Consider the following 72089-nt stretch of genomic DNA (forward strand, 5'->3'; position numbering starts at 1 on the left):
ATGCATCCCAGAACTTAAAATATAATTTTTAAAAAAAGCAACACATAAATGGAGACAAAAATCCAAGGCTTAAGGTGATTGAGAGAGTTGCTGCCCTTCATAAGATGCTGGTGAATTGGAACTGGTCCTTGTGAAGCTACTCTGCCTTTTCTTTCCTTGAATTTCATGAGATACCATTATATTTTCCAATAAGTACCCTTGCTCCAGTCTTTGCTCGTGGGAAGTAGAAATAAGAGTGTTATTCATAACTTAATGAATCTTGACCATGGTGTAGGGTCATTTCCCCAAGTGAAAGACCAAGGAAGTGAGTGACATTTCCTATTCTTGCAGGTATAAATGCTAGAATGAAGGTTATCTACCCCAGTACAGTGCACTTTCTACTCTAGTGAGCTACCTCTTTAGACTTGGCAATTCAAGCTACTATTTTATACGTTGCTTACTTGGATCTCAAACTACCAAATTATGAAAAACTCATAAGATATTCTGACATATAGCCACACATTGCATTCTCGTAACGGGGCACTGCCTGTCCTGTCTAAGTCAGGAAACTACATTTGCCAGGATTCCCTTCCCCACATGAGAGGACTTGTCTGAAATTGGAAGCAGAATTGAAGCAGGACCATACTCCCATTGGTTGAAGCAATCAGACACAAGGATGAAGCAGTACAGAAGTGCCCGGTGAGCCTCAACCAGCTCTTGCTCTCTTCCTGTTGTTCGTGAAGTTCATCTGGCTCTGCTGGCCCCACAGCAGCTTGAGGCCCACTCCCAGGTCCATGGCCACAGGCTGCACAGTAGCAAGGTTCAAAGAGGCATCTGATTCCACAGGGGCAGGAGTTCGCCAGACCACACCAACAACTCCCCCTTTGTGGTCCCATGATGCAGTCAGTTGCACAATACTCATATTTTCCTGCGAGCTCTGACTTGGACACCCTCATCGATGCAGCAGTCAGTTGAGGCTAGAGACTCGCCAATTCTCTGACACCCATGTCAAGATGTTCACTTTCCCACATCCATCATTTGCATAAATAGCAATTTACCAATTAAATTCTTTATTCTCATAAAGGATTCTCATACTTATAGTGGCTCTGTTTTCATCAGTGACCTACATGTGAAGTGGAAATGGTAATAAAAAATAGATGACAATAGTAACATCATCACTCACTTCAATGTATTGAGTGCTTATTACATTCCAGGCTCATGCTAAGGGCTCTACGGGCATTACCTGGTGGTCATCCAGATTCAGTCTTATCTGGGGGCATGTCTGAGTTATGGTGGCCATTCTTTTAGCAAAGAAGATGATTAGTTTTGTAAAAAAGTAATTTATGACTGAAAACACCAGCGAGATGGCTTTACCAAACACAGAGAACTTTAATGCCGAAGGACCTGCCTGTTTCACTGCACTCCTTAGTGCTCTAGTCTCTGTCAAGGATTATTTTCATGAGCCAATAGAGCCTCAACTCACATGGCTGTGTATATTCTTATTTGCCACAATTGAAAGGCATTAATCAACACTCTTACAAGATAAGTCACCAGGAATATTCTTTCCAAACAAGGATTTGGTGTTTCACACAGCACCCGTGTTAAAATGAACGTAAGCTTTCAGTCTCACTTCACATCTTTAAAAATCTCTTTTCCCCTTTAACAATCACTCTCCAGTTCCATGAGCTGTGTGATAAGTATTTTTATGCAAAACATTAGGCTTGCAAAGGGCAAGCATTGTCATCATTTCATGAGAACATCCATAAATGTTTCATTCAAGGATAATGAAGTTATTGATGTCATCATTATCAATTATTTATGATTTACTTAATGGCCATACCAGGCTGTGTCCTTGACATACCACACCCTGCTCCCATGCCTTAAGAAGCTGGCAGTCTCCATGGGTGGGTTCATGAATCCCCACATTGCCAGGATCCAGGAACCTATATGCAACTTTTTTTTGTTCAGCCACTAAAATTTGTTACACTGTGTGAGCCAACAGGCCTTCAAAAACTTGCATAGAAAAAAAAAGAAACCCTGCCATTTTCCAATTGCTGTATGCATCTATACATTCCACTTGAGAACCTAAAGAGCCTACTGGTAAGAACACCTAACCCTCATCTCACCTCATAGAACAGAGGGATGTGGGGGTCCAGGCCTGGGCCATCCATAAGAGGCTCCCAGGGGTAGGCATACAAGAGACCAATGATTCTGAAAGTGGGAACCCTGCAACCAGAACCCTTCTTGGGGAACAGTGTAATCAAGTGTCCCCTGCTGCCTCAAATGAATCTTTGACCCAATTCACCATAAGCCCATAGGCTTAACAACTAGTCTTCTACCTCCCACAAAGAAAATACTCAATAAATAGTAGATGAAGAATGGCAAATGAAAATGTTTATGAGAATCCACATTCAAGAGGATCAAGTGGAGTCTTGAAGCGATTCTTCCAATAGCAGTTACTATGCCAGCTGAGAGACAGGCATGTTTTCAGGTAGAGAGATGTGAATCTGATAGGTAGCACCATGACTTTACCCAGATCCTGGTATTGCCAGAGGTGCATATTTACAAAACACCTCCTTGAGATTTTATGTGCAATGTATGGTCACAAGATCCACCAATCCACCTGCATAATAGGGGTTTTGCTTCATCATCCCAACTTTCTAACAGAGCAAGTTCCTGTAACACCCTGTTTCCATCTTCATTGACTTTAGTGTTTTCTACAAGTAACATATGGTGAAGAGGAAAACTGGCAATAATAGCAATGGTGATAGTGAGCATTTAGGAAGGGCTTACTACGTGCCAGGACTCCCTTTAAAATTTAATCTCCATGTAGTAATAGCTGTTATTCTCATTTTATAGATGAAAAGGTGGGATCTTAGAGAGATTAAATACCTTGTTAAGGTTAATTAGGGCTTAATCTACCAACTTGGTTGATCCGTTGAATTCTGAAGAACCTTTATTTCCTCCTGTTGCTCTAACTACTAATTGAATATCAATTCCTTCTACTAAAGTCTTACAAAATGCCTATTTTATATTTCCCTCATGATTCATAAGAAAAATGAATTGCAGTTTGTTAAATTCCACTTTGATTTTCCTCCGTAAAATTCAAATTACTTCCTTGGGCATGCTGACCAATAGTAGAGTGGAGTAAAAATGTTTTTAAAACCACAAACATTAGCACAACATCATTTATGACAGCAGCCACAGCAGCATACATATAAAGCTATCTTAGAATGTTTTAAGCACACATCATATTTCTAGAATCTAAATTATCTAAACAGCATCAAGAAGGAAAACAAAACATACAATTACAGTGATTTTTGGAATGACACATGGATTTTGTGACAAGCTGTAGGCTATGTCAGGAAAGAGTTATTTTCTGGTTCTTTTCTAAACGATGCGTTTGGGAATTCTTCCCAGCATTGTTAGAGATGGATGCAGACCATCTAGTCTGCGTCTCTTTGCCAACTCTGTGATCATTCAGTAGACAACAGATTTGAGCAGGAGCTGGAAAATTCTGTCAGCCCATCTTACATGGCCTTTCTTCCTTGGCTGATAATAGGATGGGGACAATGATGCCAGCCCTGAGTGGTAGGATGTGCTGTTAAAAGGCAAAACACAGAAAAGGGGTGCATGGTGTGGTGATGCAATGTTAATGTGGAATTTTCAGTGGAGGGTCCCCACAGAATTTGACCAACATCTGACCCCCAGTATAACTCCCACCTCCACCCCCTTATCTTCACTTTTCTGAATACCCAGACCTCTGAGCTATTCAGAAAAGTAAAAGGACTCTGGCCTTTTCAGCTTTGGACTGGTTGTTCTAGTACAAACACAACAAAATTAAACTTCAGGAAACTGAGCAATTGTGAATATGCTGGAGGCACATTCTGGGAAACAGGAAGGCTGCTCTTCTTGTATCATTTCAACCAGGTTCTGGGGGCAGGATTGAGTTTTATGAATGCCAAAAGTCCTAATCCTGAGAATGATCGCCATTCAAGTCTTTCCTCCTGGGTTTGCCAAGATATGTTAGGTCTGGTGTACTTCCCTTCCTCCTCTTGTGACATGCCCTGGCATTTTGGGAAGCCCACCAGATTACTGCTTGTCTCTGCCTGGATTTACAACATCTCACTGCAGGGCGAACCAGCAGGGTGAGGAGCACAGTGTCGGGCCTTGAGAACTACCTGTCAGATTACTGAACAATTCATCCAAATCTGCAAGGTTTCCTCTATTTCACTAAGTCATCTCAGAGACATTTACTGTCAGATTTATTTAACTGTGCCACCTGTAGCTTAGGCAGATTTTGTGACTTAGGTTTTGTATTTAGGAAGCAAATGGTTTTTGTGCTATTTTTTCCCCAAGGCTCCTTAGACAATATATAAGCCAATATTTTATTAACTCCAAGGCACAGGAATAATGGTATTTATGCAATGTATTAACTTCATTGAGCCTCGTTCCTGTTTCCAAGATGCATGTTCCTATGAATAAATACCTAAATAATAATAATTATTATTATTTTACTTTACGTTTTGGGATACATGTTCAGAATGTACAGGTTTGTTACATAGGTATACCTGTGCCATGGTGGTTTGCTGCACCTATCAACCCATCTAGGTTTTTGACCCTACATGCATTGAGTATTTGGCAAACATATGTCTTTTCTTCTTTGCTTACCAGATATTTGTCAGATTATATAATAATAAAGTATTCAATTGGCTTTCAATTGCGCAGAAACAGGCATGCTTTGGAAGAGTAATGGAGTTGAAAGACCAATAAGATTTCCTGAAATATTTCTTGTGCTCTGACAGCAGAACTGTGAGTGGGAGGACATGTTAATGGAAGTTATATCCAAAGGTGTAGAGCCTCACTGAGCTGTATTTCAACCCTGCTTGGGCACTGACTGCCTCTGTTACCTAGGCAGGCCTCCTGATCATTCTCAAGCTTGGAGTTTTCAATAAGAGGATTGATTGTGCCTAGGTCATAGAGTTAGTGAAAAGATTATATGAATTTGTACCAAAAAGTACTTAGCACCGGGCTCAAGACATATTAAGTAATTGTTTACAAGGTAGCTTTTATAAATACAAAGGACTTCGGAGATGGGGCTGGACAGGCTCATAGACTATTATTGACTGGGACCCTGACATCAGGACTTGTGTGAATCTGTATGTGGATTTACAATGCAGGAAATTAAATATCAGCTTTCCACAAGGCATTGACTGGCTCACGGAAGTCACAGCACAATTGGTTATTTTCACACAGAAAAATAATGTCACAAAATAACATTTTTGGCTTTATATCTTTCATCAGCCAATTTTCAAATCGCTTCTAATACCAGTACATGCAGCATGCCGTACGTAATATTCTGATATCTGTTCCAGTGTGTTTTTCCCTCACCTCACCCTCTATTCACATGCACACGCACACGTACATGCACACAAAGTATTATATAAAATCAAATGAGATAATAATGTCCATAATATTTTGTGGCTCATTTTTTAGCACTGAGTGAAATATTGTGAACATTTTCATATCAGTAAAATTATTCTCCCCAATCAAATTTGACATCACAAATTGTTTGAAATTTATTTCCACTTTTAAAATATTCTAAATGACATTTTGGTAAAGATCTTGAAACATACATCTGTGTATATGTTACTATTACAATCTTATTAAAAACTTCTAGATTCAGAAGTCTGGGGTCAAAGGATGTGCACAGTTTTAGAACTTCTATTACATCTTGTCAGATTTTTCCATGGGAAATGCTAGACCAATTTTCACTTCTGCCAGAAGGGTGCCGGTTTCCCCTCACTATTGCCAACTGGGTATTTTAATTTAAAAACACTTACCAATTTAAAAAATTAAGATGGTTTATCAGGCTTCTCAGTCTGATTTACATATCTTTGAACATTTTCACACATACACATTAATTGTTTTTTTTTCTCGTTAGTAAATTGCCTTTCCTAAACATTTTCTTTATTAAAACACTGATGAGCCATGGAATGAAGATGGGAATATAATTTCTTCCAAAATATTTTGTTGGCTTTTGAGACTGAAGGTAAACTAAATTCGATAGCAATGTCACACCTTTGCTCCTTCAGAGCAGAAACTCATCCAAGAGAACACTGAACCTGAGAGACGCCAGACATGTTGTGGACATCTCATGATTAGAACAAGGTTTCCCAATAGTATATGTGATAATAATGAAGGATCTTAGGCCCTACATAGCTATCATGGGAAAATAAAGAGAAAACCCTCCCATCTTACAACAGGAAGTTTATTATAGCCCTCCCATGAATGCTACTTGGACCAATTTCCAGAGTTTTTCAGGGAATCTGGAAAGTCATTTCTATACGTCATAGAATATCAAGGTAACAAACTTGGAAGAACAGGGACTACAGAATGCCAGTCTTATATCATTTCTGCTTCTGTTTTATAGTAAGATATTCAACAAAATCTGTTGCATGAATGGCAGCCATGGTAATTCCCATGCTTAAATTGTTCATAGACTTAACATTCAAAATAAAAATCCCAGAAGGAAACTTCTCCTATAAAGTTATGTGCCTTGGAGGTCAAATAGTGCCCACCCAAGTTCAGGCCTCATTAAGGCTGATGCGTTCATTCTTTCTAGTCCAAAACACTTTAAAATGTTAAGTCTTGGTGTGTAAATGGGTGTGTGTGAGTGGGTGTGGGCTTATAGGAGCACACATGAAAATCCATGATTATAGGGTGACAGTCGCACAACTTCATGAATCAGGGGTCAAAGATTATAAGCCCGGATGCTTAAAATAGAAAGATTGTCACACAGAATTTGAGAGATGTAGCTGCAATTTAATTTGTCTCCCTTTCTGTGATCCACTTTGCTTGAGTGAAACAGACTCACCGCTCTTACTAACCCTCTCATGGTAGGTATAAATATGCACACACTGCTGCCTAACTTCCATGGCACCACCTTCACAGTCAGCTCTCATCTTATGCACGTTTTCCAAGGAGGTATATAAAACACAGATACCATACCTTCTCTGACCCTGTTGCTCAGGCATATATCACAATCCCAAACCCTTTCTCCTCCTAAAGAGTAACACAGAGAAGAAGTGAACAGCGTTTGCTTCAGAGACTGATGAGGTTTCACTTGGCCTCTGCTGCTTCTCCAGCCCTGTGACTTTGAAAAGACTACTTTTAAAAAACAAAAAGTTACCAGTTTCCTTCTCAGTGAAAAGAGCATAAAAGTAGTATCACCTTACCAAGGTAGTTGTGTGTATTAAACGAAATGTGTGCAAAAGATTTAGCGAAGTGGCACATTGTAAGTGTGCCATAGCTGTAAGCATTTATTATTATAGTCATTACTGAAACTCTTCCAAATAGATCCTGCAGTTATGAGCAATACTGGTTTCACATTTCCCTTGGAAATTGAGGCAAAAGAACAGCGGACATTTGTACTATTTAATGAGAAAACAAAGTTGCTAGACATCTCTGTAGATTTTTTTTTTCTCAGCTCCTTTCTGTTGTTACTGGCTAGTTCTCAGAAAAAGCATGTGTACCTATTTAAAATTCCAATTACAAATCACACAAAGCCATTTCAATTTCATTTTAAGAACTGAATGAAGGAAAGACAATCTGTTGAGGAAACTAGGATGCTCCTCCAGCTCCTAGGAGGGAGAAGCTGAGGCTTCCCCACACACAGAGTGTACTCAGTTGGAACTCTACGCCCACCATGGGTGTCTGCTGCCAATTACCAGGCAGCTCAGAGCTGAGCCAACTTCTTCACTGAGGCAAATGTCCCAGGCTGGCATAGTAGTCAGTCCCTTCACCTCAGCTGTAAAAGGAAAGAGAATATCTAACAAAATTTGGTATTTTTCCTTTTAAATGTTATCCCCATTTTAATTATAAAAGTAACACATTTATGGCCAGGCATGGTGGCTCACGCCTGTAATCCCAGCACTTTGGGAAGCCGAGGCGGGTGGATCACGAGGTCAGGAGATCAGGACCATCCTGGCTAACATGGTGAAACTCCGTCTCTACTAAAAATACAAAAAATTAGCTGGACGTGGTGGCAGGTGACTGTAGTCCCAGCTACTTGGGAGGCTGAGGCAGGAGAATGGCATGAAACTGGGAGGCGGAGCTTGCAGTGAGCCGAGATCGTGCCGCTGCACTCCAGCCTAGGCGACAGACTGAGACTCTATCATAAAAAAAAAAGTAACACATTTATTATATAAAATGTTGGAAAATACCCCCAAAATCAAATAAAAAAGTTCAAGTCATTGTAATCATACTACCAGTGTCAAAGGTCACTGTTAGCATGTAAATGTATATCCTTGCTGACATATATATGTATATATATATATATATGTCTTTAAAAAAACAAATATATATATATGGGATACTATTTTAGCAACACTTCCCCGACTTAATAGAATATGAACATATGTCCATGCAAATATTTGTATCTAAAACATGTAAAATGTTGATGGTTTCACAGTACTCCACCTTGAAATGATACTCTTAGTTATTTAACCAGCCTCCCATTTTTGTACAAATGTCTTGTTTCTCATAAACAACTAACTGACATAGCCTTCTAGCGACATCTATGAGTCTGTCCAATAATAGTTCCTTAGGAAGAAGTAGAACTGCGGGCTAAAAGGACTACATAGTTCTAAGGGTTTTGATATGTTCAAGGGATAAGACTTGGCTAATCTAAATCAACTGTGATAATTCCATCTTCCTTCCTGGTGACCAGGTTTAGTCATGGGCACATGGCCAATTCTGTTCATAGAACCTGAAAGGAAGAATATTTGCAGGTGTCCAGGAAATGAGTTCCTCTTTGATTAAAAGAGACAGAAGGGAAATACATTTTCCCTCAATGGACCATTTTTCCAGTTCTTAAAGTGGAAGGGAATGTGTGGAAAGAGCTCCTGCACCCAGAGGGTGACCATGAGAAGACATGTGTGGAGGGGAAGAGACAGTGCACAGAGGACAAGGGAGGGAAAGATGGAAAACTTTCCATCTTAAAACCTACATGATGGGTTAATAGGCGCAGCAAACCACCATGGCACATATATACCTACATAACAAACCTGCATGTTCTGTACATGTATCCCAGAACTTAAAGTAAAATAAAAATGCTGTTCCTGGACAGCATGACAACTCACTAAATTAACTAACAGGGAACAACTCCACACGTGCTCTTTGTGCAAGGTAATAAAAGTTTGTATTTTCTGAGCTATGTTTTGTCAGGTTTTCTGTAAATCACAATGAAAAACGTTCAATCAGGGTAAGAAGCAAAAATAATATATAATGATCTTAATCTCCATCTTTGATTACAACAAACTTAAGCTTTGTCTTTTTAACTCGGCCACTTATGTTGCTCCTTTTGTGAACCACCTTTTATGTCTGTTGCCATTTTTCTGCGAGGGTATTGGCTTCATGTTGAAATAGGGAAGTATGTTTAGAGGAGGAGTTTCAAGATACCTAACTAGAGGCAAATAGATCATCCAATAGAGAACACTAAAATTCAACAGAAAAGTGACAGGAAATACTTAAGCGAGGAAATCAAGGCAGCTTGCTTTGCTAGGATCAGCTGGGAGCCAAGGGACTTCCCACAGTGGCCCCTCAGTGACCCACATCCCCACCTTGGACTCCTGCAATTCTAACCACGGGAGAGCCCCTTAAGCCTTGTAAGTCCTGAAACTAACATGGGAAGTTACCAAGAGACTGTGTGATAGCACTCCTCCAGGAAGGAAGCTCCTGCTGGGCCCCACACCCTCCCTGAGACCTAAGCAGCTAGAGGGAGCACTATCTGAGAGTCCTGCCCCCAAGAGACTGCACATTGTCCTGGGACCCAGTGGCATCAGGGCTGAGGTTAAAGAGAAGTGCAGGCCACTGTCCCTGGGGCTGAGGCATGAGCCAGGTATGGGCTGGGACAACCAGGGCTGAGGCGCAACCATCACATGGGCTATCACCACAACCATCACATGGGCTATCATCACTGTTAGGACTGAGGAGAGCGAGGCATGGGTTACCACCACTAGAGCTGAGGTGTGAGTGCTTTGGGGCTGGGGCACAAGCAGCACTTGCGTTTCCCACTCACCCACCTAGGCTGCCACCAATGAAGGTAGCTCTGCATTCCCCGGTGGCAGGGGAACAGTGCAGCCACTGCTGCTACCCACTTGAGCATTCCATGGGTGGCCTGGGGGCCACTCATCTCTGCCTGCCATGACTGGTGCCTACACACACCATCAGGGGGCCTGAGGACAAGCCTACCTAGCCCAACTTCATCCCTCACCCCATGGCAGAGCACACAGTACAGGAGCCAGAGGGTTGTCCAGCCCAGTCCACCACCATCGGCACCTGAACACTGTTTCCTGGGGGCTTGAGGTGGGGTCTGCTCCCTCTGTCACTACAACCACAGCTGCCACCTGCACATGCCACCTGGAGTACTGGGGACTGGTCTGCCCCGCTCTTTGCAGCCACTGCCAACACCAGCACACACTACTCAGGCCCAGAGGGTCATCCTGCCACTGCCACTGCTGTAACCCAAGTCATGCTGGCAGCCAAAGGGCCTGAAAATCTGCCCACCCATCCAGTCCATCTGCCCATCCACTGCTGGCACTACCAGAATGGAAGTAAGCCACATGGAGACCCAAGAATCAGTCTGCATGGACCTGCTAACACCAGTGCCAGCGTATGCCACCCTGGGAGCCAGAGACAATGATGCTTAGCCCACCACTGCCACCACTGGAATCTGAAAATCAGCCTACTGGGAGTCCCGGTCTCCAACAAAACTTTACCAAAACCCGTGGGATACAGCAAAAGCAGTGCTAAGAGGGAGGTTTATAGCAATAAGTGCCTACGTCAAAAAGGTGGAAAGATTTCAGATAAACAATCTAATGATTCACCTCAAGAAACTGGAAAAGCAAGAACAAACCAAACTCCAAATTAGCAGAAGAAAAGAAATAACAAAGACCATAGCAGAACTAAACTAAATAGAAACTGAAAAACAACAAAGGATCAATGAAATGAAAAGTCATTAGAAAAGATAAACAAAATTAATAAACCACTAGCTAGACTAACCAGGAAAAGAAAAGAGATGCAAAATCAAAAATGAAAAAGCGGACTTTACAACTGATATCACAGAAAAGGAAGAGATCATCAGTGACCATTATGAAAAACTATACACCAAACAAGCTGGAAAACCTAGAGGAAAGAGATAAAGTCCTGGATGCATACAACCTACTAAGATTGAATCAGGAAAAAATTAAAAATCTGAACAGATCAATAACTAGTAGTGAGATTGAATCAGCAATAAAAAATCCCCCAACCAACCAAAGCCCAGGACGGATGGAGTCATTGCTGAATTCTACCAAATATATGAAGAAGAACTAACACCAATCTTCCTCAAACTGTTTCAAAAAATTGAAGAAAGAATTCTCACTAACTCATTTTACAAGGCCAGAATTAACCTAATACCAAAGCAGACAAACAAAACAAAACAAAACAAAAACCATAAGCCAATACCCCGATAAACATAGATTCAAATATATGCAACAAAATACTAGTAAATCAAATCCAAGAGTACGTAAAAAAAAATACACCATGATCAAGTGGATCATGCAAAGATGGTTCAACATAGGAAAATCAATAAACATGACACATCATATCAACAGAATGAAAATAAAAACCATATGATCATCTCAATAGATGTAGAAAAAGTATTTGATAAAATTCAACATTCTTTCATGATACAAACTCTCAACAAACTAAGTATAGAAGGTATATACCTCAAGATAATAGAGGCCATATATGACAAACCCACAGCTAACAACATACTGAATGGCAAAAAGTAATAGCTTTTCCTCTAATAACTGGAACAAGAAAAGGGTGCGCATTTTTACCACTCCTATTCAGCATAGTAATGGAAGTCCTAGCCAGAGCAATCAGGCAAGAGAAATAAATTAAAGGCATACATATTGAAAAAGAATAAACCAAGTTATCCCTCTTTACAAATGAAATAATCTTATAATTAGAAAAACCAAAATACTTAATCAAAGTTCTTAAAAGTGATAAACAAATTCAGTGAAGTTGGAGAATACAAAGCAAACATACAGGATGGGCACAGTGGCTCATGCCTATAATCCCAGCACTTTGGGAGGCCGAGGTGGGTGGATCACCTAAGGTTAGGAGTTCCAGACCAGCCTGGCCAACATGGTGAAACCCTATCTCTACTAAAATTACAAAAATTGGCTGGGCGAGGTGGCAGGCACCTATAATCCCAGCTACTTGGGAGGCTAAGACAGGGAGGATTGCTTGAACCTGAAAGGTGAAGGTTGTAGTGAGCCAAGGTGGTGACATTGCACTCTATCCTGGGTGACGGAGCGAGACTGTCTCAAAACAAAACAAAACAAAACAACAAAACAAAATAAAAGAAACACACAAAATAGTAGCATTTCTATACCCTTATAATAAAATAACTGAAAAAGAAATCAAGAAGGGAATCCCATTTATAATAGTTATAAAAAAGAAAATACTTAGAAATTAATCAAGGAGGTGAAATATCTCTACAAAGAAAACTATAAAATACTGATAAAAGAAATTGAAGAGGACACACACAAAAAAGGAAAGACATCTTATGCTTATGGATTAGAAAAATTACTATTGTTAAAATGATCGTACTGTCCAAAGAAATCTACAGATTCAGTTCAATCCCTATCAAAATACCAATGTGATTTTTTCATAGAATTAAAATAAATAGTCCTAAAATTTGCATAGAACAAAAAAAGAGCCCAAATTGCCAAAGCAATCCTGAGCAAAAAAAAAAAAAAAAAAAAAAAAAAAAAAAAAAAAAAAAAAAAAAAAAAAAAAAAAAAAAAAAAAAAGCTGGAGGTATCACCTGACTTCAAAATATATTACAAGGCTGTAGTAATAAAAACAGCAAGGTATTGGTATAAAAATAGACACATAGAACAATGGAGCAGAATAGAAAACCCAGAAATTAACCTACATATTTCCAGCCAATTGATATTTGACAAAGACATCAGCAACATATACTGGGGAAAGGACACTCTCTTCAATAAATTGTGCTGGAAAATTAAATATGCATATGCAGAAGAATAAAACTGGACCCCTGTCTCTCACCACATACAAAAACCAACTCAACATGGATTAAAGACTTAAATGTAAGACTCAAAACTTTAAGAATGCTAGAAGAAAACACAGGAGAAACATTTCAGAACATTGGTCTAGACAATCATTTTATTGCTAAGACCTCAAAAGCACAGACAACAAAAACAAAAATAGACAAATTGGACTATATTAAACTAAAAAGCTTCCACACAGGAAAGGGCGCAATCAACTGAGTAAACAGACAACTTGTTGAATGTGAGGAGGTATCTGCAAACTATTCATCTGACAAGGGACAAATATCCAGAATACACAAGGAACTCCAACAACTTAATAATAGAAAAACAATAATCCCATTAAAAAGTTTTTTTAAACAGTGGGCAAAGGACATGAGTCAACATTTCTCAAAAGAAGACATACAAACGGCCAACAGATATATATATAAAAATGCTCAATATCACTAATCATCAGGGAAATGCAAATTAGAACACATATAAATGACAAATATTTAAGGTGATTGATCTATATTAATATGATACCTGGCCCCACTTTAGACTTTTCTATTCTTTTTCATGACTGTCTGTTTTCCTTTTATATCAGTGTCATACTACATTGTCATTGTAACTCATTAATACATTTATTATCTGGCAATACAAGCCCAACCTCACTATTCTTTTGCAAACTTCTTTGTTTACTTTCACTGATTTCTTTTGTATACAGGATTTCAAAATTATTTTTACATATCACCCAGGTTTTACTAGAATTTTTGAAATTGCATTAAAATTACAAAATAATGTAAAGAGATTTAGAATCTTCATGTCACCATTCTTCTTATTTAGGACCACATTTCATCTGCCACATTTTTTAAGTCTTATATTATTTTTCCCAGCATTTTGTTTTGATTTTCTGCATATGGTTTCTATACATTAACTTTTTTCCTAAATGATTAGATTTTTAAGATAGTGATACATTTTACTCTATTGTTTTGGGAGGAATAATTATTGCTTTTTACAGATTGTGTGATACTGGTGTTTAGCAACTCTTCAGTACTAAATATAGTCAGTTAATTATGCAGTTTTCAATCTTTCTAAAATATTAATGAATATTAGACAGGAGCAGTATCAAAGTAGACACTTCACTTTCATTAGTGTCCTCAGTGTTGTGAACTTTCTGCCAGAGCCAAGGTATTGGACAATCTTATTTTAGAAAGAAGAAAAGCTATTATCATCTAATAAACCTAAAATCTCTCAAAAGTCAGACAGGTGAACATGATCACATCAATTACTAAGATAAATGCAACATCTCCCTTTTACACACTTAACCTCAAATAAATACAACATAAATACAATTATGTTTACTACACACTTAAAATATTTTTAAATCAGTCTCCCAATTGACATTATTTACATAAAAAAAGACTATTTTACAGTACAACATAAAATGTGCGGTGGCTTATGCCTGTAATCCCAGCACTTTGGGAGGCCAAGGCAGATCACGAGGTCAGGGGTTTGAGACTAGCCTGGCCAACATGGTGAATCCCCATCTCTACTAAAAACACAAAAATTAGCTGGGTGTAGTGGTGTGCACCTATATTCCCAGCTACTTAGGAGGCTGAGGCAAGAGAATTGCTTGAACCTGGGAGGCAGAGGTTGCAGTGAGCCGAGATCGTGCTATTGCACTTCAGCCTGGGCAACAGAGCAAGACTCCATTTTGGAAAAAAATAAATAAATAAACAAATAAATAAACAAACAAATAATAAATGGCACTATTCAGAAGGACTTGAAAATACAATAGACTTTAGAAATTTGTGTTTTGGGAGAAACTCAACTATGTAAAGAGTTCTTTACCTTCTCTTCTTGTGTAAAGCCAACTCCCTAAAACTTAAAATCAATGTTACTCTTTACCTGTTTTGAAGTTTTAAGGTCTCAACACTTCCATATTATAAATTAAAAATAACTTTAATTTCTTTAATGTTCTTTTCATTATACTGTTTGGTTTAGATGTGTAGTAGCTACTCCAGGGTTTAACATGTATCTCTTTTAAAATTTTTTAATTTTAATTTTGTGAGTATATAGTAGGTGTATATAATTATGGGTTACATGAGATATTTTAATAGAGGCACACAATGCATAATAATCACATCAGGGTAAATGGGGCATCCATTACCCCAAGCATTTATTCTTTGTGTTACAAACAATCCAATTATACTCTTAGTTATTATAAAATGTACAATCATATTATTTTTTAATATAGTCACCCTGTTGTACTAGCAAATAACAGATCTTATTCATTCTAACTATAGTCACTCTGTTTTACTAGCAAATACTAGATCTTATTAATTCTGACTTTTTTTTTGTACTCATGAACCATCCACACTCCCACTCCCTACCCACATTACCTTTCCCAGCCCATTCTTCCACTCTTCATCTTGATAACTTAAATTGTTTTACTTTTTAGTTCCCCCAAATAAGTGAGGACATGCAAAGTTCGTTTTTCTGTGCCTGGCTTATTTCACTTAACATAATGACCTCCAGTTTTATCCACATTTTAAATGCCTGGATCTCATTCTTTTTTATGGTGGGATAGGACTCCATGGCCATAAATGGAGATTTACAATGACCTGAACCACTTACGATGACCTCACCATTATTTATAATATAAAGAACAATTCAGAGAGATATGGAGGTAAAGGATAAAACCTTCTATGTACCAAGCTCATATGTATAGATCATATAGTTACAAATCGGATACATTTCAAAACAAAATCCATTTTATAATTTCACATACTTTCCTTGACTCTGGGCCCCCATGTGATTCAGGCTTTCAGTGCAGGCAATGAATTCTAATCCAATCACAGCGTGAAGGGTACAGGACTCCATGTCTCTGATTTTCCATGAGAATACTTGAACTTTTCATCCACGTGCACTGATTATTGTTCTCTACATATTGGGTCCATTACATTTCTGGGCCTCTTACCAGTTCCTGGCCTTCCTCTGTTGATCATGTTGGAGAAGACATAGTAATTCACTTCTGCTTTGCAGTAAGGCAGAATTACAGCACAGACGGCTTAAGCAAGTTGCCAAAGATCACATATCTGGGGAGGGGTAAAACCAGGATTTGATTCTCAGAGGTCTGATGTCAGAGTCAATGCTCTTAGCTGCTTCTCTTTTACGGCCTTTTATAACAAATGTTCAACCAGTATCACTTTCCCTTTCTCTCCTTTTATGCAATGAACTCTGCCTGTACTGGTGATGATGCCCTGATTCATGTTTGGAGTCATAAATACCTGACTAATTCAAGACACTCCTCCGAATCTCAAAAATCCCTAAACAGGAATTCTCACACTTAGCTGCTCATTGTAATTACCTGGGGAAATTTTAAAAGTAGTAATATCCGGGTCTCAACCCGAAGATTCTGAAGGAATTGATCTAGGCTATGTTCTGTGCATTGGGAATTTTGAACGCTCCTCAGGTGAATCAAATGTGCAGCCAGGCTAAGAACCACTGCACTAACAAACCTGGGCATCAGCTGGTTCACCTGACAAGGAAGGACTCACTCCAGCTCAACTGATTTTATTTCTAGGTATTGGTGACACAAGCAAACACAAAATGTATCAGTTTAGACCCATCCAAAGTGGAAATTCAGGTACATCACAGTTCTACAACATAGCATCACTGTGTTACGATCACACACACACATACACACACACACACACACACGCCATTCATTTAGCTGCTAGATTCCTATTTCTGCATGTCCTTTACTGCTGGGCCCTTGAAAGGCATGTGTTTAGGTATAATAGCATGGTGCCATCTCTCAGACTATTTATACTAATCCCTACAGCTGTTGAAACCGTCACTTTGTAAATGCTATTGTAATATGAAGGGGTCTTCTAAAAATAGAGCGTTTTTTATCTTCCAAAGTCTTTGCTAACTAGGACCATGGAATACACACAGATCCTGTGCAACTACAGAAAGATAAAAACAGTCTTATTTATCTCCATTTTATACCTGCCAGTGCTTTTGGGAGGCCTGTCCCACCTATCAGGGCCAGGAAAATATTTAGCAGTTTGAGTTTTTACATTCACAGGTAAAACCACAGTGGAGAAGCACAAACTAGGGCTTGTGAGAAAACTTAGCACTTTACTCCCAGTAAAGTGATCAGCTGGTTCCTATCTTCAGGAGTGCCAGTCTCCTTTTCAGAAAAGAGTCTAAAGTGTGGATTGCTTCCAATGAGCAGTATTAGATACACTGATGAGGGAGGCAAGGCGGCAGCCACACAAAGCCAGAGCTCAGCATAACTCACTCATACCTCTCACTAACACAGTCACACCACTGAATACCTGCCACAGCCTTGCGGGCCCTGGCACCAGCAGCCAACAAGGCAGATGTGGCCCCTGCCCTTATGGAGCTCATGGTCTAATGAGGAGGATGGATGTTAAATGATTAAAGTCAAATAAATAACTACAAACAGTAATACAAACTAGAAAAGAAAAAAAGGGCTATGAGAGAACATAATAGGAAGAATCTTCTTGAGATTGAGTGGTGGGAGGAGGGGCAGACATCCCAAGTTTAAGGAATGAGTGAGATGTGGCTTGGAGGAAGGAGAAGAGTATTCCAGGAAGAAGGAGTCATGGATAATGCTAGCCCATTCCGCAAGGAATTCGTATGATGAGAGGGGAGGCAGTGAGCCAGGGCAAGGACCCTAGAAGAGGTGGGAAAGGGAGATTGAGGTCAGATCACTCAAGGCCATGGAGGTCAGAAGGGGGATTTGGGATGTTTTCCTGAGTGCCATGAGAAGCCTTAGAGGCATAGGGGTTGAGGTTACATGACCACATTTGCATTCAGAGAGGAGAAAGAGTTAAAGAAGAGTGGATGTGAGCACACCAGAGAGAAGGGGCCAGTCAATGGCTCACAGCATTCTCACCCAGCTGACCACCTTCCCCTTCTTTAGCCCGTGTCCTCAGGTCAGGAAGCAGACAGTGTGTTTGCTACCTGTCAGCACTTGTGTTTTTTGTGCCTGGAAGAACAAGGTGGATGGGATGGAGGCTGACATGGTCATTGCATGGTCCACTCATCCACACTGGCCTCCAGAACACAGCAGAGTTGCAGACCTCTGTTTTTGAGAATGACTGCATAAGATTCTTGCCCGTGGGAAGATGCTGCCTGCCTCTGCATTTTGGTGATGAATGAACCCTGCGTATTTTTGCTCTCGGTATCTCTCCTGTCAATCTCCTTTTTTTTTCCCCAGCCTCTCTCCTGATATCTCAGTTTGGACTCTGACCTCCTTTCACCTGGCTTGCTGCAATAGATTTCTAACTGGCCTCCCAACTGGTTTTAGAACCTCCAATATTTTCTGCTAATCAGGCCTGCCTTGAAATCTGACTCATCTTCTCAAATCACAGTTTTCAGGACACCACACCCCTGATTTTCTCTTGGCTCACCATTGCAGAATGAATTAAACTGAAGTTCTTTCATTTGCATTCAAGTCCCCAAAGTAACTCTGCCTTTTATTGCCTACTGTTCTTTGGATTATTGGCCCAACAGGACCACACACTATTCTAGGACCATGTCCTTTGGTCTCCCGTCTCCTGTCTTTGGAATTGGCCCTGCCTATCAGAAATAAGTGAAATTCCCTTCTGTGAAAGACAAGAGCATATTTCTCATGCCATTTATTCCCTAGCTTCAATGGCTATCTTTGCCATCCATCTATCCTACATGTTCCGGGAGGGCACAAACTAGCTAATTCCTTACTGTTGTTGCCCATCTTAGTCCCAGGATCAGGAAACACCGACACATTTGGTCATACACACCCGGAATTCTCTTCCCTCTTTTCCTCATCTTCAGATTACACTGGAAGTTTAGCAGTAGGTCAGAGCTGAGAAACACCTCCATTTTCTTTAAGTCTAGGTGCCTACTTTCTTACTCATCCTTATTTGTTTCTTTTAGCACTGATTGTGCCAGCCACAGTTTTCCTTTAATAGAAGAGAGGGGTTGCACAGACTTTTCTTCTCAGCCAGTATAACAGTGTTTGCAATACCCCTCCACATGGCCAGCAGTTAGTTTCAAAAGTCCCCATGGCAGTGATGGATAGGTAGAAGGGGACAAGTTCTATTTTCACCAGCTCTACTTGCAAATGGCCACAAAGTGATAGTGCAAGCTGGCATTTGATTGACTCAGTCCCACTGAAGGGAGTCAAGAGGCTGTGTTTGTGTACCACCATCTCCAGATCCCTGAAGGGTTTGCAGGCTCCCAAGTCTGTAGACTGCAGACCAGCTTTAAGTGATTATGTCACAAGGCATTAGCAGGTCCTTAGCTGATGCAGAAAATACCCTTTATGAAGTGTCATAAAGCATAACTGTGGCCTCTGAATGTCAGGACTTCTAGCACTACAGCTTCTAATTGCTAAGTTCTCAAGTTCCTTACCAGGGACCAGGAATATCACAGTTCTTAAATGTCAAAGAAAAGGGAATCAGTGCCACCTTAGTCTTGACCTGGAGAATAACAACAACTCGGCAGTCTTGGGGCAGTGTTCTACAAAACTTGCTTGTAGTCCTTACAGTCCTGCCTTCCTCCACACTCACACTTTTCACTTTCAAACTAAATTCAAAAGCAAATTATGCAGAGGCTGACAACCCCAAGGTGGTGAGGATTTGGAGCAATAGGAATTTGTATACGTTGTTGATGTAAGTGTAAAATAATAAACCATCACTTTGAAAAAAGGTTGGCAGCTTCTTTTGAGACCAAATATACATCTAGCCTGGATCACCCTTAGGCCTTTACCCAAAAGAAATGAAAACATGTCCACAGAAGGGCTTGTGCTAAATGTACATAGCTGCCCAAGTGTCCATCAGTACAAGAATGCATTAACAAACTGTGGCATATTCATGCCTTGAAATACTATGTAGCAATAAAAAGCAATACACTGCTGACATATGCAACAAAACCTGGAAAATACGCTGAGTGAAAAAAGCCAATACAAAAGGGGACATACTATATGATATGAAATTCCAGAAGAGGCAAAACTAATATATCCTCGAAGAAATCAGATCAGCCTCTGCAGAAGGTGAGGTCAGGGATGGACTGAAAGGGCTCATGAGGGAGCTTTTTGAAATGATGGTAATGTTCTACATCTTGGTGGAAGTTTGGGTTAGTTGTATGCACCTGTCAAAATTCAGAATATACACTTCTGAAGACTTGTGCATTTCATTGTATGTGGATTTTCATCAAAAATAAAAACTGCACACGAATATTAAATTTCACTTAATGATTGTATTACGTCTTTAGGGGGAAGTGTCCTGTAGTCTCCAATTTACTTTGAAACCCAAAATATGAGATGAATCAATGCATGGATAGAGGGATAGAGGAATGAATATGTGTTATAGCAAGTATAGTAGCATGTCAGTGCTAGAATTTAGGAGGCAGATGTACAGGTATTCACTGAAAAATTATTTCAACTTTCTGAGTAGTGTAAAGTCTGAAAGTAAAACCCCATATTGTGAGCTGCCTTGACATCTGGTGTAACCAGGAGGGCCTTGAATGGCCTTACTGTGAGTTCCCCTCCCTACCCCGCTATCATAGATAAGACCCCAACCCAAACAGCCCTCTTTATCCAGGGGGTCATACACAGGTTCCTATTTATCCCTGAGTAGTGGGTTTCAGTTCCTTGCCAGCCCACAGAATTATTCAGTCAAGTCAATCATATCCTCCTATGGGAACCAGGGGCACCTCACTCCCTTAGTACTACAAAGCCTGCCACCCTCAGCCCCTGGTAGTTCACTTTGTTCCCAAGTGGAACCCCCATGTAGCCCTGTGTGGCACTGGTGCCCTCCTCCCTCAATTGTGAGTATATGTGATTGATAAATCTCATCTGTCTAGTGTAGGGTGTCATGTGTTTAGCCATCCCCATAAGCCAAGGGTGAATAGGAGACAATTAAAACATACTTCATGTTTGAAAATTTTATAGTAAAATATTGGGGGAAAAACCTGCCATGTGCCTGGCAGTGAGTAATGTTACAAAAGAGAAAGCATTGCTTCTGTCTTTATTGAGCGTATAACTCACTTGGGCAAATACTAAATAATATTAAACCACACACTGGTCATGTAAATGTAGCGTATACTCTACCCGCTGTCTATCATTTAATTCTGACTTGCTCAGGGCCTTGCATTGATTGGAACAGTATGAGAATCCACACATCAGAATGCAGCGGTGCGATACAGTTCAGAGAAGAAAGCCCTCCACCACTTTTTCATTCTGTGTCCTATAAGAAAATTACTTTCCCTCTCTGGGTCTCTATTCTTCACCCATAAAAATGAGGGGTTGCCACAATTCACCTTTCCAGCTCTAACAGTCTAAATATATTTAATTTTAAATTAGCATAAATTACTGCACTTATAATTACCATATGACAGGAAAAGGAAAGGGGCATTTATTTTTGGACCCCTAATTCCTGAGTAGTCATTTGCTTGGTAAACAGTTTATTCCATTGCAAACAACCCCCTTGTTTCCACCCAAATGCAAACTCCCAAAGAGCAGGAATTGAATTGCCTGCCTAATGCAATCATCTGATTCTGAAAATATGCACAATAGTTAGCAATTTTTTTTGGTCACACTAATACTAATAGTCAAGTAAGCCAACTCAACTTCCTTGTGGACAATCACCCAGAGGGGAGCCAGGGTTTCTTCTCACTCACAGAAAGGTTGGCGTGAGGATTTCATACAGAGGCAGGCCACATCCATGCAATGAAGCTGAGTGTGTGACTAAGCAATCTGGATGTGTGGATAAAAATGTCCCACGCGGCTGGGACAGATTCACTGCATGCCTGCAGAGATAACAGTCTTTCCTTTTATTCTTCTCAGGCTTCAGCTTGCTAAAGATTGGTGAAAGATGATGGCTGATCTAGGACATATTCACTGAGGACAAAACAAGACAGATTATGCTTTGGAGACATCTTTCTGGGGATACTTTAAAATCTGGCTTAAAAGCTTGTGGGAGAAGAGACAGAAAGTACCAATTATCTGTAGATAACCAAGATTCTCTGCCTGTGACATTGTAGTGAGGTACCTATCACCAACTGGATTTTTTTTTTTTCCCAGCAGGAGGAGTGGGCTTGCTCTAAGCCAGGATACTTTAACCTCAGCACTATTGGCATTGGGGACCAGATAATTCTTTGTTGGGAGGTGGGGGGCAGGGACTGTCCTGTGCATTGTATGATGTTTGGTAGTATCCTTGTCCTGTGAAAACTGATGTGTCTCCAGACACTGTCATCTCCCCCAGTTCAGAACTACTGTTCTAAACTATCCACACTCTCTTAACCAGATGCACTGGAGAACAAGCTAAGGATGCATGAAAAAGATGGGTAAGGTGAGGGAGGAGCCATTCACTCACTACCTTTACTTTCAATGGCAGAGAAGAAAGCTTAGCTTTCAAATAATGCCCTCAAATTGGCACATTTTTAAAAATTGTAGGAAAATACACATAACACAAAATTTATTATCTTAACCATTTTTAAGTGTGCAGTTCAGTATTGTTAAGTATATTTACGTTGTTGTGTAATCAATCTCCAGAACTTTTTCATCTTACAAAACTGAAACTCTATACTCATTAAACTCCCCACTTCCCCCAGCACCAGGCCACTGGAATTCTATTTTCTGTCTCCACGAATTGAACCACACTAGGTCTCCCATTCATATAAGTGGATGCATACAGAATTTGTCGTTTTGTGACCAGCTTACATGACTTAGCATAATATCCTCAAAGTTCATACATATTGTTGCATGTCAGACTTTTCTTCCTTTTTAAGGTAGAGTAATATTCCATTGAATGGATATGCCACATTTTGTTTATCTGTTCATCTGCCAGTGGGCATGTGGGTTGCTTCTACCTTTTGGCTATTGTGAGTAATGCACATGGGTACACAAATATCTTTGAGACCTTGCCTTGAATTATTTTTGACAAAAATCCAGAAATGGAACTGCTGGATCATACAACAATTGTATTTTTAATATTTTGAGGAATGGCCAGACTGTTTTGCATAGCACCTGGACCATTTTACAGTCCCAGCAGCAATGCACAAGGATTCCAATGTATCCACTTTCTCACCAACATTTGTTACTTTATGTTTTTTGTAGTAGCCATCTTGATAAATGTGGGGTGATATCTCATAGTGTTTTCTTCACAACTTTATTAAGGTATAATTGATATACAAATAAGTGTATATATTTAATGTATACAATATGATACATTTTGACTTACACATGTGGATCAGTGATAACACAAACAAGGTAATAAATATGTACATACCTCCAAAAGTTTTTGTGTCCTTTTTTTTTTGGTAATAATAACACTTAAGATAAATCCTTTCAATAAATTTTTAAGTGAACAATACCATATTGTTAACTATAAGCACTACGTTGTACAGCAGATCCCTAGAACTTATTAATCTTACATAACTATAACTTTTTACCCATTACTATGGTTTGAATATCATTTGCTTGTCACCACCAAAACTCATGTTGAAATTTGATCCCCACTTTGGCAGTATTGGGAGGGAGCCTACTGGGAAGTGTTTGGGTCATGGGGGAAGATCTCTCAGGCTTATAGCCATTCTTACAGTAGTAAGTGAGTTCTTGTGAGACTCGATTAGTTCTTATGAAAATGGACTAGTTCCCATGACAGTGACTTGTTATAAAGCCAGAACACTCCTTGGGTTTTGCCTCTTCACAAATGTCTGCTTCCACTTTGACCTTCTTTGCTGTGTTTTGACCTAGCACATATCCTTCACCAGACACTAAGCAGATACTGGAACCATGTTTTTCATAGTTTCCAGCCTTCACAGCTGTGAGCTAAATAAACCTCTTTTCTTTATAAACTATCTGGACTCAGATATTTTGTGATAGCAACACAAAATGGACTAAGACATGCCATCCATTGAACAAATTCCCCTTTCTCCATCACCACATTTGCATTTCTCTAATGATTTGTGATGTTGAGCATCTTTGCATATACTGGTTGACCTGTATACTTTCTTTGGAGAAATGTCTATTGGAGTCCTTTGTTCATTTGTTAATCATTCTCCTTGTCTTTTGTTTTGTTGAGTTGTAGGAGTTCTTGATATATTCTGGATATTATATATCAAATATATAATATGCAAATAATATCTACCATTCTGTAGATTGCGTTTCACTCTGTTAATTGTATCCTTTGATGCGCAGAAGTTTTTAATTTTGATGTAGTCCAATTTATCTGGTTTTACTTTTGTTGCTGGATTTTTGGTGCCATGAAATTTAGAAATCATTGTCAAATTCAACCCAGGATTTTTCCATTTTTTTCTGACAGTTTTATAGTTTCAGATCTATGTTTAGATTTTTGATCCATTGTGTGGCACACACTTTTTAAATTAATACTACTATGTGATATAGTTTTCTGAGTTCTGAGGTAGCCAGGTCTCAACTGCTCACTAATGGATGGAGTCATGGTTACAGTGATAAGCTAAATTTCTCAGGCTCTTTCTTCCCTTGCTATAAACTTTTAAAAAGTCCGTGACATTATTCCTGGGAGTACCAAGGGGGGCTCGCATGTGCTCACAGGAAAGTTCAGTCACATATTTACTGCCACATCCCATCATCCATTTCAATTGATTGGGTTCCATGAAGTCCAGTGAATACAACCTCCTTGTCTTGACCTGTCTGCCATCTCCTGCCAGGCACGCCTCTACTTTTCCAATAAATATGGCCTATAGAAAACTATATTATAGTTTTTTGGTAGTAATAACACTTAAGATAAATCCTTTCAATAAATTTTTAAGTGAACAATACCATATTGTTAACTATAAGCACTACGTTGTACAGCAGATCCCTAGAACTTATTAATCTTACATAACTATAACTTTTTACCCATTACTATGGTTTGAATATCATTTGTTTGTCACCACCAAAACTCATGTTGAAATTTGATCCCCACTTTGGCAGTATTGGGAGGGAGCCTACTGGGAAGTGTTTGGGTCATGGGGGAAGATCTCTCAGGCTTATAGCCATTCTTACAGTAGTAAGTGAGTTCTTGTGAGACTCGATTAGTTCTTATGAAAATGGACTAGTTCCCATGACAGTGACTTGTTATAAAGCCAGAACACTCCTTGGGTTTTGCCTCTTCACAAATGTGAAGAGGTGTCAGAGCTGCGGTGACAGTATAGGTTGAAATAAAGGAGCACATCTCTACCTTTTCATTGTGGCACATTTTCTTGAAGAAGCTGTATGTTTTGGGGTTTGCTTTTGTTTTATCAGTATGACACCTTTAGTATTTGCTGACAGCATCCTTCTCTTCCTGTAACAAGTTCCAGGCACAAGTTCATGGGGTTGAGGTTGAGTTTGAGAAGCTGCTAGTGGCAGGGCACCCACCATGCCTTGGTAAGACCCAGCACTCCAGTCCAATAATGGAGCTTTGCAACTGGGTGAAGCTAAAGGAGCCTGGCTCCTATTTCCTTCTGGATTGATACTTTCCCAGGATCCTCACTCTCTTGTGCAAATAGACTGTTGTCCACCTATCTTTTTCATATCCCAGCTTAGTGTTCTGCTAAGATTCCATCTGAATTATTTTAGAATGATTGAGAGTTCAGGAAGCAACCTCAAAGCTATTGCTGATGATCTACTGTGAGTTAGTCACAGCACTGAATAAACCTTCAGTGTAGGATTTTCCCAAGCACTTACATAAATCTCATTTGTTTGACACTAATGAAGAATCCCTGTTTTTTTTATTTAAAAGGGATATTTGTTATATACCATCCAATATTTATGAGTTAATTTGAATCCTGCAGTAAAGCAAAATACAATCTTGAACCAGAAAATGCTAGTAATCCTTCCACTGTGCATCACTGTTGACACTGTTAATTTCATTTTAATCACACAATCTTATCCCTGAAATGTTGGTATCTGTGTGGCAATAATTCAAAGTGTTCCAACTTGAGGGGGATGGGGAAAATCATTAAATAAGCTGGCAATCAAACCAGGAAAAATTTAGAACTAGGAATTGTAACATCTGCTTGCTAGCACCTACTAGGCATGCAGAAGGGTCAACTGGCACCAACAGCCCCAGAACTGTCCCTTGGTTAAAGAGAAAAGGTGATTTTCTTTTGTACCTAAAACCTAAACCTCTCATTGCTTGTGAATGAGTTTTTAAATTATATATGTATTTAACAATTGTATTAATAGAGGGATGTTGTGAGCATTTAACAAGATAATGCAAGGAAAGCACATAGAACAGACCCTGGTATTTAACCAGTAAACGATTCTTTAAATAATGTTTTAAAAAATACACTGAAGGCAAAGTGTGGTATAAGAGAAACAAAATGGGCTTTAGCATCATGTGATCATGATCCAACCACCCCACTTAATAAGTAAGTGACTCTTGCTATGTTACCTCTGGAACCTCATCTTCTTCATCTATAAGATGTAGAAATCATTATCTTCAAAGAATTGCTGTTAAAACAGTAAATGAAATAAATCAGTGACTACTAGAGTCACTGGTACATCACTATCATCATGATGCATTACTAAAAGTTAGTGTTTAATGATCACCAACTATAAGCCTAACACTTTAAGTTGGTCCTTTTATTGTCTCTAAGAGATGAAGAAACTAAAACTCAGACAGGTTAAATAACTTGCCCAAGGTCACAAAAATAATAACTATTCACCTTTGAACTGAAGTCATATCAGTTTGATGCCCAAGTTCATGAATTTAATCACTTTAACATACTGGCACGCCCCCTTGTTGTAGAACTTTCTTCAGTGATGCTCGGTGGCTTGGCATTAAAGAATCCAGCTGAGGACATGAATAGATGAGGCAGAAAGGTGGGAAATGAAAAGGCTAATGGTAGCACAGTGCTCTGTTGAGATTGCTGTTGTGAAATGAAAACAGACAAGAGTTGTGTGCATGTGTTGGGAGAGGGGGAAGGGAAGAAATGTTAGGATACTGTCATGAAGCCAAAAGAGAGTAATGAAATGAGGAAATAGAGCAAGTCAAATGATTAGAAGACAAGATGGAGTTCCTAACAATGCACCCAAGAGATCTCTTCTGAAGGCAGTTGTTGATCCAAAGGCTTCTAAGAGAAAAATGAAAGCACATCTCTATGCTGTCCTGACTGGATTCCAACAGCAGGATACTTGTGGGAATGAAACCACTTTAGAAGGAAAACGACCTGGGTAATTCCAGCATCACTCAGTGTACAAAGATTCTTCTGTAATAACTATCCTGGTTGAAGAAAAATGCATTATTGAGCATCTTAAGACCATATGAAAAATAGAGTTGAGAACCAAGGTCACAGAAAACTCTATGAATGCCCTTATAAAACTTTCACTTTTGTCAATATAAAATACATCCAATCCAATCCAATTAAAAGAATATCAACTTTGTTTGTTTGTTTTTCCAAGATGGCAGATTAGAGGCTTTTAGTGTGCCTCAGCCATTAGGAAATAGCAAGAGAGTGTATAAAGATCAACTCTGTGAGCCTGAGTTCCAGAAGAAAAATGGGAATCCACTGAAATTGTAAAGGACACTACAGGTCCTGGGAAGAGAATGTGTGCAAACAGCCCTTATGACCTTGTCCAGCTGGTAAAAGTGAGTGAGGCTCGAGTATGTGAGAGAAGCAGACAGTCTCCCTCTGTGACTCACCTTTCCACTAGGAATCCAAGCAACCCAGCTGAGGCAGAGCACTTTGCTTCTCCCAAACCCTGAAGCTAACTTGGAGAGAGACTTGGAGATGCTGTAAGGGTAAGACACTGGGAAAAGCTGCAGACATTTTGCAGATCCTGGAACAAGAGCAGGAAACCATTTTTAATCTGGGTGCACACAAATCAGCCATTCTTTGGAGACCCAGCACCATGATCATGCAGTGATTTAAGTCTTGGGCCAGTGATTGGAATGCCTGCTTTGGAGTAGAGTAAGGACTCCACAGACAGAATTGTGGAAAGCACCTCAGTAATAGGCATGAGAATTGTGCTCTCTTCCTTTGCAGTTCTGGGACCAGAGGAGAGCTGCCACAACTGTGGTTTCTCCTGGGTGATGAGACTTGCAGCTAGGGCCAGCTTGGCAACCTGGGACTGGTCTGCATGTGTCATTGCTGCGTGCCCCAGTCTACTTCCCTGAAACTGTGGTACAGTGAGACCATCGCCACTCCACACTAGGCAAATCTCCAGGATTTCAGAGTACCTGCAAGTACCTGCTTGCCCAGATTGGCAGCTTGAGCTACCCCATTTTTCTTGCGCAGATATCTTGGTGCGGAGGCGGAGGGGAGGGGGGCCCTCTCTGTTACATGCTCAGGCAGATCTCCAGGCATTTGGATTACTCAGTTACCTGGAATAGCAGCCTGAGCTGCTCTGCTCTTCCTGTGCAGGGATCTTGGTGCAGGGGAGTCCTCTTTGCTCCACATCCAGGCATGTGGAGCACCGTATTTCTTGAATTAGGAGTTTAGGCTGCCCTCCATAAACATCCTGAGAAGCTGGGGCTGAGGGGATTTCCCAGCTTCACACCTGGTTCTCTTAACTCTATTTTTCCTATGGTCTTAAGACACTCAATAATGCATTTTTCTTCAACCAGGATAGTTATTACAGAAGAATCTTTGTACACTGTGTGATGCTGGAATTACCCAGGTTGTTTTCCTTCCAGGTGCTTAGTGGCTACCCACTGGATTACCTCTCAGTGCTTGTGCTTGTGCTTGTCATCAGGGAATCTATAAGCCGACCTGTCCAGTCCACCCCACCCATCTTGGATCCCACTCCCCAAGGGCTGAGCATGAAACTCAGACCTCTGTGCATTCCATGAATCAGCTCATTGCCCAAGGCAATAGAAAGCTTCTCCCAGTAAACAACGATCAAGTATGTACCCAGCCACATTGGCTGTAGCTGGCTCTTACCTATAAGTGCCATCTACTGGCTTGTAGGTCAAACTGCATAGCACAATATAAACTCTGTCAAAAGAAGAATATAGAGCTGTAAAGGTAAAGCCAAAAGACCCCACCCAGAATTCTTCACAGTAATATCCCCCAGGGAAAGGAAGAAAGGAAAAAGAAGAGAACAAAATAATGTTATAGAGAAAAAGTAAAATATTCTACCTACACCAAAATAATTGCAAAAATTAGAAAGTGACAACATCTCCAGATGAGAAGGAGGAAGTGCAAGAATTCTGACATCATAAAAAATCTGAATGTAGTAACATCACCAAATCTCTCCAACAACAGTCCTTAAACAAAATGGAAACTCAGAAATAACAGATAAAGAATTCAAAGCATGGATTGCCAGGAATCACAATGAGATCCAAGATAAGGTTGAAAATCAACACAAAGAAACTTCTAAAGCAATACAGAAAATAAAGGAAGAGATAAACATCTTAAAAAGAAATCAGTAAGAGCTCCTGGAATTAGAAAACTCACTTGGGGAATTTCAAAATACAATTGAAAGTTTTATCAATAGACTGGATGAAGCAGAAGGTAGAATCTCAGAGTTTAAAGACTGGTCTTTTGAACTAGCCAAGTAAAACACAAATAAAGAAAAAAATGTTTAAATAAACAAAGCATTCAAGAAATATGGAATTATGTAAAGTAACCAAACCTAAGAACTATTGGCATTCCTGAGAGAGAAGGAGAAAAAGTAAACAACCTGGAAAACATATTTGAGAATATAATTCAAGAAAATATTCCTTATCTTGCTAGATAGAATAAATTCAGAGAACACTTGTGAGATACTAGACAATGCAAACATCAACAGGGCATATAGTCAACTGATTGTTCAATGTCAATGCTAAAGAAAAAATCTTAACAGCAGCTACAGTAAAATGTCAGATCACGTACAAAGGGAATTTCATCAAACCAGTAGTGAGCTTCTTAACAGAAACCTTACAAATCAGAAGAGATTCGGGGCCTATTTTTTGCATTCTTGAAGACAAGAAATTCCAACCAAGAATTTCATATCCTTCTGAACTAAGCTTTATAAAGCTAAGGAAAAATAAAATATTTTCAGACAAGCAAGTGCTAAGGGAATTTGTTACCACTGAACCAGCCTTATGAGAGATTCTTAAGGGAGGTCTAAACGTAGAAACAAAAAAACAATACCCGCTACCAGAAAAACACACTTAAGTACATAGCCCACAGACCCTATAAAGTAGCCACATGATAGAAACTACAAACCAACCAGCTAACAACTTCACCTAGGATGGAAACATCACATATTAATATTAACCTTGAATGTAAATGATCTAAATGACCCACTAAAGAGGTAGAGTGACAAGTTAAATAAAAAATAAGACCTATCCATCTGCTATCTTTGAGAGAAGACATCTCACACATAATGACACCCATAGGCTCAAAATAAAGGGCTGGAGAAATATCTACCACTCAAATGGAAAATAAAAGAGAACAGGGGTCACTATTCTTATATCAGATAAAACAGGCTTTAGACCAGCAACAGTAGAAAAGAACAAATAGGGCCTTACTAACAATAAAGGGTTCAATTCAACAAGAAGATTTAAATACTTTGAATATATATGCACCCAGATTCATAAGATCAGTACTTCTAGTTATACAAAAAGACTTACACAGCCACACAGTAATAGTAGGAGACATAAACACCCCACTAACAGCATTAGAGAGATCATCAAGGCAGAAAACCAACAAAGAAATTCTGGACTTAAATTATATACTTAACCAATTGGACTTAGCTGATATCTACAGAATATGCCAGCTATCAACCACAGAATATACATTTTCTCATCTGCACAAGGGACATACTCCAAGATTGACCATATGATTGGCCATATAACAAGACTCAATAAATTAAAATGTATAGAAATCATACCAATCACACTCTCAGATCACAGTGAAATAAAAATAGAAATCAATACCAAGATCTCACAAAACCACACAATTACATAGAAATTAAATAATGTGCTCCTGAATGACTTTGGATTAACAACAAAATTAAGGCAGAAATTTAAAAAAATTCTTTGAAATAAGTAAAACTGAAGACACAACATACCAAAATATCTGGGATGTAGCAAAAGCAGTGTTAAGAGGAAAGGTTATAGCACTAAACGCTTACCTCAAAAAGTTAGAAAATCTCACCTTAACTATCTAATATCACTGCTGGAGGAACTAGAACAACAAAAAGAAACTAACTCCAAAGCTGACAGAAGAAAATATATAACTGAAATCACAGCAGAACCAAACATAATTGAGACCCCCCAAAAAACCATATAAAGAATCAACAAAACCGCCGGGCGCGGTGGCTCAAGCCTGTAATCCCAGCACTTTGGGAGGCCGAGACGGGTGGATCGCGAGGTCAGGAGATCGAGACCATCCTGGCTAACACGGCAAAACCCCGTCTCTACTAAAAAAAACAAAAAACTAGCCGGGCGAGTTGGCGGGTGCCTGTAGTCCCAGCTACTTGGGAGGCTGAGGCAGGAGAATGGCGTAAACCCGGGAGGCGGAGCTTGCAGTGAGCTGAGATCCGGCCACTGCACTCCAGCCTGGGCGACAGAGCGAGACTCCGTCTCAAAAAAAAAAAAAAGAATCAACAAAACCAAAAGTTGGTTTTTTGAAAGGATAACAAGATCAATAGACTACTAAGTAGATTAACAAAGAAAAAACAGAGAAGATCCAAATAAGCACAATCAAAAACCACAAAGGTAACATTACAACTGATACCAAGATATACAAAAGATCCTCAGAGACTATTATAAACACCTCTTTGCACACAAACTAGAAAATCTTGAGGAAATGAATAAATTACCAGAAATACACAATGTCCCAAGATTCAATAAGGAAGAAAATGAAGCCTTAAACAGATCAACATTAGTTCTAAAATTGAATCAGTAATAAGAAAAACCTATCAACAACAAAAAAGCCCGGACCACATGGATTCACAGCTGAATTCTGTCAGACACATAAGGAAGAGTTGGTACTGCCCAGGAACAGTGGCTCATGCCTGTAATCCCAGCACTTTGTGTGGCCGAGGCAGGCAGATCACTTGAGGTCAGGAGTTTGAGACTAGCCTGGTCAACATGGTGAAATCCCATCTCTACTAAAACATTAGCCTAGTGTGGTGGCACACACCTGTAATCCCAGCTACCAGGAGTGTAGAGTGTTGTTCTCTACCATGAGAATTGCTTGAACCCGGGAGGCAGAGGTTGCAGTGAGCTGAGATCACACCACTGCACTGCAGCCTGGGTGACAGAGCGAGACTCCATCTCAAAAAAAGAAAAGAAAAAGAAAAAAGAGCTGGTACCAATTCTACTGAAAGTATTATAAAAAATTGAGGAGGAGGAAGTCCTTCCTAACCCAGTCTTTGACGCTATTATCACCCTGATTCCAAAGTCTGACAAAGACACAACATAAAAAGGAGAACTACAGATAAATATTCCTGGTGAACATAGACACAAAAATCCTCAACCAAATACTTGCAAACTGAATCCAGCAGCACGTCAAAAAGTTAATTCATCATGATCAAGTAAGCTTCATTCTTGGAAGGCAAGATTGGTTCAACATATACAAATTAATGTGACTCACCATATAAACAGAATTAAAAACAAAATCGTATGTTCATATAAACAGACACAGAAAACATTTTGATAAAATCTAACACTTTTTTATGATTAAAAACTCTCAGCAAATTAGGCATTGAAGAAACATAGTTCAAAATAACGAGTCATCTATTGCAAACACATAACCAACATCATACTGAACAGGAAAAAACTAGAAGGATTTCTCTTGAGAAATGGAAGAAGACAAAGATACCCATTGTCACCATTCATATTCAACATAGTACAGGAAATCCTAGCCAGAGCAATCAAGCAAGAGAAAGAAATAAAAGGAATATAAATAGGAAGAAAGGAAGTGAAACTGTCTCTCTTCTCAGATGACATGATTTTCTACCTAGAAAACCCTAAAGACCCTGCCAAAAGACTTCTGGAACTGATAAATGACTTCAGTGAAGTTTCAGGATACAAGATCAATGTACGAAAATCAGCAACATTTTTATACACCAATATTATTCGAGCTGAGAGCCAAATTAAAAATGCAGTTTCATTTATAATAGCCCCACAAAACATAAAATACATAGGCATATATATAACTGAGGAAGTGAAAGATATCTCTACAACAAGAGCTACAAAACACTGCTGAAAGAAGTCATAGATGACAAAAACAAATGGTAAAATATCCATGCTCATGGATTAGAAGAATCTGTATTATTAAAATGACCAAACTGCCCAAAGCAATCTGTAGATTCAATGCTATTTCTATCATACTACTACTATCATTTTTCACAGATTTAGAAAAAATAGTCTAAAATTCATATGGAACCAACAAAGAGCCCAAATAGTCAAAGCAATTCTAAGCAAAAAGAACAAAGTCACAGGCATCACATTACCCAACTTCAAAACATACCATAAGGCTACAGTAACCAAAACAGCATGGTACTGGTATAAAAACAGACATACAGAACAATGAAACAGAATAGAGAATCCAGAAATAAAGCTGCACACCTACAACCATCTGATCTTTGATAAAGTCAACAAAAAAGGCAATAGGGAGAGAATTTTCTATTCAATAAATGGGGTTATGATAGTTGGCTAGCCATATGCAGAAGAATAAAACTGGACCACTACCTTTCACCATATAAAAACTTAAGATAGATTAAATATTTAAATGTAGGACCTCAAACTACAAGAATGTTAGAAGAAAATCTAGGAGACACCGTTTTGGACATCAGTCTTGGCAAAGAATTTATGACTAAGTCCTCAAAAGTAATTGCAACAAAAACAAAAATTGACAAGTGAGATCTAATTAAACTAAAGAGCTTATGCACAGCAAGAAACTACCAACAGAGTACATAGGCAACCTACAGAATGGGAGGAAATATTTGCAAACTATACATCCAACAAAGATCTCCAGAATCTATAAGTAATTGAGTTTATTTGAAAAGAAACTAAGATGATCATGTGCTTCAATCCTGGAATGGGAAGAAATAGTCCAAGTATAAGCAAAGGTTAGGGCAGGAGTAGACTTTATGTGCCTTTTGAAATAATTGGTGGGTTTGAGGCCTAGGATGAATAACCTTAGGTGACAAGAGAAGTGAATCAAGAGTCCTAAGGCCATCTGTTGGAACAAACGTGATTTTTAAAAAACAAATCTAACTGAACTTGTGATGGTGCTAAGATTGGGAAAGTTATGCCTTGACCTTATATTTATCTGCAATGTTATAATTTTTGTAAGGAACAATGAAGTCATATCTTACTTGAGTAATTAAAAAATCTTCAATAAAAAATGATAAGGATATGCCAACTTGTGAAAAGTTGGTATGAAATGGGTTGATTGATACTTTCTTTCTACTGTTCTGCATTTTTCTAATTCTCAAGATAAATAAATAAAAATAAAATACATAAACATATTATGTTATATGTAAATATAAAATATAAACTTTTATTTTATTATATTTATAACAACATATATCAATGTATACATTCTGCTCCTGTTACATTTTGCTATAACAATTATTATATCATTTGTTGAGTGCTACTTATGTGTCAAGGGGATCTACTAACAAATGCATCATTTCCTTTAAATATTACAAAAATTCTGTAATGTAGACACTGCTTTTATCTCTGTTTTCAGATAAGAAAACTGAGACTTGGAGAAATTATGTACTAGCCCAAAGTCACTTATTAGAAAATATAGCTAAGTTTGAGATTCAGGTCCCTATGTGAACTCCAGAACCTGCTTTTTAGTGTTTATATTAAACATAAAAAAGCAAAATATAAAAGTGCATCAGAGTAGAAGCCAACTTCATGGCTGCATATCGCATAAATGAGACACTGGAAAGGAAACAGCCTTATCTTAACCTTCCAGCTTTGCTTATGCCAGAAGAAAGAAGGGTTACTTACCTACTGCCCTATACAAAGAATTTTGTAATAATTTCTTGTTCACTACTGAGGTAGAAGTTGGGTTAGAAGAAAAGAAGACAATAATAGATGATAGTGAAAAAGGAAGAAACTTCAAGGAGATATGGGATAGAATCTTTCTGCTGTCAGAGAAAACAGAAGCAGAGGCTGTTGAGACAAAGAGTTTCTATTCCTAGCAGTTTTCAAGAATAAAACTGATACACCACCTTTTCTGATACACCAGCTTGGCCAGACAGGGGTCTGAATTTTGTTATCCCTGTGGATTCTGATCTAAGTCTTAAAGGTTCAGCCATAATTACAGGGAACGCAATTTGCTTTCATGCCTCCTTCGTATCACCTCGTTGACCATTCTGGTCTTCAGCTTCCTCTTTGCTATCTGGGATAAGAATACTTTTGCAGAACATGACCGTTGTCATTTTACGGAAACAATTTAAGATCAATTGATCATTAGATACAAGGTGAATTGCTTAAATCTCTTGCTACATGTAATCTTACCTCTAATGTATTTACGAAAACAGTGATGGGGCCTGCTTTCTTTTTCTCGAATATGTTAAACCCTAAATAACAGAGAGAAGCCCTCTAAAAGAAAAAGGTATTTATTTGGGAATACAGCGTTGCAACAGGAATATGCACGCCACAGTAAACTATGTGACTATTAAGGGAGGTAAGGAAGTCAAAGGTTTTTAAAGAAAAAACAATGAGAATTACATAATTGTTTTGAAATAATTATCCTTGGCTACAAAGATCGATAACGTTTTTGGCACCAATTCAAGGTTGTACAGGCAGTTTCTGGTAGGTGTCCCTGCAGAAGTATGTTTTGTGTAAGGTTGTGGTAGTCTTTGTGCAAGATTATGGTATTTTTTAGTCTTTTTTGTTATCAGGTATACAAGCATTAGAATCCTCTCTTCAGGGTCTTTCCCAGCTCTATTTGTTGGGGGTTTCTTATCATTAGTGACTCCATTTTGATTCTGAAAACTTTCACGTTTCACCCTTTTGATCAGGATCTTCTAAAGCATCACTGATCAATCACCATGTAGTTAGGTTTTGACGTCCCTCCATGTTGAAATACACCTGTACCGGTTGTTGATCTTGTTTTATTTTGGGGAGAGTGATTGGTCATAGAAGTCAGTGTCAAAACCCTTTTAGCCACATTTGAGCAACAAAGGAGATTTTAAGGGAGTAATTTTCAGGCTAGTCTACCTGAAGCCCATTATGAAGTTCAATTTTGTCTGTCCCATAGTCTTGTTTTCATCTCGAAATGTTGGGCCAGCATTATTTTGTTAGGAGTTACACTTCTGCAAAAATGTAGCAAGTAACAGATACAAGTTTAAAAAGAGGAAATATGAAGAGAAATTAATAATCATATGACAATTTCAGTTTACATAATGGTTTAAGTCATGAACTTATGTTTAAATACAACCAATTGAAAAAATCTAATGACCATAGGGAATTGTGTGAGACCTATTACAACCGTTAAGTCCTGTTTGCTTATTTTGTGTATATGAGTCTCAACTTTCCAAGAGGAATGTATGCAGGTACAGCACATAATATTAGCAATAGCACAGACATTTTCTTATTTAACCAATATGTATTAAATGATTTTTGATTAGTTTCTGCTAAGTTACCAGCAGAAGCTATTGACTCTAAGATTTCGATTATACCATTATCCCATCAAGTGAAAAGGTAAGCATTAAGTTGAGAAAGGGGCAAAAGTCTCCTTATGATACAGAATCTTGTTCCAACAACTTAGGAAAAGCTGTCTGCAGCATGAAAATATTAACTTTTTTTTCCCTTTTTTTTTTTTTTTTTGTTTGAATGTTTCTAGTCATGACATTCTGCAGTTTGGTGAACTTTCTGTTGGTCCATACATCAGGCATGAGACTTGCTTCTTAAAATGTGTCTAGTTGCACCTTACAGGGCTTTGGAACAGAGGTTTTTTTTTTAGTTGGAAAATTGTATGAAATATTGGAGGATATTGGGAAAAATCCGGAACTAATCCAGTCTACGTGTAGATAACATGAACCTGAAAACAATGAACAAGGCTACAATCTAACAACAGGTGTATTACAGATTTTCTTTAGAAACGTAACTTTTCTCTCCACATTGATCATATGGGAATCTCAGATTTAAGAATCTCTTGAAGTTAGGAAGCCAAGCCGACACAGACTTCTGATTTTACCTATAGTTGTAAGGTTCTTGGGCCTGCCAGAAAGTGATAATTTTTGCTCACTTACTGTAAGGCTGGGAACTCTTGAAGCCAGGCATTTTATGCACATTCTTAAATATGACACTTCAATCAAAGTATTGGTAATATAAGTAATGTTTCCAATTGTATCCTGCTTGTGAAGAGAGAACAGATTTTTATCGAACTTATGTAAATAAAAATGAGAATATTCAACAAAGAGTTTCCAAATTTTGGAGGAATCAGCTAGGGAGAAAAAGCAAATGCTTCCACTTTTGGTTCACAGGAGTATACTTTACTAAATTCTTGTAAGCTATAGCTAGCTTATGAGAGAAAATTTCCTTAAATGAGGAAAACAAAATGCTTAAGTAAAGAACTAATAATGGTTTAAATAAATCATAAAACATTATCTTCATCAATTATTTAATTTCACATAATTTTCTTGTTTTGCTTGAGTTTATTAGCAGTATTATGAACCCATCAGTTTCATTATTAGAATTCTAAAAATTTTTATTTAGTCTATTGGTCATAAAGTTATCACAAATCTATGTTCAAGAGTACATGTTAATAGTCTTTTCCCATGAAAAGGAATTTTGGTTTATAGCTGACTGCAAGTGATTTTAGAGCAGAATTCAAAATAATAACTGTGGATGACAAAAACTTAGAATAACCATGGTTAAAATCTGATGCAATTTCCCAGCTGACAAGGAAATTTAATTATTTCTACTACTTGCAGCATTTTAAGATAACCAGAATCATGACGGGCAGTGTCATATCAAGACTCCCAGACTTTTATAAATTTCATATAATCTTTTTTTAGGCAGGGGATGGAGTCTTACTTTGTCACCCAGGCTGCAGTGCAGTGACGGGACCTCGGCTCACTGCAACCTCCACCTCCCAGGTTCAAACAGTTCTCCTGCTTCAGCCTCCCTAGTAGCTGGGACTACAGGCACCTGCCACCACATGCAACTAAGTTTTGTATTTTCAGTAGAGATAGGAATTCACCATGTTGGCCAGGATGGTCTCAAACTCCTGAGCTCAGGTGATCTGCCCTGAGATCACCTGACCTCCCAAAGTGCTGGGATTATGGTATGAACCACTGCACCCAGCCAATTTCATATAATCTTTAGAATACTCACATTATATAAAATATCCATACAAATATAACATTAGAAAGGAATTAACATAACAATAAAAATTATGACTGATAACATTACATTTTATGAATGTATATAATTTTTGGAATATTTATATCAATAACATACCCACAAATGTAACTGAAAAAAGATCTAGTATCTATATTTGTCTTTGCTAGGTATTTTTAAATGTCAAGGTTTGATACAAAGTTTGTAAAACAATATACCCAGCCTAAAGCAGAATGATCTTTATATAATTTTTTGATAAGTAAGATTAATTTAATATTCTTAGTTTAATGAAAACAGCCATATCTTCTGAGTTATTGGCAAAATGCTCACACATCCTTTAAAAACTTCTGGCTGATTGTGCCAGATTATACCATGTAGACATGATGTATAACATGATCCATGTACATATACATAGACACATTCATACATGTACACTCACATATACAGATTATATAGCTTTGATTTTAGAGTTTATCATGAGTTAATAATACAATCTTACCAGTTTATAAAAGACAGTTAGATCTAAATTATATCTGATTCACCCAGGACTTATTCAAATGGATAAACTTTATTTGCCCCAATAGATAATCTAAAGAAGGCTGTGGGCCAAAACTTGGGGTAATGCAGTTTCAATGTCAGTTTGATTTTAAAACCTCTTTCATCCCCATTTTTTTCTTTCTTTAGTTTTAATGAGTTTAGGGTTAAATTTTGAATGTTTACATTTCAGGACTGGCTGATTTACATAAGAAAAACAAAATCTCCAAGTATCTTTGAATTAGTAACAAATCTATCTTTTGTTTGCTGGTCTGGATTGCTTGACTAGCAGGAAATAATTTTAAAAGTTTCCTTTTCTTTCTTCTTCTTCCTTTTTTGTTTTTTCCTTTTTTCTCTTGACCTTTGCATGGCAAAAAAAAAGCAAAATTTTTACACTGGACAGAGACACCTTATATTATATACCTGAGCTCAAGATTTTGACCTGTTTGATTTGAGAGGCTAACTTTTATAAATATTTATATAGTTTTTATTTTAGATTATTAATTTTTCAATTAAGTGAAAAATCATACACAATTGATGATCATAAATCATACACAAGCAAACCTAAATTTATATTTGTAAATGGTATATAGGTTGTTGGTCACCATGGAGCTATTGCAATTTGTAAAACTATCAATTTGATAACCCTTTAAAACTTTTTTTTAATCCCGGCTGGAATGCCATAACCAGTGAGTTTATCTCAACGCCAGTAGAAAAGTAAGCAGATTCAAAGTAGGCTGAAAAAAAAAAAAAGTAGGTAGACAGACAATTTAAAAGACTCTACATGTAAATTCTACAGTTGCAGGCTTTTCAAATAATGACCATTTGCATTCTGAATTTTCGTTGCTGTAATTTTCCTGTTTGTTTAAAAACGTGTGCAAGAAGGGGCCAAAATATGTAGCCCTCTAGAATACCTCAAAAACCTGGCATGATTTAATGTTTGAGAATCCCATTTTGTCCCTTATTTGATCTCCAAAAACAAAGAAAATCTTATAAATCCTGTTAGGGAATTTCAGGAGTTTAGACTGGTGTTTTAGATGAAGGAAACCACCCTAATGGCTTTTAATTAGCCATCCTGTCCCCACTACTTAGAATGTTTATTTTGCTTTCAGAAAATTTTCCAGAAGAAAGAGTCTAACCAAATTTTAAAGAAACAAGATAAGTGTGTTCACAAAATTTTACCTAGGCATACAGATCTAAAAAAAAAATTTAACTAGGCACAGAGTGGACCAAAAATAAATTCACCAAGAGGCATGCTTCACAAATAGAATGCAAATTCTGTAGAAATCAAGAGTACTCAATCCAGACAGACACTTATTTTTGTATCAGAAAGGACTTACCAGAAAAGACAGAAAGTCTTTCATCATCCCAGGAGGGTTGTATTGTCCTTTATTAAGTCAGCCTTATCCAAACCAGACCCCAAATAATATTAAAAAGCATCTACCAAAAGGAGGAAGGCTCAGCCTGAGAGAAGACTCATCAGGGCAGAAAAGGCAAACCCAGGAAGCAGAGAGCTCAGAGGGCTCAAGCCAGTAGTGCACCGCAGGTCCATGAATCGCCAGTGCATCCTGATAGTGATCTTTTTCAAGTCCTGTTTCTGACACATATAGGTCAACATAAAAAACAAACAGAAAGAGGCACTCCAAAAGAAAAGGTATTTATTTGGGAAGAAAGCACTGCAATGGGGAATATGCATCCCATAGTAAAGTATGTGCATATTCAGGGAGGTAAATGAAAACATTTTAAAGAGAAAATGAGGAGGACATACAATTGTTTTGACATAATTATCCTTGGCTACAAAGATCAATAACAATAGCGATACCAGTCTGAGGTTGGACAAGCGGTTGTTGGGCAGATGTCTTTGGAGAAATATTTTTTTGTGTCTAAGATTGTGATGGTCTCCACGCAAAGTTATGGTTCTTGCAGAGTCTTTTTAGTTACCAGACATACAAGTGTGAGAACCCTCTCTTCATGGCTTTCCTCAGCTCTATTTGTTGGGGTGTTCTTAACATTACTGATTCCACTTAGATTCTGACAAGTTTCATAAATATTAATAAACAGTTAAAAACAGAGATACTAGTATTTTTTCTGAAAGCAAATATTGTTCATTCAAATACATTTTAAATTACATAGCAATTTGATGTGCTATGAAAATGACAATTGGCATATTACTTATTCAAAGATCAAATGAGTGATATATGAAACAAACCAGATACACTATGCCCAGTATTATCAAGGTGAAGAGAAATGCATATTCTTTCAAAGACACAAGTTATAAAAGCAACATCATCCTATTTAACTTAACAAACTTGCTCCTTGATAATAAAAATGTCACTATGCATGGTACAGCGAAATAAAGTCTAATTTAGCTAAATGTGCTTTGAGTAAATATTATACAATTTCTAACTCATGTATTTTGAAGAAAACAAGCTGACAAGAATCTCGATACATTGAATTCAAGCTACACATTGTACTGGTTAAAATGCTTTTAAATGCAAGAAATATTAACTCAACTTCAAGTGATTTTTAAAATAAATTCCTGATCTTGTATAACTGAAAGTCAGGGGGTAAGGCAGGCTTCAGGGCTGGTGGAGCCAGCAGTCCAAATGGAGCATTGCATTTTCATCTGTTCGTGCTACCATTCACAGTATCAGATTCATCCTAACTCAGCTCCCTTTCACGGTGCTGTGGTGACTGCCAACTAAAACTGGAGAAATGTTTCTGTTCATATCTAGGAGGAGAGGCAACCCTACCTGAAGCATGGAATAAAAATCCTTCCCTTCTCTAAGATAGACAACGTCAATTTATGTGCCCCCTTTTGAACCGTAGCAGTTGCCTAGGAAATGCCACATGCTTCCTTGTTAACAAATCAGAATCCACCCCAGGGATTGTGGGATGAAGCCAGTTTACTGCTTGTTGGTGGGGCCCAGCAAGGGGGTAACTAGACATCTAAACAATATTGGAAGGAAAAGAGAGGCAATGGGTGCTGAGTTAGCAAGCAATAGTGTTCACCACAATCATCTTTTTTATTTCTCAACACATACACACACCTATCTTCTCATATGTACATTTCAACAATCCTGGCACATGCATAAAATACTCACACTCCTTAGTCTCATCCAGTCCCAGATCCAGTCTTTCTGGGTGATGGGCAGTCCTTCCTTCCAGATTTAAATTGTCTGCTGACATAGTGCCAGGGAGAAAACTGGTTTTTTTTGTTTGTTTGTTTGTTTGTTTAGCACCTGAAGCTCACACAATTTGGGAGGCCCTATTAAAGAAAAATAATGCTAAATTATAAACACAAAATTTGGCACACAAAAGGAATATTTACTTAGAATGAGAAAACAAATCACAAGAAATTATATATTTTAAAAAGCTGATAAATACCACAAACATCAAAAATTTCAGAAAAAAGAATATATTATTACATAGTAAGTGTTATATTAATTGACTGATCTCTTTTCCTACATTTTTTGTGTGCATACACTGATCATCTCTTCATATGACAATGATTTCATAATTCAAATTTCTATGAAAAGAACAGAAAATAATACAGTTTTATTTTATTTTTTATTACTGAAAGTTTAGAAAATTTCTTTCAACTTTGCAACTTCCTTCCTTATTTTTAGTACCACAGTTCTTAACACCCTCTGCAGTTTCTTACTCAGGCAGATCCGCTTTGATATAAACTCTAGGAGAATTCCAGCCCTTTAATCTCACAGTATGGTGGTCCAGACTGCAGCTTCCACAGCAACCAATTCAGTATGACCTGTGGCACTCCCCGTTCCTCCCCACCTCGCCTGCCACTCTTGACCTGAGGCCAAAGATGGCCGGAAGGTGGTGAATCCTGGGTTGTCTCGGTCTTCAAGCAGGAAGCAGAGCAGCCGCTGATTCGGGCACTTCTCCTTTGGGTTAAAGATACACTCCAGGTGCTGAAATGTGGTCCAGCAGAGGGATGCTATCCCTTGGAGGCAGATAGATGTGGAGGTAGAGCTGATAGCCCACTGGCTGCCTGAAGCACCAAGACCACTTCTGGATGTAAAGAGTAAAACCCCACACTGGAAAGCACTTCAGGGCTCCAGCTTCTGTATCCTGTTCCGTCGTGCCCCAAGGGAGAGCACACTGAGACGTGGAAGGAGTCCATGCAAGTGAGGGGTTTCAACACCAAAACGTCACTAACTTCATAGTGAGAGTCTACCTCTTACTACGACTGAAAGATCATTGTAAAATTCTCAAACCCATCAGTATTCAATTGTGCAAAAGGAATGGGTTAATCATTATATTTGAAAAGGAGAGAAAGGCAACCATGCACAGTGGTTCCTGCTACTAGTATATCCTGCTGCTGGGCAAAACTGGGGAGGACCTTCTGCCCAGACAATGGCATGACTCTTGGCCAGCCGACTTGACATTGCTTGATTATTCTCTCTGGGACAACACTCCTGTTCCTCTTTCCTCTATGGCCACCTCTGGCCACGAGAACAAAAATTAAGGGTCTGTACTGGAAGATGGTATGTATACTGGTGGATAATATGTGCCTTTGATGGGGGTGCACAGCTTCAGCAGTCTTCTTCCTTTCAAGGTCAAAGAATTGCTTTAGGAATTAAACATGTTTGCTGTTGTCAGCTAGCTGAGAGCTGTCATTGGCAATACAGTTCCTTCATAAATTTAGTGGTTTCAGTCTATTTGCTTCTAAGCATTTCATTAGGCACTCAAGTACACAAAGTTAGATGTCTTCTCTGCCACTGTGTCTTCTTCATCCACATGGCCTGAAGTTAAACCAATGTCCTCATTTGAAAAATTAGCCACATACCCTTGACCCAAGCCTCATCTCAGATACGTCTTTCTGGTGGGCATGGTAATATCCTCTGTCAGACGGAAAATACTTGAGAGAAAGTGGTGGGAACAGCTTTATAGAATGGGGCTTATCTTTTTTCTTTCTAAGTCTTCTGCCTCTTCAATGTCTAACTTTAGCTTGGGGAAGAGACTTCAGCCTTTCTGACCTTGAATATCTACAAATTATAGGACTCATATTCAACTTAGGTTTTAGGACATAAGCAAAAAGGACCTTCTTTAGTAAAGCTGCATGATCTTCCCTCTCTGCTCTTAGAATCCAATGTAGGCTAAATTTATCTCTTGTAAGGCCTCGTTGAAGCTACAAGAAGTGGCTAAAAACATACCTACAGCCTGAGCTTTCTTACCACTTCCCCTAAAAGTAAAGCCTTTGGCACATGGTCTCTGCCCCCAGGAACAATAACAACAGAGGTTCCCAGCCGCATCAATAGGGTATCCCATTTCCTAACTGGAGTAACACGTTCTCCCAACTCAGAGACATCAAGGGCTAGGCTATGCTGTGAGTAACTGGTCTAATTCAAAATTTTGTGCTGAATATTTACAGATATCAGTATTAATTTTGGCTGCAAGTAACACAAAACCAGACTAAAAGTGACTTAAATCTGCAAAGATAGTTGCTATTTACAACAAATATAAAAAGTCTGGAGGCAAGTGATTGTAGGGTTGATTCTGAGGATTAGCAATGTCAGGACTCAGGGTCTACAGGCTGAAATACTCTCGGTCTCTCACTAAGAATGACAAGATGTTTGCTGAAGCTTCAAGCAACATACCCTTAAGTAACAGCATCTCATGCAGCAATAAGAATGGGGGTAAGTAAACGGGCTCTTACTCCTGCAATGTTCTTTCTCTTGTTAAGAAAGAAAATCTTTCCCGGAAGATCCCCCGTTAGTCTCACTGGACAGAACTGGGTCACATGCCCACATTCAGAGCAATCACCAGTCAAGAAGACTGAGATTACCTGGACAGGAGGAAATCATTCACCCCTAAGGATGGGGTGATGTCTTCCCTGAGCCTGCTGCCACCCACCTGCTGCCTACAAAGTACAGCTCTGTTTGCAAAAGATAGAGGAGTGGCAAAGGGCAATGCATCTGCCAGAGAACTCTAGAAAGAGAGACACTTGCAAAGTGGAGAAGGCAGTGCCCAGCAAATGTCAAATATTTGTTGACTCCTTTCTGGAGATACACTAAGTAAGTCTTTAAGACTCAGAAGTTTCTGATCCACTCATTGAGGGGTCTTAGCACAAGACACAGATGGTAGGAAAAAAAAAAAAAAAGAAGGCAACTGGCAGAAAGGGAAAGGGTAAAGCAAAGGAACAGAAAATTAAGAAATGAAAATGAGTAGAGGAAAGAGAAGACTGGAGAATATAGAGGGGCAGAAGTGAGTCCGTTTTTCAGATTTTCGTAGTGCAAAAGCTATAAAGGTTTTCAGCAGTTTATGTTTCTAGGAAAAGGAGAACAATAGAGGCAAAGAATACATGGAGAGAGACTTAGTCTGTGGGCAGGGGTCAAGCTAGGTCTTATGGGACCGGAACTTTATGGAATTTGAAGGACCTTCTTAAAGAAAAAGAAAAATATATGTAAATAAGTGATTAGATGTGCAGGTGATTATTTACCTAGGATGAGAAAATAAATCTATACAAATTTTAAAATATGACAATTATTTTAAAGAGATGTTATTTTACTAACTAACAGACTAGCACACCTCTTTAATAATTTTCCTTTGGTTTTCCCTGTATATCCTTTAATATCTCTTCAAATATATAACAACTTTGCTATACTTTTATAGAAAGCATAGAAGGAAAATCAGTCTTCTAGCATAGTAAAATAAAAGGTATTTTTATTATAGTCGGAATACATAAAACCTATGACTTTCCACATAGATGTCTTCACTATTTCTAGCACTGGTTGCAGGGCTTGTGCCCTACAAACACAGGCATTCAAATAAATCCTATTTCATGCAATTCAGTTTAGAAAAGGAGAAAACAAGTATGGTGCAATTATCATTACATGTTGGGTATACCCTAGACAGGGCAAAATCTCCACTTGGATAAGTTGTCAATGAGACCCAAATTCTCTGCTAGAATTTTGCATGCCTGATGACAAATTTTTCCTGGATCAGTCTCTGGCTCTATGTTTTTAAACCTTGTTTCTCCTCCACTATACACAAACTTCCAATGCCAGACCCCTGAAGCACATACTTATCCTAGTCCCCTGCATCTTTCTTGTCATGAGGCCTGGTGAGCTGGCAGAGTGCAACAGCAGTGTGCTTGGATGCCATTCTCACACCAGATGGCTATCAATAACTTTACACAGAGATGATGGCAAACTCCATAAACATATCCCACTAGACCCAAACAAAATGTGTTTATAAGTCAACTCTTCCTTAGCCAGATCCCCAGAAATGCCTCTCAGCTATTCTAGTACCACCCAAAACAAGAGGAAAAGTGACAGAAAAGAATCTGGCATGGAAAAAAAACAGCAGTCTTAACCAACCAAAATATATTATTTTTGCAAAATTCACAAAAACATATGACCATGTGAAGACATTGCTAGGGCCTTTCTAGGACCTAAAATCATAAACTTTCTTTGTTCAAGTAAAAATGCTTCTGTCTGGAGGGAACAAAGGGTATGGATGGGGTTACAGGGAGCATGAATAAATCATTTCATCATCATGGTTTTTCCATGGGCCAACCTTACTACCAGCTCCCTGACTTAATTACCACCCTAGGACCAAGGCAAGATACCAGCCTGCAGACCTTTGCTGTCAACACAGCTAAAATGTAGTTCTTCCTGACACATTTGGTGAATTCATCCCTCAAGAGTCTACAATTCCTTCTCCATGACATGTTTTCTGATCTCCAGAGCAAAGTTGACTTTTACTTCCTTCATTTGACACAACTGTACCCCTTCCACCCTCTCCTAAAATGACTGGAAATGACTCACTTGGACTGCGGGCTCTTTACTCTCATGAGGTATTTGATGGCACCACTAGATCCACAGTGCTAAGTCTGGTATTCTGCACAGAAAAGGAGGCTCTGGGAGTATGTTTTGAAAATAAGTCTAGGAAAAAATGTCAGAATGAGAGGTTCAAGGTGGCTGATTAGAGGCATCTTGTGTATGACTCTCCACTAAGAATAACTAAAATAGTGAGTAGACAGTCACACTACTATTATATTACTCAAAAGAGAACACTGGAATTCAACAGAAAAGAGACAAGAAACCCCTAAAGCAAGGAGGAAGAGAGAACCGAGGCAGCCAAAATCAGCCAGGAGCCAAGAGAGACTACCCAACATGAGAAAAAGGCTACAGAACCTCCATGATCCACATTCCCACTGCAAATATTACTAAATTGAAAGAGAGAGATAAACTGCAATACAATAATTGCAGGGAACTTCAACACTCCGCTCAGGTTTAGACAAATCACCTAGACAGAAAATTAACAGAGACACATTGGATTTAAACCGCACACCAGACCAAATAGACCTAACAGACATTTACAGAACGCTCCATCCAATGAATGCAGAACACACATTTTTCTCGAATGCACATGGAACATTCTCCAGGAAAAACCACATGTTAGGCCACAAAACAAGCTTCAACAAATTTTTCAAAATTGAAATCCTTTCAGATATCTTCTTAGACCACAATGGAATGAAACCAGACACCAAGAACAAGAGAAACTTTGGAAACTGTTCAAACACATGGAAATTAAACAACATGCTCCTAAATGACCAGGAAGAAATTTTAAAAATTCTTAACACAAATGAAAATCAAAACAGCATACAAAAGCCCATGGAATAAAGCAAAAAGAGTGCTAAGAGGAAATTTAAGGCAATAAGCAGCTACATCAAAAAAGTAAAAATTTTAAAATAAACAATATAATAATGCTCCTCAACAATCTAGAAAAGCAAGAACAAACCAAATCCAAAATTAGTAGAAAAAAAAGAAATAATAAAGATCAGACCAAAGCTAAACAAAATAGAGTAAAACACAATACAAAAGATCAATAAATGAAACATTGTTCTGAAAAGGTAAACAAAATTGGTAAATCACTTGCTAGACTAACCAAGAGAAAAAAGAATCTAATAAACAAAATCAAAAATCAAAAAGCAGACATTGCAACTGATACCACAGAAACACAAAAGATCATCAGACAAAATTATGAATAACTATGCACCAAAAACTAAAAATCTAGAAGAAATTGATAAATTCCTGGACACACAATCTAGCAAGATTAAACAGGAAGAACTACAAAACCTGAACAAATAACAAGTAATAATATCTGTATTAGTCTATTTTCACACTGCTATAAACATACTGCCTGAGAGTGGGTAACTTATAAACAAAAGAGGTTTAATTGACTCACAGTTCCACATGGCTGGGGGACCTCAGGAAACTTACAACCACGGTGAAGGGGAAGCAAGGTGCATCTTACATGGTGGCAGGAGAGAGAGCGCGTGCAGGAAAAACTGCCACTTTTAAAACCATCATATCTCATGAGAATTCCCTGACTATCATGAGAATAGCATGGGGTAAACTGCCCATCCTCCACCAGAACCCTCCCTAGATGCATGGGGATTCCAATCTGAGATGAGATTTGGGTGAGATCACAGAGCCAAACCATACTCATATGAAAGCAGTAATAAAAACTCTCCCAACAAAGTACAGGACCAGATGGCTTCCCTTTCAAATTCTACCAAACATCCAAAGAACTAACACTAATTCTCCCTGACCTGTTCCAAAAGATTGAAGAGGAGGAATTTCTCCCAAACTTCTTCTACAATGCCAGCATTACCCTGGTACCAAACCAGACAAATACAAAGAAAAAAACCCAAAACTAAGACGGATAACCATGATAAACACAAGGCAAAAATCCTCAACAAAATACTAACAAATTCAACAGCACATTGAAAGAAAAAGATATCATGATCAAATGGAGTTTATGTAGGACAAAACCATACGATCATCCCAATGAATGCAGAAAAGCAGTCAATAAAATTTACCGTCACTCCATGATTAAAAAAGAAAAACTCTTAATAAACTAGATCCCGAAGGAGGGCACCTAAACCTAATAAAGACCAAATAGGATAAATCCACAGGTAACATCATACTGCATGAGGAAAAGCTGAAAGTCTTTCCTCTAAAAATTGGAACAGGACAAAGATGTCCACTTTCATCACTCTTATTCAATATAGTACTGGAAGTCCTTACCAGAAGAATCAGGCAAGAAAGAGAAATAAAAGGCATCCAGATTGGAAAAGAGGAAGTCAAACTGTCTTTCTTTGTCAATTATATAATCTTATATTTAGAAAGCCTAAAGACTCCACCAACCTATTAGATTTGATAAATTCAGTAAAGTTGCAGTATACAAAATCAACATACAAAAATCAATAGTGTTTTCATACACCAGTAATGAACTAGTTGAGAAAGAAGTCAAGAAAATAGTCCCATTTACAATAGCAAAAACAAAACAAAAAAAAAAAAACCCCAAGGTATAAATTTAATCAAGGAGGTAAAGGATCTCTATAAGAAAACTATAAAGCAATGAGAAAAGAAATTAAAGAGGAGACTCATACAAATGGAAAGACATTCCATGCTCACGGATCAGAAAAATTAGCATTGTTAAAATGACCAAATTACCCAAAGCAATTTATAGATTTCACGTAACTCCTATCAAAATACCAATGACATTCTTTGTCTGTCAGAAACAAACAAAAACAATCCTAAAATTAATATGAAACCCAAAAAGAGCCCAGACAGCCAAAGCAATCCTGGGCAAAAGAAAAAAGTGGAGGCATCACACTAGCTGACTACAGAAATATTACAAGTTACAGTAACAAAAATGGCTTGATATTGGTATAAAAACAGACACATGGGAGGTGGTTCCAAGACAGCCGAATAGGAACAGCTCCAGTATACAGATCCCAGCGTCAGCAACGCAGAAGAGGGGTGATTTCTGCATTTCCAATTGAGCTTTGAAGAGAATATTCGTATCTAATATATATTACAAAAATACATAATAAATTTGAGCCAGAATGGAATGAAATACACCTAACCTGCACTGATGTGTGAGAAATGCTCCACTGAAGCCACAAGTTGTCACTAGAAATAAACAAGAGGCAGGCAAAACTAGAAACTCACATCCTGGTGGCAGCCTGTGGCTGCTTCTGTGCCTCTAAACCTGGTGGCCCTCCCAGTTCTCTGAGTGACTCCCAAGACCTTCCTGGGCATTGCTTGCAGACCATTCCAATTAATCCTGCTATTCTCCCCAAGGTTCTAGTCTTTCCTTTTCCAGACTCAAGCAAGTTATCTTTTATTCATCACCAAGTTTATATTTTGCAGTGCTCTTACTCCTCCTTCTTCCCATTCAAGGAAGTTTCAATTCCTCCATCCATTCCTCCATCATGTCCTAAAAGGTCCAGCTGAGAGATAACTTACATCCCCCAAAATGAGGTTAGTGGCTACCTAGTCTTGATAAAGACCGCTGGATGGAAAGTAGACACTTGGGTCCTGACCTAGACCTACAACAAATTCCTTAGGTAAACCTGAGAGAGTCCCTTTGCTTTTCCCTTAAAGTTATCAAGAAAAGTGCTCTCTCAGAGTCTCCAGAGCCCAAATAACACACTAACAAACAGAGTCAATCAGATTTGTCTTCAGAGATCCTTCCTTTATGTAAAGCCCACAAGTCTCTAGATCCAAAGGGCCTCCAGCTCCAACTTTGAGCATCCCACCTTTGTGCTCTAGACCTTTTTACTGCCAATTCCCAATACTTCCACTCTTTCTTCTCTAAACCATGATTCTTCTTGGTTCTTGTCAGTGGGTACTAATTTCTTACCTCTGCCTAATAACAAAGTTAAATGTCAAGGGAGGCCTTTGATTCATCCCATCACATGTAGCATTCTAAAAATTCATCCTGTGACCTTGGACTTCAGGACAGTGGGAAAGATACTCTGAGACTGGCCTTGTCAATTTAACAAATGGGCAAAAGATCTGAACAGACACCTTACCAAAGAAGCTATACAGATGGCATTGGAAACAATGCTCAACATCATATATCTCTAGAGAATTGCAAATGAAAAAATAATGAAGTATCACCACACACCTATTTGAATAGCTAATTTTAAAAAACTGACAACATTAAATGCAGATCAGGATCAATACAAATGCATTCATTGCTAGTAAGGATACAAATGGTACAGCTACTTTAAAAGAGAGTTTGGCAGTTTTTACAAAGCTAAACATGCGATCCAGAAATTGTGCTCCAAGGTATTTACCCAACTGAGTTTCAAACTTGTGTCCACATGAAAACTTGCACAGGAATGTCACAGCAGCTTTATTCATAATCACAAAAAACTTGAAAAAATTAAAATGTTATTCAGTACATAAATGGATTTTTTAAAACCTGTGGTACTTCTATTCAATTATTATTTAATAGTAAAAGAAATGAGCTATTAAGACAAAAAGACATGGAGGAATCTTATATATTGCTAAGAGAAAAAAGCCAGTCTAAAAAGGATATACATTATGTGATTTTAAATATATGGCATTCTGGAGAATATAAAATTATAGTAATGGTAAATATATCTGTAATTACGTTGGGTTCAGGGACAGAACGTTTGGTTAGGAAAGGCATAGGGAATTTTTAGGGCAGTGAAACAATTCTGTAGAATATTGAAAGGTGAATACATAGCACAATGCATTTGCTAAAATTTGTAGAACTTCACTGCACAAAGAATGAACTTTAGCGAGTGCAAATTAAAAGCAAATCATTTAGGAGTTTGAAGAATCCCAGAACGGAATGCAGAATGTGAAAAAACAGCCTAATTGTATCACAAATATATGGAATAATCTCACTAAAGGTAGTGGGAGAAAATCGTACTGACAAGTAAATTTGGAAATGAGCGGAGACTCTTAAGACTAAAAGCAAAATAAACTATAGATGGCCCTCCATGTCTGTGGGTTTGCATCCATGGATTCAACCAACCATAGATTGAAAATTTTTAAAAATTGTGCCTGTACCAAATATGTACTAACTTTTTTGTCATTGTTATGCCCTAAAAAGTGCAGAATAACAACTATTTGCATAACATTTACATTGTATTAGGCTTTAAAATTAATCTAGAGGCAATAAAATATATGGGTGGATATGCATAAGTTAAACGGAAATGTTATATCATTTTATGTCAGGGACTTGAGCACTCATGAATTTTGGTATCCGCTGGAGATCCTGGGACTAATCCCTCATAGATCCCAAGGGACAACTGTATACATAAGCACTGTGCTCTAATTTATAAAGCTGTTTGCCATGGGAGTATTAATAATTCTGATATTGCTATACACGTATGCCAGAATTGAACAATTAAGTAAATAGATGGAGGATGATAGGAGCCAGGTTTTTCACTGCCAGGGTGGGAGATTACAGGTAAGCAAGAGTAGGAATCTATCATGATCATGTGGTAATGGATTAGACTTGGAGACATCAGCATGAACTCATACCGTAATCCAGATACAGATGGTTACAAATAGAAACATTTATTAAAATGTATATACACATGGGTTAGTATATACACATTAATTTCCTATCTCTGTCAGCTAAGAGGGCCTAGGTGCAATGCCAATCCAGTAGCAATTAGCACACCTAGTACCCAGATCTTCGTTCCTAATGCCATTCTCCAATAAAAGGAACCAGGGTTCCTTAGAGAAATTACTGGTTCTTGGGCTGAAGCAGGAAAGATGAGCCTGGAGTATCTTGTTGTGAAGAAATAAAGGAAAGAAGATGAAAGAGAGAGAGAGAGAGAGAGAGAGAGAGAGAGAGAGAGAGAGAGAGAGAGAGAAGAGACGGGGGGGGGGGGGAGAAATAAACAGAGAGAGAGAGACAAAGACAAAATGAAGAACAAAATGATGATAGAGACACGCCAAAGGGACACTAGACATATCTCCCATTCAGAAGAATTCCAAATAATTTATGCAGACACTCTGCCCTCATGGATGTGGTGCATAACTCTTTGTTTATTTTGGATACAAGTCATTTATCAGATGTGTTGCAAATATTTTCTCCCAGTCTGACTTCTTTTATGGCTACTATATTTTCCAACTATGTGACATTCTAGAAAATTCAAAACTACAGAGATGGTAAATAGATCAGTGGTTACTAGCGGCTAGGGAAAGACAAAAACGATGAAAAGTTTATGCACAGGAGATTTTTACAAGATGGAACTATTCTGTATTATACTTGTGAAAATGAATTTTGTGTGTCTGCTTGACTAGGGGGCAAAGGGTTCCCAAATACCTGGTCAAACATTTTTCTGGGTGTGTGTGTCAGAGTGTTTTGGATTAGATTAACATTTGAACTGGAACTGGTAGACTGAGAATAGCAGATTTTCATTCCTAATGTGAGGGGGCCTCATCCAATCAATTGAAAACCTAAAAAAACGCAAAAAGGCAAAGTCTTATGAACAATAGAGAATTTCATCCAGCCTGACCACCTTGAGCTGGTGCATCATTATTTTCCTGCTGTGGTGCTCCAAATGAAACATTGGCTCTTCCTGGCTCTTGAGGCTGTAGGTCTCCAGACCTGGACTGGAACTTATACCATCAGCTCCCCTGAATCTTTAGCTCGTTGACTGCAGATCTTGGTTCTTGACAGCCGCCATGATTATATGAAGCAATTCCTTGAAATAAATCTCTCTCTCCTCTCTCCTCTCTCTCTCTCTCCTCTCTCTCTCTCTCTCTCTCTCTCTCTCTCTCTCTCTCTCTGTGTGTGTGTGTGTGTGTGTCTATTCTATCAGTTCTGTTTCTCTGTACAATCCTCACTGATACTGTAATGGTAGACGTATAACATCATGTGTTTGTCAAAATCCATAGAACTGTACAAAACAAAGAGTGAACCAGCATATAGAATATAAACTTTAGCTAATAATGACATCTCAATATTTGTTAATTAATAGTACCAAATGTACTGTATTAATCCAAGGTGTTAACAGAGGAAGCTGTGGAAGAGAAGAGGGGGTTATAGGAATTGTGTGTGCTATCTATCTGCTCAATTCTTCTGTGAATCTAAAAGTAAAGTCTATTAATGTAAAAAATGTAGAGTATGCAGAATACGGTGTGTTAATGGTGTTTGGAGGAAATCAGGCTAATGTGCAATGGGCTGATGGTTGCTGCTATGAGATGCCAGAAGTAAGTTGACAGTTAATTTAAAGAAAGTAAGAGGTTGTAACTTAGGTGGCCAGGTGCAGTGCAATGCTTCCCAAGAATCTCCAGATAAATTGGGGATAAGAGTGGAGGTGGTAATAGAAGCTGTGTGTCCTATTACACTTGGGTTCAAAATCTGAGAGAATTTTAAGTAAATTTTAAAGGATTAAGTGGCTTAGAAGAACATTATGTATGTCCTCAATTCCATCTGCAAGGTCTGAATGACAGGTTAGTATCCCATTACCAAAAGGAAAAGTAGATTTAACACACTGAATTATTTCTGTTTTCCTTTTAAATTTTTATTTTAGGTTCAGAGGTACATGTGCAGGTTTGTTATATAGGTAAACTTGTGTCATGGGAGTTTGCTATACAGATTATTTTGTGACCAAGGTACTAAGCCTAGTATCCAATAGTTATTTTTTTTTTCTGCTTTTCTCCCTCCTCCTACCCTCCACCCTCAGTAGGCCCCAGTGTCTATCATTTTCCTCTTTGTGTCCATGTGTTCTCATCATTTAGATCCCACTTACAAGTGAGAACATACAGTATTTAGTTTCATATTCCTACTTTACTTTGCTAAGGATAATGGCCTCCAGCTCCATCCATTTTCTGCAAAGAACATGATCTCATTCTTTTTAATGGCTGCTTAGTATTCCATGGTGTATATGTACCATATTTTCTTTATCTAGTCTACCACTGATGGGCATTTTAGTTGATTCCATGTCTTGGCAATTGTGAATAGTGTTGCAACGAACATACAAGTGCTTGAAACACACTGAATTCTGATGTTAGTATAACACATTTCTTAACTTTTTCTTAATTCACTTGCAGCATAAATGTCTGCCATTGAGGTCTGTCCAGGAGACCCTTCTCTCCCTGTGTTCTCTACTCACCCTGCCCTGAAGTCTTTTTATCCTGTGAAACCAAGCCTCGGTCCTCTCCTCAGGACCCTCATTGCCATCCAGGTGGTGTGCTGAAAGTACTCTGGGCTCATTTTGCGCCTCCTCCTGCTTGCCTCCAGTAGGTCTTTTAGATACTGTGGTACAGATACCTTTTAGAGCTCTGTGATGTTTTCCAAAAAGCCTCCATCTGTTTATGCTGTCTTATTGCAGACACCCTCTTCATTAGGGAGGAGGAGGAGTAAAGAAGATAGGTGGGAAGGAAACCCTATCTTGCCACATTATCATCATCATTATCTTCATCATCATTGCTATTGCAGAAACCTAAACAGCCAGTTTCTTGACTGCTTTTCTATCTCTGTGCCAGGCCCTGGGCATCCCAATAATAAAACCCCTTTTCCCTTGAAGTAACCCCAGTTAGCTTCTGGCCAGGACACAAGGTGATTTCCAAATCCTCCCAACCTTATTTGTACAAATGGAGCAGATGCTGCTTATGCTTTAGGAAGTGAGAAGGAAGCACCATCCCAGGTGCAGCTGTTTTCACAGGAGCCAGAAAAATGTAGAGTTTGATCCCCATCATCCCCAGTGACTTATGCTTGAGGAGGAAGGAAGCTTTCAGGGGTCTTTGATGGGAAGGAGCTGGCTGAATGGCATGTAGTGTGATTGGTGGGTACATGCTTCAGAACTGGCTCAGCAGCTCTGGCTGCACCCAAATCTCTGGCTGCCTCCCCCTGCTCCTGCCCTTTCCCCTCCATTCACAGACTGAAGGTTAGCTCCCCTGACTGAGCAATGGTCTGCTCAGACTGGGGACAGCCTGTCCTTCCATCATCCCATTTGGAAACACCAACCTCACACCTCAAAGGAGGATGAGCCATTTCATTTTCTGCCTTGAAGGCCAAAATAAAGAGACATCGTAATGCCAGCCCTCAGGAAAGGCAGGCAGAATCAGAGTCCTTTTATCCAATTCTTAGAGGTTAACATTTCAAATCTGGAGGGTTGGATGCCTTTGTTCACAAAAGGTCACAAGAAGAGCACATTGACTCCCATCAGCATTCCTAAGCAGTCCCTCAGGTCAGACCATCTCAGAAGCCTCAGCCTTTGGAAAGCCACACCAAACAATGACAAGGAACACAGAGGGATGAAGAGTTTTCACTGCTCAGATGCTTTATCTGACTACTCAAAGTCCACTGTGCTCCACCAAATGGGCACTGAGCTCTGGGCCTGTTTCTATCACATACTCAGCAGGTGATTCTCTTCTCTGGGACCTCAGTTTCCTCATTTTGCAAAATGTGAGAATGGACTATGCTAGATCAAACATGCTCAACGCTGGCTCCACTTTGGTGTTACCTGACAAGCATTTTGTTTTGTTTAATTTAATGGAAATATATAGATTCCTGGGCTCAATGCCAGGCTTGCTAAGTCAGGATCCCTTGGGCTGTGACTCTGGACCTTGTGTACCTAGTGAGCTTCCCTAGTGGTGCTGAGGTAGCAGCTGGATCCTCAGCAAAACCATACTTGGGAGCCACCGAATGAAATAACCTTCAAGAGCCTTTTCTCATATAATTGTTTTGAAAATATTTAATTACATTTTAACAACCTAAACTATAGGCACTTTTCAGAAAAATCAGAAGAGTAGAGAGAGAATTTTTGAAGGACAATAATTCTGCTGGCTAAAGATCTCTATGCTATCATTTGTCCATATGCATCAGTTTCTGGGATTTTTGCTTTTGTTTGTTTGCATAATTATAACCCCATTACAAATATACATTCATATCTTGTTTTCTCACTTGACATTAATCAATTTTAAAAATGTAAGTATTTCCCCATATTTTATGTATTTTCATAACCAACATTTTTAAAAGTAAATGTCATAAGCTGAGAGTGAGGGCTGCAGTTTACTTTGTCACTTCCTTTTATTGGGCATTTTCAGTTAAATGAATTGCACCACTCACTTCGCTGCAGGGCCCCTTACTGGGGGGACGAGAGAGCAAAGATGGGCCATCCGCTCTCCTTCCCTGGCCTTTGCGGAACCCTGGCAATTCACACCTGCCCACAAACTGCACTTTATGGCATTTGTGCCAGAGGAAAACCAGTACATTGAGTCAGACGCTGCTATGGAAAGGCAGCACAGACCTTTTTCCCTTGTTCTTTGACTCCTCTGCCTGAGAACACCTCATTAGTACTGCTGATGACATAGATTAATGGAGAAACTGATGGATCTGGCCTAGAAAACATCTGATCCTTCCCCATCAGCTTTCATTTGCTATGGTGTGTTTGGCCATTGTAGGGGCTGCAGTGAGCTTCAGTATTAACTAGTGAAATCTCAGGTCAGGGAACCTCATTCATCAACACAATCATGAGTCCCAGACTAAGTAACAGGCAGAAAACTCACGGCTAGGCTTTGGGAAGAGATGATGCTTAGGGACTAGTAGTTCAGGGACATCATGGCTCCCACTAAACTTCTCCTCATAGTTGGCAGAGAATCCAGCAAAAACATTCATTTTCCAAGGAGGAAGCTGAGACTCAGAGAGGCTAAGGAACACATCTCGGGTCTTGCGGGGAGTATATGGCAGAGCCTGCTGGCTGGCCTGACTGCCTGCTTCTGACCTGTTCCGTACACAGACTGAAATGCTGATACAGGGTGTCTGTGACTCCTCCTGCTTCATTCAGGATGGAACAGAACAGTGACCTCAATACTCTTCCACATTCCCCAACCACCTGCTTTACCTCAAAGACCATGTCTCTCTAATATCCACGTGTTCATCCTGCTTTTTCTTTCTTTTTTCTCCCTCCATTCTTTCTTCCCTCCCTTTCTCTCTTCCTTCCCTCTTTCACAAAGTTTCTGAATACTAGGCCAATGTCAGGCACTCACTCTAGTGGAGACTCAAAGCATCCACTAGCCCATAGGCAGCTTCACTACCAACATGATAAGAACCATAATGGGGTTGTAAGAGCAAAGGGCAGGGCACCAACTCCAGACTTGCAGGGGAAAGGAAAAAGTCTTCCTAGAGAAGGTAACACCTAGATTAAATTCTGAGGACCAAGGTGTGAGTAAGGTGAAGCATGAGGAGGGGAGGGGACTCATTCCTCCTGGGAGACGAAACAGCATGTGCAAAGGCCTGTGAGTGAAAAAGCTCATGAGGTATATGAGGGACTGCCAGGCATTCCATATTTAGGGCCCAAAGAAGGAACAGGGGTGTGTGCTTGGGGGAAGAGGTGAGGAGCACAGCAAGGCAATAAGTAGACCAAGCAGAAAGGCTACAGATCCTAAGTGGCCTTACTCACACCTGGTGATTACTACTTTATCCTGAGGGATGTGGGGAGGGGCACAATTCGGGTGCACCTAGAATGTGTCTGTGGCTGCAGACCAAAGACTAGAGTGGAGAGCCTGAAATCTGCATGAGAAAGGGTGGTGGCCTAATCCATGGATGGGCTGCAGGGATGGCAAGGAGGCAGAGAATATCTCTGATGGAGTACCCCCTGCATCAGGGCTGCAGAGCTCTAAGGGTATGCCCACAGAGTGCATTCCAGGCTACTCCAAGAGAGTCCCCAAAGCAGAAAATAAGGCTACACAGCTCAAACTGCTAAGCCTTAGCCTTCTCCAGCCACTCAGGGTCATTGATTCCCCGGAACAACCAAGCTGGCTTTAATAACACAGACACCTCAGTGCTTCCCACTGGGTAGAACCCTGCAGCTGATGAGTTCAGCCTCAGAGCATGCAGGCCCCTGACCACTGCACACCTTTGAAGAGGGTTAATTGAATTTTTGCATCTTTAAATGTATTATTAGTGACCAAAAAAGGAGGAACACTGTTTTTTTTTTTCTACTCATTATCTAAATAAAACAGATGTTTGTAAAATGTAGTTACTGAAGGATATAGCCAATTTTTTGCTCACCTGAAAAACCCACTGGTACAGAAAAGCTTTGATACAAGTTCATACTTAAGAATTGCATTTTGGCCGGGTGCAGTGGTTCAAGCCTGTAGTCCCAGCACTTTGGGAGGCCAAGATGGGTGGATCACGAGGTCAGGAGATCGAGACCATCCTGGCCTACATGGTGAAACCCCGTCTCTACTAAAAAATACAAAAAACTAGCCGGGCGAGATGGCGGGTGCCTGTAGTCCCAGCTACTTGGGAGGCTGAGGCAGGAGAATGGCGTGAACCGGGAGGCGGAGCTTGCAGTGAGCCGAGATCGTGCCACTGCACTCCAGCCTGGGTGACAGAGCGAGACTCCGTCTCAAAAAGAAAAGAAAAAAAAAAAATTGCATTTTACTGTTACTTATTCGTATTTCCGCAACCCAGAGGTGGTATCTTGCCTCACAGGTATGAGACAAAGGACAAGAGTCCTTTAGAAAAGTCAAATGGTAAGTCTGAGGTGAGAGGGTACAGTGTTGGGACATTGTCTCCCTGTAGGAATGGTGTCTCCTGGGCCACTGATCATAAAATCAGCCATCACAGTGAGCAGTAGGTGGCTGCTCCAACAAGAGAGAGCTGTGGCTCCATGCACTTGGGGAAACTGAGGAGTCATCTGAGCCCAAAAAGGAAGGATGTCTGTTTTGGTTGAATAACACTGAAGGCGTCTTTAAAGTACAAAGATAACTAGGAAGAGGGTATCATATTTAGCCATTCCCATTAACTGACATCTCCGTTCTTCCTGTACCTAATTAGGCAGGCACCCAGCTGGGCATTGAGTTGTGGAAACTCGGGAGTGATAAGTTTTCTGGGTAAGAGTTAGATAATTCCTAAGAGTAGAACTTGCCCAAGTGGGGCACTGCTAGGAAGGTCCCAGGCAGCTGGGGGAGGGAGTCAGCAAAAGCAGAAAATCCCTGCAGCAAGGGCAGAGTGAGAAGGGAGCTGATGGGGACCAACTTTGCCTTATTCCATATCGGCTGAATTCTAAAAGCCAACAGCATCCTTTTCTCTGGGCTCCTTTCTGCTCATAGTATCCAGTTTATTACAACCCAAGTCTCATGGACAAAGGGTCTTTTTGGTTTTGTCAAAACAAATAATGACCTAAGCCTTTTACAGAAGTAATCTTCCACTTGAGGAGCTTGGATTTCAATCTTTATGAAATCACTTTCACTTGGGTCAGTGATTTGGGTGAGTTCAGCTACTACCACCCTCCAAAGACAGTAACTTGACATTACCAATTAGTTTTTTCTTTTTAGTCTGCATTTGTTACCAAGGGTCTTAGTGTATTTCATAGTAACACAGTCCAGCTGGTGTCTGTTCTCTGGATAATCTGGGTATAGTTATGAGGCAGACAATACAGAAATAACAGGAGGAGGGGAAGAGACCTGCAGTCACTGAGTGGCTCTTCCACATTTTGTATTTAATTCAATCCTCACCACAAGTCTGAGAGGTGGGTTTATTTATCCCTGTTCTCAGCTGAGGAAACTGGTATTCCAAAGCGGGTAATGCAGCCAGAGGAGATGTGGTAGGAAGAACTCTGTGATGAACTTCAATGACCCTGACCTTTTTATAATTTCCTTTTGTTGGATGTGGGAAGAACTTGTGAATAGGATGGGGCATCACTTTCATGATTTTATCTTGTTATATGGCAAAAGAGTTGTGCAGATGTAGGTAGATTCATAATCAATTGCATTTGAGTTTATCAGAAAAGAAGCTATCCAGGTGGACCTGACCTGATTACCAGAGCCCTTTAAATCTGCATGAAGAGGTCAGAGAAATAAAAAGTACAAGATTTGAAGAATGGGAGGGATTAGACCTGAGAGAGATTCTCCATAGCTGACTTCAAAGTTGAAGGAGCCACATGAGAAGGAATGCAGGCGGCCTTAGGAGTTTAGAGCATTCTCAGCTAACAGCCAGCAATAGAGTTAGGCCTACATCCTACAACAACAAGGAACTCAATTCCACCAACAACCACATGAATTTAGCCCAGCTGGTACTTTGTGTAGCTGAGCAAAGGATTCAGCTCAATTGTGCTGGATTTCTGACCTATGGAAACCAGGAGGAAAGAAGGGGTTATTGTTTGAAATTGCTTAGTTTGTGTTAATTGGTTACAAAGCAATATAACATGAATGCAGATGGTGATGAGCTAGAACATAAAACTATCTGGACCCAAAGGCCACGCTCCTTCCACTGTAGTAGTTAGTTGCCTCTGCCTTCTACTTCTTCCATCTGGGAAGAGAGATAAGAAGGGTTTGCTGGACAATTCCATTCTACAAGTGTTTATTCAGAACAATTCTGTGCATAGCCCTGGAGTAAGCAGGGGGTTTACAAAATGATTAAGGCTGGACAACATCCCTTCAAGGGGCTCACTGTCTGGCATGAAAGATAAATAAGAGGCAGATGGTGAGAGCAATGTGTGGGAGCAGACAGTCAGTAGCATGCTGCTAGAACTGAGATGAAGAAAGGCAGTGAAGGAGAGGAGACTTTAAGCCTGGATATGAAGACGAGGAAGGAGGATGCAGTAGGCAAGCTGGGTAGTGCATGTGAGAAAGGGCACCTGCACAGGTAAAATCAGAGACAGAACCCACACAACATATTTAAGCTATGGTATCAGAACTGCTAGGCATACATAAGGCAGGTGGGAAATGGAGCTGGAAACGTTGATTAGACCAGATGGAGGGAGGCCTCTCATGCCATGATATGGCAGCTGAGCCATATCATAACTTCTCTGTTCTGCCAGCACTGCCTGCCCAAAAGCCCCATAAAAATCAAGGTAACTTACTAGACAACATTCTAGAATGTCCTAATATGTAAGACCTCAAATGGCTGCTATTTGGGTTTTTTTTTTTTTCCGTTGACTTTTTTTGCTTCATTTAATCATTGATTCATTTAACAAACATTCCTTGTATAGCTTCTCTTGCTGGGCACGATGCCAGACCCACGGGGTACAGCAGGGAAGCAAAGGAGGCCCTTTTCCCCCAAGTGGTTGACAGGTTTGGGAAGCTGCATGGACCTGCCTGGGGTTGGAGATGGGAGAGGACAGGAAGAGTGGGAAAGACTAAGACAATCTTTCCAGAAGGAGGAGAAGAGAATTTGGCTCCTGGGAAGTGAGGATGAAGAGGCCAGAAAATATCAAAGACTTCCCTTTTCTAAAATATTCTGGAATTCTCTATGCCCAGGCAACCTGTTGTTTCTGATCAGACTTCAGCTGGAAATGTATGCAGGTTACCACAACCAGTTCATAGCTGGCAACGGTGCCCAACCTGATTGCATGCTCAGGGCTGAATTGCCATGCATTCTTTGCTTTAATTGCATAATGGCTTATTTTGTTCATTAAAATTTGGCAAATGACATCATAAGCAACAAAACATTTCAGGAGTATTTTGGAAATAATTGTGTTTTTTTTTTTTTCCTACAGCAGATATCTCCCCACTCTCAAGGGTAGAGCTTTTCAGCCTATTGTAGAAAAGAATAAAAAATTGGGAGCAGTGGGATTGTCCTGTATCCTGACTACAGTGGTCATTTCATGGGTGTATTTGTCATCTTGGACTGCCATAACAGAATACCATGGACTGCGTGCTTTAAATGACAGAAATTTATTTCTGAACAGTTCTGGAGGCTGGAAGTCCAAGATCAGGGTTCCAGCATGGTCAGGTTCTGGTGAGGGCTCCCTTTCAGATTACAGACTGCTGACTTCTCAGTGAGTCCTCACAGCTCTTGCTTTCTTTCTCCCTCTGGTGTGTCTTCTTATAAAAGCACTAATTCTATCATATCAGGGCACACTCTTAGGACCTCATTTAACCTAATTTCTTCCTTGTAGCCCTGTCTCCAAATACAGTCACACGTCACACTAGGGATTAGAGCTTCAGCACATGGATTTTGGGTGGACACAATTCAGTCTATAGCAATGGATATATAAATCTATCAAAACTCATGAATTTGTATGCTTTAAATGAGTGAAGTTTATTATAGGTAAAACAGATCTTCATAAAGTTGTTTTAAAAAATAGAATAGGTCAGAAACAGCCAGACCTTGGACCAGTAGATTTAATACAGTCTTTTTAAAAAGTCAGGTTAGCCCTTACTCCAGAACTGAATGACTATGTCACCTGCTACTCAAGAGAAAATTGCAAAAGAAACTACTCCCTTCCTGAAACCTCTCACCCCACTGGGCTTACACTTGTTCCTCTATGACCAGGCTCCAGAGGACAAAACTGGACACTGCCTCTGTACCTGCTGAGGCCAAGCAGGTTCATCCTCTTCCCCAGGCAGCTTTGGCCACTGGTACTCCACTTGGCTTTGGGTGCTCTCAGTACCCAAATAGATGACTGGCCTGCCCCTGCTTGTAAGAAGTTAGGTCCATTTTACCACCTACTTTCCAAAGGGCCCTGGGAACACCATGCAGTGGGTGGAAGGTTGCAGGTGCCCACCTTTTCAATCAGTGCCCCTGCAGGGCATGCCCTGCTGTACCAGGACTCCCACCAAGTCTGATTCCTTCCCAAGGGGCTTCATGCTCCAACATTTCCTACCCCTACCCCTTTCTTTTTCTGGTTTTTTTTTTTTTTTTTTTGAGACAGAGTCTCACTGTGTCGCCAGGCTGGAGTACAGTGGCGCAATCTTGGCTCACTGCAACCTCCACCTCCCGGGTTCAAGTGATTCTCCTGCCTCAGCCTCCCAAGTAGCTGGGACTACAGGTGCATGCCACCATGCCCAGCTAGTTTGTATTTTCAATAGAGACAGTGTTTCACCACGTTAGCCAGGATGGTCTCGATCTCCTGACCTCGTGATCTGCCCACCTCGGCCTCCCAAAGTGCTGAGATTACGGGCATGAGCCACCATGCCTGGACCCTACCCCTTTCTTGATACCCTCATGAAATGTGCTTATGTCTTAGGCTCTACAGACTCTGTTCTCAGATAATGTACTGGTGACTGATAATGACTTGCAAGCCAGGGTTGCCTTTAAATTTAACAGAAGCATTCTGGAGATAGCATCTGAATCCCAGGGAATCTTGATGCTTTCAGTCTAACCCCTGCTGAACTATAAGTTTTTCTGGCCTACTATGCCAGGGGGATTTTCTAAAGCTCCAAATGGATCACATCACTTGGCTGATTATAGTCCTTCATTATTCATTCATTTATTTATTCAAAATGATATATCGAGTTTCTGCTGTTCTTGGCTCTGGGCAAAGTGAAATGAATAAGACATAGTTCTTACCCTCTAGGAAAATACTGTCTGGCAGAGGCAGCTAGACCTGCATTTTATGTAAACAGACAAATGTCACAAAGAGCTGTAGGTAGCTTGATGGAAATGATGGGATTTAGGACAGCTAAAGGAGAATGATTTCATTTCTTTCTAGAAGGCCAGAGGACATTGTTTAGGCTCAAAAAACAATATCCCAAAACGAAGGCCACAGAAGCAGCCTCAGAAACCTGTTTTTCTCTGACCTTCTCCTGCCGTCTTGTGTCTTGGTACCATTCTCCCTCAAAACTAGTCCTGTAAACGAGAATCCTTCTTCCCCAAAGCAGATCATAGAAACAAGAACCACTTTTCTAAAAATCCATCTATAAAACTTAAAATATTCTATGCAAAAACTGGCCATAAAGAAATTATATGACTTACCTTGTTTGACTGCATGTCAATAGAATCCCATTCCAGAGAGAGGCTTGCCCCATACCCAGAAGGGAGGAACGTGTGCCAAGAAGAATCTAGACAGACAGGCTTTGCTGGGTTTACCCAGTCCATTAGGTCAGATCATACCTTCCTGTCTATGTTTCTACATGGCTGTCCATACTTGGTTGAACCTAAGCATAAAAATGGATAATTTCCTCTGTATCTTGGGTCTTCATTCTGAAGGCTCCTATAAATAGACATTAAATAAATTTCTATGCCTTTTCTCCTGTTAATCAGTCTGCCTCATGGCCATGATTTTCAGCAAATCTCCAAAGAGCCTAAGGCCTTTGGCCCTTACAGTGTCAAGAAAAGCTTCAAAGAAAAGCTGACCCCTGAGCAAGGTCTCAAAAGGAGAGGGTTAAGACATTCCTGGAAGAGGAAGCTACACTGAACAAAGGCATGAAACAATGTGGACATGTTTATTGACATTTTACTCATAAGAAGTCTGAGGCTCCAACAAGTTAAAAGCTTGCCCGTGACCATATTACTTGTGTTGCTAGTAAGAGCTTCTCCTGTGTGCCAGGTATTGTTCTAGGGGTTGGGAAGATGGCAGGAAACAAATTCAAATTTGAGTGCAGGGATATTTTTATTACTCAACACTGCAATCCCGTCTTTTCAGTTTAATAATGCTATAGAGCACACCTACTCTGCTCAAACATTTTAGGGAACACAGAAATGAGTTACACAAAGCTGTCCTCAAATGATATATGTAATATAGTAATATCCCTGTAGTTAAATTGAAATTTGTTTCCTGACATATTCCCAAATAATTTTGTGGTCCTTTCAATTTTGTAATGTTATCTTAAAAATAATCACTATTTTATTTTGTTTTGTTCATTTTATTTTCCTGATGACAAAGTGCCAACATTACAAGAAAACCAAAGTCTTATTGACCTGGTACTTAGCGCTTGACCAATGCTTTGATTTATATATTTTTGTTTTTTGTTTTGTTTTGTTTTTTGAGATGGAGTCTCGCTGTGTCGCCAAGCTGGAGCGCAATGGCACAATCTCAGCTCACTGTTACCTCCACCTCCCGGGTTCAAGCTATCTTCCTGCCTCGACCTCCCAAGTAGCTGGGACTACAGGCATGAGTCACCACACCCAGCTAAATTTTTATATTTTTAGTAGAGGTGGGGTTTCACCATGTTGGCCAGCATGGTCTTGATCTCTTGATCTCATGATCTGCCTGCCTTGGCCTCCCAAAGTGCTGGGATTACAGGCTCGTGCCACCATGCCTGGCCTGATTTATATATTCTTATGAACAAAATTATGTGAGCTCTGGTCCAAAGGCAATTGGGGGCTGTTTTATTTGTACTCAGACTGTGTAACATGAATTGTCATCCTGAGAGAGGGGGGCAATCTTTGCAGTTAAGCTGTTGGGGCTGCTATGTAGGTTTCTTGTGCTAATTCCTTGAGGGGGTTCCCAAACCCATAAATGAGAATTCATGCTCAATCTACTTTTACACCAAGAATCTTTTCATATGGGTGCCTGAACATCTACCTCTGGCTGTTAGAGGGAAAAGGAGTGATGAGATCCAGTTAGATAATGTCAACCTCCCCCTCATGATACATCTGTGTTAAACGAAGGTGAACTATATCATCTTAACTCAAGTCTTTACATCCCCTTAGGCCCTCCTGACCTGAGCTGATGGTATTCAGTGATGTCCTGGACTGTGGGACCAGAGACATGAGCATGCCCTCCTTGGGCAGGAAGGCAGGCAGGAAACTGGGAATGACTCTTGAAGCCCACCAAGAGATTCTATTCCTACCCCACTCCCCAAGTAACCAATGCCACCTCTAGAATCCCTACCTGGAATTTTGGTCCCAAATTCCAAAAGTAGTCTGTGTTTAAAATTTGGGGTATTAATAACAGGTCCTTTTGGATTTGTATCATGGCCAAGGAATCTAGAAACACGTTCTACTTATGATCCTTCCACTTTCCCTACAAGTCCCAAGAGAAATCAGATACAGGTCAAGTATAAAAGACAGACACACTTCAGTGTTAGTTGGGCGTTTGAACCTAAACTCCAATATAGAGAGTATCAGTGGGATAGACTGTGCCACAAGTAGCACTCCTTTTTCCCACATTAGTTGAACCTACTCTCCAACCCTGGGCCCATGGCAGATGCCGCTAATCAATTGCATACTCTACTGTTGATCCCAGACGGAGCCTCAGACCCTTTTTCAATACAGAGTTTTAAGAAGCTACTCTTTATTAATAGGATAAGTACTGTACAAATACAAAGCCTATAAGCTATTTTTTGGCCCATGAGATGAATGAACCCTTGCTTGGTTCTGTCCTTGTCTTGCTGCTTCCTGCAGGATTCTCCTGCTATTCTAGGCTTGACTGCATACCCATAGATTTCAAGCTATTAAGAAAGATGCCACATACTTGGATTTGGGTCACTAAAGCTCTGCCATATAGTTCCTCTCCTTTCTTCCTCTTTTCTTAATCCTTATCAGCCAAGTGATGGGAAGGCATTGTGTTTGCTTGATCTTTGTCCATTTGCTTTTTTTCTTTTTTTTCTTTTTTTTCTAACTCTGATTAGAGTCATGCCCTTCTACTTGAGTTATCATTTGTTGGTCTTCTCCCTACCAGTTCATACTCTCTAACGATTTTCAAAAAAATCAAATTTTTAAAAGTTTAAACAAAGACTAATTGAAACCTTCTCTTTCAACGTTAACAGAGAATCTAATGTGTCAAGTATGCTGGCACCTTTGACTTCAATGTCTCTTAATTCATAACTGAAAATGCACCTACTGTCTTAGGGATATTTTATGTTCCACCATCTCGTGATGTCTCTGGGATGCTTGTTAAATGATATTCCTCTCACTGAAGCCTCAAACCTTTCTACCTCCTTTAGAAAACTACCTTTCTCCACTTCACCCATATTGCTCCTTGGCTTCCCAGGTTGGGCCCAAATATCCCTCTACTTTCCTTTTATTAAATATTATTACTATTTTTAGAGAAAGAAAGAATCTTACTCTGTCACTCAGCCTGGAGTGCAGTGGCACAGTCCTAGCACACTGTAACCTTGAACTCCTGGGTTCAATTAATCCTTCTACCTGAGTTCCCTGAGTAGCTGGGACTACGAGTGTGCACTACCATGCCCAGCTAATCCTCTTCTGTCCTTGAAGGAAGTCACAGAAGTTGCCAGTGAAGAGGCAAAAGTGGCAATTACTGTTAAGCCCAAAGGCTCTTAGGAATTGACTTCTGCTTCACCAGGGGTGTCCGATATTTTGGCTTCCCTGGGCCACATTAGAAGAAGAAGAATTGTCTTTAGCCATACATAAAGTACACTAGCACTAACGAAAGCTGATGAGCAAAAAAAAAAAAAAAAAAAAAAAAAAAAAAAAAAAGGTTTGTGTTGGGCCACATTCAAAGCTGTCCTGGGTCTTATCCACGGGCCACAGATTGGACAAGCCTGCTTGGAGGAAGGAATTCAAACCAGGATTTCACTCTAACTCTGTTGCTTTCACTCTGAGGGAGGTATTAATCTGATGGGTTGGATTTCAGGGCCTCGTTTTCCAGTGATTGGGAAGCCTTCAGGACATAAACGAGCCTTGTGGATAGGCAGACTATGATTTTGATTCCATCTCTCCTGCAGCTGGTGGATGTCTTTCTTACATAATGATAAGGTTTGAAACTTAAATTGAGTGCTGGGAAAGTGGGAGGTAGGGAACAGGCAGACTGTTCTGATAGCCTCTTTTGTCTAAAGCCACTTAGGCTCAACTAAGTCATCACAAATGGTCATGGACAATAGATGTCCTCAATGCCCCTTATCAGGACTCTTAAAATGACTCTTAAAGCTCCAGTTCTCTAATCTTGCCTCTGATCTGTCCTGCATCCCAAACCATAGTGACTTTATGAAATGCAAAAATCTGATATGTCTACTCTTAAAAAGGCAAAACACATTCAGCACTCTGGGACAAGGATCAGAGAAGTGGTCTTGCTTAGGAAAGACAGGCCCCTGCATCCCCATAAGCCATGACTTACTACAGAATTCATGTTCTTATATAGAGCCACACACACCTCAGCCTGTCCAGTGGGTGCTGTGATGGTAAGCAGAAAAAGGAAAAGGAACTAGAAAATGATTAAATAAGAAATTGAAAATCTAAGAGTTTGGTGAAATAGGTAGCCTTGTAAGATGCTGTTTTCTGAACCATCAGTAAGTGTCTATATGGTCTCCCCCCAAGCTGAGGATTCTGGGTCTATTTTTGGACAGGATAGCAGGGGTATGGGCCCCAGGGTGGCAGGCTGGTCTGTTCCCATTTTTAGGCGAGGCCAAAAGCACAGCTTGGAGGGTTCATCATGCTCCATCCTCCTTCCAGGATCCTAGGCCTGATTAAGAAGCAACTCAGATGTAACCCGGTAGGAAGGAGTCTCTGTTCCTTAGCAGTTCAATTGGAAGCAGTCATGGCCAGCTGTCAGCACTGAAGCAGGAGAAGCCAAAAGCAGGTGGAAGCCAGAGCAGGTGTGGGGGGAGTGGGATCGAAGGTCAGATGCAGGAGTGTGAAATGAGGCCAAGCAGGGGCCGAGAGGATGGAGGGGCCTGGAGTCGGAGGCTAAGTCAGCTCTGCAGAAAACATCTAATCTGAGCAGTGTGTGCAAATTGGAGTTTGGGGTCAGATCCAAGGGCAAGCAGAACTTGTTTGGAAGATAGGGCCAGGTTTCAGGACAGAGCCTTGGTTGGGAGAAAAAAATCACTTCTAGGGGATAGAAGGCCAGAGCATCACCAGAGAGGCCAAGCTTATCTTGGTTCTCCCCTTTCTTCTAAAATTTTTACCTCCTCTGGTCTTAAAAGTGCAATCATCCAAAACTATGTCTGTTGTAGGGGGAGGTGCTGTTCAGCATTAAATAATCAAAAGACATCGGCATGTGTGGGAAGCCCAGGAGAGGACCACATCTCCGATGAGGAGCCCCTACATTCATTACCTTGTGGTGCAGCACTGAGTGGCAGTAGCGGGCTGTTCCAACCCTTCTTTGGGTGTAAGGCATATGCATTAACAAGTGTCTGTCATTTCAAGAACATTCTACATTTGCTGTGATGAATTTTGAAATAATTGTTCATCCTGAGGCATCATAAAACCAAATTTGAAAACCACCAGCATGAGCAGTATCCAGGTAGCTTTGAGAATAAAAAGAGCAGGAGTGGTTCCTGTGCAGCCTCTGTCCTTCCTTCTATCCTCTGCAAGGGCTTATGAGCTCCTCTTCTGGACCAGGATGGCCTTCCCCCTTGGAACATACACTGGGAGATGAGCTTCTCAAAACTCTCTGTCATTCTCTTTCCAGGCTTCCCGCTCTCCAAAAGATACATAGGGCTGACCGACATTTTATACTTAGTTTGTAGGTTAAAACCAAAAGCCACAAAATTAGCTGGGTTCAGTGGCTCACGCCTGCAATTCCAGCACTTTGGGAGGCCGAGGCAGGAGGATTGCTCGAGGCCAGGAGTTTGAGACCAGCCTGGCCAACATGGGGAAACCCCATCTCTACTAAAAATACAAAAAATTAGCCAGGTGTGACCCTGGGTGCTTGTAATCCCACCTACTTTGGAGGCTGAGGCAGGAGAATTGCTTGAACCTGGGAGGCAGAGGTAGCAGCAGTGAGCCAAGATTATACCACTGCACTCCAGCCTGGGTGACAGAGCAAGACTCTTTCTCAAAATAAATAAATAAAAGCCACAAAATGGGCTTATTTAGGGTCAAAACAGTCTTCAGAAAAACAAGCTACTCATCATTTGCATGACTCAAGAATGCCAGATAGTTAAGCTGATTGTTTACTTTATGATTATTCCCCTCCGTGATGCCTCTTTGCCTAGCGTTCCTTTCATACAATTCTCCAGCTTTAAAATGTTATGTGATTAACAGGAAAAAGAGGTAGGCAGTCTGGCTTCCCACTGAGAGATGTGACTCACCCTCATAACATTAATGGCCTTAATGTGTAATGCCCTATGCCTGAACTTGAATATCTGTGGAAGGGATTCTCTTATCACTCAGTGTTTGCAGCCTATGCTCGGAACCATCAGAGGATCATATCAGAAACCTGCCAGTCTCTGATGTGAGTCTGGTGAGGGTATTCATACACGAATACCCTCTCTTCATTTCATACAAACATTTTACCTCTCCGAATTATCCTTTCTTAGCCATGTGATAATCATCACCTGCAAGGGACACCATGAAGTGAGGCCCAGGTGCCACCCAGCCTTACTTTGCTTCTAGTTCTCTGCAAGGGCCCTCAAATGCTTGTTGAGCATAACCTCTCTTCAGGGCAGCACTAACCTCCTCTGAGCAGCCACCTGCAACCCCACACCATTCATTCATTGCTGGGAGGCAACAGCTACACAGTGGTGAGCAGTATTTGGTAACAGAATGACTCAGAATCAAATTCACCCCTCACAGGTGAAAGATGTGTGCCTTTAGGTACAACATCTGTGTCACTGAATCTGTTGATGTGTTAGAAAGATCAAATGACTAATAGAAAGAATGCCCCAACTGGAAAAATGAATTTCAAAATCATAAATGTGCTTAAGGATAGCTTCAAGGATAAAATAGATAGGGCCAGTGTCAGGTGCAATCTCTGAACTTCCTCCTGTCCTCTACAAGGAGTTACCGAGGACTGCAATGTGCCAGACGCCGCATTCACTGCTAAGGATAGAGTAATCAACAAGAACAACTGGTCTTTTATCCCAAAGAGCACATATTGGGAGACAGCATCTCAAAAATTACTCTGCCCTGGCACATGGTAGGCCCTCAGACACAGATGGTTATTGTTCACTGAGTTATTCTCCACCCGGAAGACATATTATGTTCTTGTAGTTTGTGGAAATGCACTGTTTTTGTTACACTTCTCTAACCCTGGCTTGGTGTTCTACAGGTAAGGTGAGAGCAAGAACGGTTTTTCTTTTCTCTGTCATTAATACAATGTTCCCAGTAAGAGTTCAATGCAATGTTCGTTATGTAACTAACCACTGTTAGCAAAATTCAACTTCCAGAAGAGATTTTTCAGAACAGCACACAGTGTCAAGAGTGGCATGTGGAAAATCACCTCTTACACTTTAAGCTTTGGGTAGAGACAGAAAAGAAAAATGAACAATGATCCCTGCCCTTCCATAGTCAGCTGGGTAAGGCAGGGTGCAATCAAACAGAATAATCTTAGCAAACTCAGGTAAGAAGGCCATCACCAGTGGTGAGTGAGCAGAGGGGAATACACATGCTAAGAGAAGTCTAACTTTGCCAGATCTCACTAAGATTTTATGTGTACTTTTCCCATTTTACTACTTAAGAAACAACCCAATGAGGGTGTGTAAGGAAAAAAGGAAAGAAACCCACCAAATGTAAGTGTTATATGCATGACATAATGTAGGTGATTTTAACAGCAGGTAGAAATAAGCTCCTTCAGTAAATTAATTCAATTGTAGCGGCAAAGCATCCTGAAACCATAGAGGCTGCTCCTGGCAAACCCTCAGTTCCTTGGCAGCAGTGCTTAAACACAACTTTATGTATTAAAATAGGAGAACCTCCTTTCCAGGAGAATGAGCCAGGAAAATCAAATTAAACAGCAACTTCTCAAATCATTTCAAGTTCAAGAAAATGCTGATCAAGTGGACCGAATAAAATGAGTTGTGTTTCTAAAATAAGAAAGGTAGGTGTCTCTAAGAGTGGAAGTTGGTTTTAA

This window comes from Rhinopithecus bieti, unplaced genomic scaffold, assembly GCF_001698545.2.
Source record: "Rhinopithecus bieti isolate Rb0 unplaced genomic scaffold, ASM169854v2 scaffold_53568, whole genome shotgun sequence".
NCBI classification, from domain to species: Eukaryota; Metazoa; Chordata; class Mammalia; order Primates; family Cercopithecidae; genus Rhinopithecus; species Rhinopithecus bieti.